Source organism: Oncorhynchus mykiss, chromosome 15 (genome assembly GCF_013265735.2).
Source record: "Oncorhynchus mykiss isolate Arlee chromosome 15, USDA_OmykA_1.1, whole genome shotgun sequence".
Taxonomy (NCBI): domain Eukaryota; kingdom Metazoa; phylum Chordata; class Actinopteri; order Salmoniformes; family Salmonidae; genus Oncorhynchus; species Oncorhynchus mykiss.
Window position 1 is genome coordinate 21,013,611 of NC_048579.1, and position 71,804 is coordinate 21,085,414.

At 41.3% G+C, this 71,804-nt stretch overlaps 2 protein-coding genes, 1 long non-coding RNA gene and 1 pseudogene across 3 annotated transcripts; 3 read left to right on the forward strand and 1 right to left on the reverse strand.

The window, feature by feature from the left end:
• Positions 1–5,198: 5,198 nt before the first annotated feature.
• LOC110489781 lies at positions 5,199–23,892 on the reverse strand. Its single transcript, XR_002468621.2, has 3 exons — positions 23,737–23,892; positions 6,765–6,835; positions 5,199–6,405 (listed from the first exon to the last, which is right to left on the reverse strand). It is a non-coding gene; the product is annotated as an uncharacterized LOC110489781 (long non-coding RNA).
• On the forward strand, positions 17,047–32,954 carry LOC100136149 (myosin-7). Its single transcript, XM_021562690.2, has 40 exons — positions 17,047–17,113; positions 17,243–17,286; positions 19,088–19,296; positions 19,631–19,774; positions 19,866–20,022; positions 20,108–20,135; positions 20,228–20,333; positions 20,461–20,553; positions 21,098–21,161; positions 21,252–21,350; positions 21,708–21,811; positions 21,909–22,047; positions 22,149–22,267; positions 22,450–22,599; positions 22,691–22,861; positions 23,004–23,313; positions 23,427–23,500; positions 23,695–23,900; positions 24,001–24,124; positions 25,711–25,847; positions 25,936–26,191; positions 26,429–26,671; positions 26,840–27,016; positions 27,127–27,272; positions 27,348–27,438; positions 27,531–27,920; positions 28,028–28,154; positions 28,250–28,368; positions 28,458–28,654; positions 28,834–29,017; positions 29,380–29,545; positions 30,396–30,520; positions 30,608–30,916; positions 31,026–31,229; positions 31,338–31,634; positions 31,780–31,884; positions 31,998–32,093; positions 32,181–32,315; positions 32,594–32,642; positions 32,830–32,954. Exons 3-39 carry the CDS (start codon positions 19,096–19,098, stop codon positions 32,612–32,614), a joined length of 5,814 nt encoding a protein of 1,937 aa, XP_021418365.1. The 5' UTR covers positions 17,047–17,113; positions 17,243–17,286; positions 19,088–19,095; the 3' UTR covers positions 32,615–32,642; positions 32,830–32,954.
• Positions 32,955–42,047: 9,093 nt separating this feature from the next.
• Positions 42,048–60,490, forward strand: LOC110489782 (myosin-7). Its single transcript, XM_021562691.2, has 40 exons — positions 42,048–42,111; positions 42,241–42,286; positions 43,583–43,791; positions 46,246–46,389; positions 46,475–46,631; positions 46,717–46,744; positions 46,837–46,942; positions 47,098–47,190; positions 47,534–47,597; positions 47,688–47,786; positions 48,215–48,318; positions 48,412–48,550; positions 48,665–48,783; positions 48,926–49,075; positions 49,161–49,331; positions 49,506–49,815; positions 49,926–49,999; positions 50,195–50,400; positions 50,500–50,623; positions 52,315–52,451; positions 52,533–52,788; positions 53,008–53,250; positions 53,338–53,514; positions 53,625–53,770; positions 53,849–53,939; positions 54,032–54,421; positions 54,562–54,688; positions 54,787–54,905; positions 54,994–55,190; positions 55,342–55,525; positions 55,921–56,086; positions 56,228–56,352; positions 56,432–56,740; positions 56,850–57,053; positions 57,162–57,458; positions 57,594–57,698; positions 57,817–57,912; positions 58,010–58,144; positions 58,425–58,473; positions 60,361–60,490. The coding sequence occupies exons 3-39, from the start codon at positions 43,591–43,593 to the stop codon at positions 58,443–58,445; spliced, it is 5,814 nt and encodes a 1,937-aa protein (XP_021418366.2). The 5' UTR covers positions 42,048–42,111; positions 42,241–42,286; positions 43,583–43,590; the 3' UTR covers positions 58,446–58,473; positions 60,361–60,490.
• Positions 60,491–70,779: 10,289 nt separating this feature from the next.
• The window catches only part of LOC110490945, an 8,046-nt pseudogene continuing 7,021 nt past the window's right edge, over positions 70,780–71,804 (forward strand).

Consider the following 71,804-nt stretch of genomic DNA (forward strand, 5'->3'; position numbering starts at 1 on the left):
AATCCCCATGAATTAAAAATGAACTTATTTTGATGAATGTTTATTTTATTTTATTTATTTATTTTACCTTTATTTAACCAGGCAAGTCAGTTAAGAACAAATTCTTATTTTCAATGACGGCCTAGGAACAGTGGGTTAACTGCCTGTTCAGGGGCAGAACGACAGATTTGTACCTTGTCAGCTTGCAACCTTCCGGTCACTAGTCCAACGCTCTAACCATTAGGCTACCCTGCCGCCCCGGAACATCAAACTGTTAATCATTTCAGACTGCACGGGACAAATATCAATATTATTTTAAAAGTGTCGCTGAAAGCCTGTTTTCACTTAAGGTTCTAAAGACAATTTTCAGATTTACTCACTTACATCAGAACGTGATATTTTAAATGAAATTGTAGATGTAAGTGTAGATATTCAGTGTTCCTGTTTCAGGATGGGGGGCACGTTCAGTTAGGGGTGCAGCTTCCTTTCTGTGTAAATAAGACACATGGAAGCCCAGACTCGAGCATTTGACATAAAGACGGAGAGCTATATGCTAAGTATGTCAAGGCCTCAATCACCAGGAAAAAAATTGAATAAAGTCCCTGTTGACACTGAGTTTGGGAAGGTAAATATTTTAATAGAAGGTTTTCATATGGATACGCAATGGGGAACAATGTGTAAAACTCAATATAATTAATTATGCAATTTTCCCTTACTGATATTGAATAAAATACCTCTGTGCTTTGAAACAAAACAGTGATTAATTGGTTTCATGTATCTAATAAATTAAAATAGTAGGCTGCTCCAGCCGGAGCCAACATTAACTGTGGAAACGTAATTTACTCGTTTTAGGCTATTACTGTGAAGGAGATTGACTGCCATCACCAGAACCTGCCATACTTGTATAAAATTGATGACATGGTGAGTGTTACACAGCCTGGAAGATCTGCGTAAGTAATTACCTGCCTGTTGATATCTCAGTTAAATCGAAGATTGATTAGAAAACCTTCCATCATATAACTCAATGGTTCCATTGATTTGAAGGGTAAAAAATATATCAATATTTTTTCACATGAGAAACAAGCCAATTCGGGCAAGTTCTGCAAGATTCAGCATGAACTGGATGAGGCAGAGCACAGGGCTGATAACGCTGTCTCAGGTCAACAAGATGAGAGCTAATAGTCGTGATGCCGGTTCCAAGGTCAGTAGTTGCTGTTTCAATGTTCTATTAATTATAAATGGTAGATTCCCCCATGTAATTAATAGCTGGTCATTGAACACTTTTAAGGAATTTGATATCCAAAAGCCATAATATTGTTTATAATTGAATATACAGTGGGGCAAAAAAGTATTTAGTCAGCCACCAATTGTGCAAGTTCTCCCACTTGAAAAGATGAGAGGTCATCATAGGTACACTTCAACTATGACAGACAAAATTAGGAAAAAAAATACAGAAAATCACATTGTAGGATTTTTAATGAATTTATTTGCAAATGATGGTGGAAAATAAGTATTTGGTCAATAACAAAAGTTTATCTCAATACTTTGTTATATACCCTTTGTTGGCAATGACAGAGGTCAAACGTTTTCTGTAAGTCTTCATAAGGTTTTCACACACTGTTGCTGGTATTTTGGCCCATTCCTCCATGCAGATCTCCTCTAGAGCAGTGATGTTTTGGGGCTGTTACTGGGCAACACGGACTTTCAACTCCCTCCAAAGATTTTCTATGGGGTTGAGATCTTTAGACTGGCTAGGCCACTCCAGGACCTTGAAATGCCTCTTACAAAGCCACTCCTTCGTTGCCCGGGCCGTGTGTTTGGGATCGTTGTCATGCTGAAAGACCCAGCCACGTTTCATCTTCAATGCCCTTGCTGATGGAAGGAGAATTTCACTCAAAATCTCACGATACATGGCCCCATTCATTCTTTCCTTTACACGGATCAGTCGTCCTGGTCCCTTTGCAGAAAAACAGCCCCAAAGCATGATGTTTCAACCCCCATGCTTCACAGTAGGTATGGTATTCTTTGTCCTCCAAACACGACAAGTTGAGTTTTTACCAAAAAGTTCTATTTTGGTTTCATCTGACCATATGACATTCTCCCAATCTTCTTCTGAATCATCCAAATGCTCTCTAGCAAACTTCAGACGGGCCTGGACATGTACTGGCTTAAGCAGGGGGACACGTCTGGCACTGCAGGATTTGAGTCCCTGGCGGCGTAGTGTGTTACTGATGGTAGGCTTTGTTACTTTGGTCCCACTAGGTCATTCACTAGGTCCCCCCCGTGTGGTTCTGGGATTTTTGCTCACCGCTCTTGTGATCATTTTGACCCCACGGGGTGAGATCTTGCGTGGAGCCCCAGATCGAGGGAGATTATCAGTGGTCTTGTATGTCTTCCATTTCCTAATAATTGCTCCCACAGTTGATTTCTTCAAACCAAGCTGCTTACCTATTGCAGATTCAGTCTTCCCAGCCTGGTGCAGGTCTACAATTTTGTTTCTGGTGTCCTTTGACAGCTCTTTGGTCTTGGCCATAGTGGAGTTTGGAGTGTGACTGTTTGAGGTTGTGGACAGGTGTCTTTTATACTGATAACAAGTTCAAACAGGTGCCATTAATACAGGTAACGAGTGGAAGACAGAGGGGCCTCTTAAAGAAGAAGTTACAGGTCTGTGAGAGCCAGAAATCTTGCTTGTTTGTAGGTGACCAAATACTTATTTTCCACCATAATTTGCAAATAAATTCATAAAAAATCTTACAATGTGATTTTTTTTCCTTCTCATTTTGTCTGGCATAGTTGAAGTGTACCTATGATGAAAATTACAGGCCTCTCTCATATTTTTAAGTGGGAGAACTTGCACAATTGGTGGCTGACTAAATACTTGTTTGCCCCACTGTATACAGTTGAATATATACATTTATATTCATTAATTTGCTAGCATCTATTGTGTTCCAAAACTATACAAGGATACATTTCCCCTCTAAAAAAATCCCACTTTGAATTAAATGTATATACATGGTAGTTTCATAAGAAGGTAGTGTGTAATGTGGGATGGCAGGTAGCCTAGTGGTTAGAGCGTTGGACTAGTAACAGGAAGTTTGCAAGATCAAATCCCTGAGCTGAAAGATAAACATCTATCGTTCTGCCCCTGAACAAGGCATATTTTCCATATTTTAGGTCAGTTAGGATCACCACTTTATTTTAAGAATGTGAAATGTCAGAATAATAGTAGAGAGAATAATTTATTTCAGCTTTTATTTATTTCATCACATTCCCAGTGGGTCAGAAGTTTACATACACTCAATTAGTATTTGCTAGCACTGCATTTAAATTGTTTAACTTGGGTGAAACGTTTCGGGTAGCTTTCCACAAGCTTCCCACAATAAATTGGGTGAATTTTGGCCCATTCCTCCTGACAGAGCTGGTGTAACTGAGTCAGTTCTGTAGGCCTCCTTGTTCGCACACACTTTTTCAGTTCTGCCACACATTTTCTATAGGATTGAGGTCAGGACTTAGTGATGGCCATTCCAATACCTTGACTTTGTTGTCCTTAAGCCATTTTGCCACAACTTTGGATGTATGCTTGGGGTCATTGTCCATTTGGAAGACCCATTTGCGACCAAGCTTTAACTTCCTGACTGATGTCTTGAGATGTTGCTTCAACATGTCCATATAATTTTCCTCCCTCATGATGCCATCTATTTTGTGAAGTGCACCAGTCCCTCCTGCAGCAAAGCACCCCCACAACATGATGCTGCCACCCCGTGCTTCACAGTTGGGATGGTGTTCTTCGGCTTGCAAGCCTCCTCCTTTTTCCTCCAAACATAACGATGGTCATTATGGCCAAACAGTTCTATTTTTGTTTCATCAGACCAGAGGACATTTCTCCAAAAAAGTAAGATCTTTGTCCCCATGTGCAGCTGCAAATTGTAGTCTGGATCAGTGGCTTCTTCCTTGCTGAGCTGCAATTCATGTTATGTCGATATAGGACTCGTTTTACTGTGGATATAGATACTTTTGTACCTGTTTCCTCCAGCATCTTTGCAAGGTCCTTTGCTGTTGTTCTGGGATTGAAGTGCACCTTTTGCACCAAAGTACGTTAATCTCTAGGAGACAGAATGCGTCTTCTTCCTGAGCAGTATGACGGCTGCATGGCCCCATGGTGTTTATACTTGGATACTATTGTTTGTATAGATGAACGTGGTACCTTCAGGCGTTTGGAAATTGCTTCCAAGGATGAACCAGACTTTCTGAGGTCTACAATTTCTTTTTCTGAGGTCTTGGCTGATTTATTTTGATTTTCCCATGATGTCAAGCAAAGAGGCACTGAGTTTGAAGGTAGGCCTTGAAATACATCCACAGGTACACCTCCAATTGACTCAAATGATGTCAATTAGCCTACCAGAAGCTTCTAAAGCCATGACATCATTTTCTGGAATTTTCCAAGCTGTTAAAAGGCCCAGTCAACTTAGTGTATGTAAACTTCTGACCCACTGGAATTGTGATACAGTGAAATATAAGTGAAATAATCTGTCTGTAAATATTTGTTGGAAAAATGACTTGTGTCATGCACACAGTAGATGTCCTAAACCATTTCCTAAACTATAGTTTGAAAGCAAGTTTTAATGACCACTTTAAGTGTATATAAACTTCCGACTTCAACTGTATATCCATTAAAATTATGCTGATTCATGATTTCGACTGGCTTGAGAAAAGCTGCCTGCCTGTCTGTCTCATCCAGATACGTTCTTTACTTTGGGACAGCTGGAGATCGAATTTGAATATTGAAACAATGTTGCAAATGTCGGAGAGACAGACAGGAAGGTTTATACAAATCTCCACTGTTGTAAACGAAATGTTAGTCTAAAAGAAATTAGATAATGTCTAGATGCTTTTAGTGGAGATTAAGTTTATAAATTGCCTGGCTGGTCTGATGAGACAGTAAATTGCGCAGTCAGATGGAACAGAGTAAATAGGCATTTTAACATCATAGATTTAGCCAGTGGTAACTTGTGGAATAGACACTGGTTGGAATGCGGTTTTTACCAATCAGCATTCAGGATTAGACCCACCCGTTGGATAATTTGGAATAAACACTTAATGAGTTGCCCCATTAAAATGTGAAAATCCATAGCACATAATAAAAATGTACAGTAGTTCATTTTCGAAACCTTTATCTATCTTCTGTCACAGAAAGGACACAATAAAGAGAAGCTCTCAAATGGATTTTTCTGAAAATCTCCTGACTTTATTGCTTTAGTTTTTCTAAATGTTACTGAGCAGAATAAATAATAAAGTACATTTAAATTGCATCTCTGTATATTGCTTGTAATATGTTACCTTTTGTGCCAAAGGTTTTTCACGTCTGGTATAGATATCAAGGTTGGTGTTGATGCCCTTATGAATAGGATTTCTAGACATTTTGGAAGAATAAAATGCACTATTATTTAACACAATCATATAAAAAAACACTGATTTTAATTTAAAAAAATACAGATAACATACGTCAAATGGTATCATAGTAAAAGACAAACATTTAACACCTCGTTTAAGTTTGGATAACATTGTGAGTAATAGTTACAGTGTGTCTCAAATTTAATTGGGTTATTTACCAATTGTATATACAAAACAAAGATGACACTGAATATGAGGGAGGGAAATTCTTGCCATCAACAATGGTAAAGGTGTGACCGTATCTATACATTGTCTTGAACAGTAACCCTTTTCGTGTCATTACAATTTAGCCTCCGTATCTGCATCATCCGAAGTGTACTTACATTTTAGACCACTGTATTCAAACAGTGTCTTGTTAACAGCCTTGAATACATATGACAACATTATTCTATGACAATATTCTGTTGAAATCAATTTGAGTAATGCTAACCAGTTAGAGAACGCAATAATAATAATAATAATATAGTGAAGGCAGTGTACATTCAGAACAAGAGGTGCACTTGCTTAGCAATGCTACACTAGAGACTAAATGTTTTTCTATATCAAATAAAGCATGTAACAAGAAGTCCATACAATGCAAAATTCTACACAATGCAAAAGTTCTACACAGTAAAGAGCTGCGTGCAGAATCTGTTATTGACCGGAGGTTGGGGCAACTCCAAGAATGACCTAGAATAGTGAATTGGCCATAAAATGGTTATGAGTAGTAGTGTTATTATAAAAGTATCAGATTGTATTCCTTCTTAATATTTTTGAAGTGAGGTCAAATATACCTTTCAGAATAACGATACATCACCTGTTCAGATGCTTCTGTGGTCCCTGTGGAAAGAAAACACTTTCCTGAGACTACATTGACGGTGATCTACAAGTGTACACTGGGCCCACATTTTTAATAATTTTTTGGTTGGAGCCTCCTGGTTGGGGCTGATGTGCAGATGTTGAGGGAAGAAGGAACTTAAAAGCAAAAGGAATCAGCTGAAAGAGAAGAAAGGTGAAATGTAAGATCAAATGAAGGAAAAAGCAAAGGGAATCATACAGATCTACTGGTTTAAAAGTCACCCTTTGTCCCGATGCTAATTCAATAAATATCTGTCGTTCTGGTAAATTCTATTTAAAAAAAATCAAAACTGGCTTGCAACGTTATAAGAAAATAAAACTGGCAATTGTGCTTGCTGCTGAAGCGTGACACAAGCAAAAAAGGTAACTTGTTAACCAACACATCTGTATCAAAAGACAGAAATTAAAGACATAACAAATCTAATTAGAAGTAAATGAAACAATAGACACTATAATAGTGTATAATCTAATGCTACCAAAGACAGTTCACTTCGTACCATCTCTCTTGTGTGTGGTCATGCTTGCTGTCCCTGACAGAAATTCACCCAATGCAAGAGGCATCCTGCATCTGTGAGTCACATGGAGGAGAGATTGATGATACATACAAATAAGGTAAATATCACACAGTAACTGTCTGCATCCAAACAAAACACTTATTTCATCCTGTTAATTGTTAATAAGCCATAGTGCAGCGCTTTCCAACAGCCTTTCCATTACCCCACAAATAAAAAGATTCTAAAAGTAGATTGCATGTTTGTTTCCCCACGAAACTAACACAGTGTGACAAAATTCTGCCTAACTGTCTAATGTCCCGTATCTGCGGATATCAGCATGACAGAGTAAAAAATGTGCCCATCAATGAACAAACGTAGCCAGCTACTTTGCTGTACAGAGATGTGCAACCTTTGTATTGGGATAAAACATAAATTCAGGTGGAAAAAAACAACCTTTCTTGCAACCTTCACTTTAAAGCAGCAATCAGCAGTTGAAACAATAGCAAAGCTTGTCCCTGCCCCTGTTTCAGTAAATATCTAAAGGGATGGAGCTGGAGAAATGTAACTACTCCCAAATTCATAGATAGAGCTATGGATGCCAGGACTGTGTCAGGTGCGTGAATGAGGACCCAAAAGCGAATTAACAAACAGAGTTTCTTTAATGATGAACACACGTGGGCTCAGATGGACAGGTAGATTCCGACAGGACAGGACAAGGTTGCAGCAAACACGATGATAGTCTGGTTCAGGCATGAGACACACAAACAAGAATCCGACAAAGACAGGAGCAGAAACAGAGAGAGATATAGGGACCTAATCAGAGGGAAAAAGGGAACAGGTGGGAAAGGGGGTGAATGAGGTAGTCAGAGAAGACAAGGAACAGCTGGGGGAAAGAGGGACAGAAACGGTAACCTAGTACGACCAGCAGAGGGAGACAGGGTGAAAGGAAAGGACAGAAACAAGACACAACATGACAGTACATGACAGTACCCCCCCACTCACCGAGCGCCTCCTGGCGCACTCGAGGAGGAAGCCTGGCGGCAACGGAGGAAATCATCGATCAGCGCACGGTCCAGCACGTCCCGAGAGGGAACCCAACTCCTCTCCTCAGGACCGTACCCCTCCCAATCTACGAGGTACTTGTGACCACGGCCCCGAGGACGCATGTCCAAAATCCTACGGACCCTGTAGATGGGTGCGCCCTCGACAAGGATGGGGGGGGGGGGGGGGGAGACGAGCGGGGGCGCGAAGAACGGGCTTGATACAGGAGACATGGAAGACCGGGTGGACGCGACGAAGGTATCGCGGAAGAAGAAGTCGAACTGCGACAGGATTAATGACCCGAGAAATACAGAACGGACCAATGAACCGCGGGGTCAACTTGCGAGAAGCCGTCTTAAGGGGAAGGTTCTGAGTGGAGAGCCAAACTCTCTGACCGCGACAATATCTAGGACTCTTAGTTCTACGCTTATTAGCAGCCCTCACAGTCTGCGTCCTATAACGGCAAAGTGCAGACCTGACCCTCTTCCAGGTGCGCTCGCAACGTTGGACAAAAGCCTGAGCGGAGGGGACGCTGGACTCGGCGAACTGAGATGAGAACAGCGGAGGCTGGTACCCGAGGCTACTCTGAAAAGGAGATAGCCCGGTCGCAGACGAAGGAAGCGAGTTGTGGGCGTATTCTGCCCAGGGAAGCTGTTCTGACCAAGACGCAGGGTTGCGAAAAGAAAGACTGCGTAAGATGCGACCAATAGTCTGATTGGCCCGTTCTGCTTGACCGTTAGACTGGGGGTGAAAGCCGGAAGAGAGACTGACGGAAGCCCCAATCAAACGGCAAAACTCCCTCCAAAATTGAGACGTGAATTGTGGACCTCTGTCCGAAACGACGTCTGACGGAAGGCCATGAATTCTGAAAACATTCTCGATGATGATTTGTGCCGTCTCTTTAGCAGAAGGAAGCTTAGTAAGGGGAATGAAATGAGCCGCCTTAGAGAACCTATCGACAACCGTAAGAATAACAGTCTTCCCCGCTGACGAAGGTAGTCCGGTGACAAAATCTAAGGCGATGTGAGACCACGGTCGAGAGGGAATGGGAAGCGGCCTGAGACGGCCGGCAGGAGGGGAGTTACCGGACTTAGTCTGCGCGCAGACCGAACAAGCAGCCACGAAACGACGCGTGTCATGCTCCCGGGTGGGCCACCAAAAACGCTGGCGAATGGAAGCAAGCGTACCCCGAACGCCAGGGTGGCCGGCTAACTTGGCAGAGTGAGCCCACTGAAGAACGGCCAGACGAGTAGGAATGGGAACGAAAAGAAGGTTCCTAGGACAAGCACGCGGCGACGGAGTGTGAGTGAGCGCTTGCTTTACCTGCCTCTCAATTCCCCAGACAGTCAACCCGACAACACGCCCCTCAGGGAGAATCCCCTCGGGGTCAGTGGAGGCTACTGAAGAACTGAAGAGACGAGATAAAGCATCAGGCTTGGTGTTCTTAGAGCCCGGGCGATAAGAAATCACGAACTCAAAACGAGCGAAAAACAGCGCCCAACGCGCCTGACGCGCATTAAGTCGTTTGGCAGAACGGATGTACTCAAGGTTCCTATGGTCAGTCCAAACGACAAAAGGAACGGTCGCCCCCTCCAACCACTGTCGCCATTCGCCTAGGGCTAACCGGATGGCGAGCAGTTCGCGGTTTCCCACATCATAGTTACGTTCCGACGGCGACAGGCGATGAGAAAAATACGCGCATGGGTGGACCTTGTCGTCAGAGAGGAAGCGCTGAGAAAGAATGGCTCCCACGCCCACCTCTGACGCGTCAACCTCGACAACGAACTGTCTAGTGACGTCAGGTGTAACAAGGATAGGTGCGGATGTAAAACGATTCTTGAGGAGATCAAAAGCTCCCTGGGCGGAAACGGACCACTTAAAGCACGTCTTGACAGAAGTAAGGGCTGTGAGAGGAGCTGCCACCTGACCGAAATTGCGGATGAAACGACGATAGAAGTTCGCGAAGCCGAGAAAGCGCTGCAGCTCGACGCGTGACTTAGGGACGGGCCAATCAATGACAGCTTGGACCTTAGCGGGATCCATCTTAATGCCTTCAGCGGAAATAACAGAACCGAGAAATGTGACGGAGGAGGCATGAAAAGAGCACTTCTCAGCCTTCACAAAAAGACAATTCTCTAAAAGGCGCTGGAGGACACGTCGAACGTGCTGAACATGAATCTGGAGTGACGGTGAAAAAATCAGGATATCGTCAAGGTAAACGAAAACAAAGATGTTCAGCATGTCTCTCAGGACATCATTGACTAATGCCTGAAAGACAGCTGGAGCGTTAGCGAGGCCGAAAGGAAGAACCCGGTATTCAAAGTGCCCTAACGGAGTGTTAAACGCCGTCTTCCACTCGTCCCCCTCCCTGATGCGCACGAGATGGTAAGCGTTACGAAGGTCCAACTTAGTGAAAAACCTGGCTCCCTGCAGGATCTCGAAGGCTGAAGACATAAGAGGAAGCGGATAACGATTCTTCACTGTTATGTCATTCAGCCCTCGATAATCTATGCAGGGGCGCAGGGACCCGTCCTTCTTCTTAACAAAAAAAAACCCCGCTCCGGCGGGAGAGGAGGAGGGGACTATGGTACCGGCGGCAAGAGCTACAGACAAATAATCTTTGAGAGCCTTACGTTCGGGAGCCGACAGAGAGTATAGTCTACCCCGGGGGGGAGTGGTTCCCGGAAGGAGATCAATACTACAATCATACGACCGGTGTGGAGGAAGAGAGGTGGCCCTGGACCGACTGAACACCGTGCGCAGATCGTGATATTCCTCCGGCACCCCTGTCAAATCACCAGGCTCCTCCTGTGAGGAAGAGACAGAGGAAACAGGAGGGATAGCAGACATTAAACATTTCACATGACAAGAGACGTTCCAGGAGAGGATAGAATTACTAGACCAATTAATGGAAGGATTATGACAAACTAGCCAGGGATGGCCCAAAACAACAGGTGTAAAAGGTGAACGAAAAATTAAAAAAGAAATGGTTTCGCTATGATTACCAGAAACAGTGAGGGTTAAAGGTAGCGTCTCACGCTGAATCCTGGGGAGAGGACTACCATCCAGGGCGAACAAGGCCGTGGACTCCCTTAACTGTCTGAGAGGAATGTCATGTTCCCGAGCCCAGGTCTCGTCCATAAAACAGCCCTCCGCCCCAGAGTCTATTAAGGCACTGCAGGAAGCTGACGAACCGGTCCAGCGTAGATGGACCGACAAGGTAGTGCAGGATCTTGAAGGAGAGACAGGAGTAGTAGCGCTCACCAGTAGCCCTCCGCTTACTGATGAGCTCTGGCTTTTACTGGACATGAAGTGACAAAATGACCAGCAGAACCGCAATAGAGACAGAGGCGGTTGGTGATTCTCCGTTCCCTTTCCTTAGTCGAGATGCGGATACCTCCCAGCTGCATAGGCTCAGCACCCGAGCCGGCAGAGGAAGATGGTAGTGATGCGGAGAGGGGGGCAACGGAGAACGCGAGCTCCTTTCCACGAGCTCGGTGACGAAGATCAACCCGTCGCTCAATGCGAATAGCGAGTTCAATCAAAGAATCCACGCTGGAAGGAACCTCCCGGGAGAGAATCTCATCCTTTACCTCTGCGCGGAGACCCTCCAGAAAACGAGCGAGCAAAGCCGGCTCGTTCCAGCCACTGGAGGCAGCAAGAGTGCGAAACTCAATAGAGTAGTCTGTTATGGATCGATTACCTTGACATAGGGAAGACAGGGCCCTGGAAGCCTCCTCCCCAAAAACAGATCGATCAAAAACCCGTATCATCTCCTCCTTAAAGTCCTGATACTGGTTAGTACACTCAGCCCTTGCCTCCCAGATTGCCGTGCCCCACTCACGAGCCCGTCCAGTAAGGAGAGATATGACGTAGGCGACACGAGCAGTGCTCCTGGCGTAAGTGTTGGGCTGGAGAGAAAACACAATATCACACTGGGTGAGGAACGAGCGGCATTCAGTGGGCTCCCCAGAGTAACACGGCGGGTTATTGATTCTGGGCTCCGGAGATTCGAAAGCCCTGGAAGTGGCCGGTGGATCGAGGCGGAGATGGTGAACCTGTTCTGTGAGGTTGGAGACTTGGGTGGCCAGGGTCTCAACGGCATGTCGAGCAGCAGACAATTCCTGCTCGTGTCTGCCTAGCATCGCTCCCTGGATCTCGACGGCTGAGTGGCGAGGATCCGAAGTCGCTGGGTCCATTCTTGGTCGGATTCTTCTGTCAGGTGCGTGAATGAGGACCCAAAAGCGAATTAACAAACAGAGTTTCTTTAATGATGAACACACGTGGGCTCAGATGGACAGGTAGATTCCGACAGGACAGGACAAGGTTGCAGCAAACACGATGATAGTCTGGTTCAGGCATGAGACACACAAACAAGAATCCGACAAAGACAGGAGCAGAAACAGAGAGAGATATAGGGACCTAATCAGAGGGAAAAAGGGAACAGGTGGGAAAGGGGGTGAATGAGGTAGTCAGAGAAGACAAGGAACAGCTGGGGGAAAGAGGGACAGAAACGGTAACCTAGTACGACCAGCAGAGGGAGACAGGGTGAAAGGAAAGGACAGAAACAAGACACAACATGACAGTACATGACAGACTGACCATCCATGATATCAAAATGATGGCTTTAACCATGTTTTGAGGCGATACAGTGTTGTTTATATTTACTTTGTTTACAAACATTGGAGTTAAACAAGCTTATATTTTGGGTTCTGATGGGGTACGACAGTTGAGCTAAGCTTATGAGGCATTTCAAAATTATAATCTTCAAGAATCAATGGGTACATATAATGAATGTATAACTCCAAAAATGATGTAGCAACTGCAGACTGCCCCTTTAAGCTCAACTTTCTAAATAATGATAAAACCAGCAATCAGTTAGTTACATTGAGTCCAACATATTTCAATGACAGTTTTATGTTAACGTACAGTGCCTTGCGAAAGTATTCGGCCCCCTTGAACTTTGCAACCTTTTGCCACATTTCAGGCTTCAAACATAAAGATATAAAACTGTATTTTTTTGTGAAGAATCAACAACAAGTGGGACACAATCATGAAGTGGAATGACATTTATTGGATATTTCAAACTTTTTTAACAAATCAAAAACTGAAAAATTGGGTGTGCAAAATTATTCAGCCCCCTTAAGTTAAAACTTTGTAGCGCCACCTTTTGCTGCGATTACAGCTGTAAGTCGCTTGGGGTATGTCTCTATCAGTTTTGCACATCGAGAGACTGAATTTTTTTCCCATTCCTCCTTGCAAAACAGCTCGAGCTCAGTGAGGTTGGATGGAGAGCATTTGTGAACAGCAGTTTTCAGTTCTTTCCACAGATTCTCGATTGGATTCAGGTCTGGACTTTGACTTGACCATTCTAACACCTGGATATGTTTATTTTTGAACCATTCCATTGTAGATTTTGCTTTATGTTTTGGATCATTGTCTTGTTGGAAGACAAATCTCCGTCCCAGTCTCAGGTCTTTTGCAGACTCCATCTTCCAGAATGGTCCTGTATTTGGCTCCATCCATCTTCCCATCAATTTTAACCATCTTCCCTGTCCCTGCTGAAGAAAAGCAGGCCCAAACCATGATGCTGCCACCACCATGTTTGACAGTGGGCATGGTGTGTTCAGGGTGATGAGCTGTGTTGCTTTTACGCCAAACATAACGTTTTGCATTGTTGCCAAAAAGTTCAATTTTGGTTTCATCTGACCAGAGCACCTTCTTCCACATGTTTGGTGTGTCTCCCAGGTGGCTTGTGGCAAACTTTAAACTACACTTTTTATGGATATCTTTAAGAAATGGCTTTCTTCTTGCCACTCTTCCATAAAGGCCAGATTTGTGCAATATACGACTGATTGTTGTCCTATGGACAGAGTCTCCCACCTCAGCTGTAGATCTCTGCAGTTCATCCAGAGTGATCATGGGCCTCTTGGCTGCATCTCTGATCAGTCTTCTCCTTGTATGAGCTGAAAGTTTAGAGGGACGGCCAGGTCTTGGTAGATTTGCAGTGGTCTGATACTCCTTCCATTTCAATATTATCGCTTGCACAGTGCTCCTTGGGATGTTTAAAGCTTGGGAAATCTTTTTGTATCCAAATCCGGCTTTAAACTTCTTCACAACAGTATCTCGGACCTGCCTGGTGTGTTCCTTGTTCTTCATGATGCTCTCTGCGCTTTTAACGGACCTCTGAGACTATCACAGTGCAGGTGCATTTATACGGAGACTTGATTACACACAGGTGGATTGTATTTATCATCATTAGTCATTTAGGTCAACATTGGATCATTCAGAGATCCTCACTGAACTTCTGGAGAGAGTTTGCTGCACTGAAAGTAAAGGGGCTGAATAATTTTGCATGCCCAATTTTTCAGTTTTTGATTTGTTAAGAAAGTTTGAAATAGCCAATAAATGTCATTCCACTTCATGATTGTGTCCCACTTGTTGTTGATTCTTCACAAAAAATACAGTTTTATATCTTTATGTTTGAAGCCTGAAATGTGGCAAAAGGTTGCAAAGTTCAAGGGGGCCGAATACTTTCGCAAGGCACTGTATCTACAGTGTGTGAATAACACAAGCCTAATAGCGTCAGAGTGTGAAAGGCAAAGCAAGGACAAAGACAACACTGAGAAGTGAGGTGCGTTCTCCATGACCTTTGAGTCACAACAGACACATGGGCATCCTAATTATAGGGCAGTCTTTGAAATACAAAGGAGAGTCAGATTACACATTTCAACAGCAGAGCAGTGGTAAGGTGTCCAGCCATCATTCCTTCTGTCTGACAGGCAGTTCTTATAACACAAGCAGACTGGACAGCTGAGTATGAGGAGTAAAAAGAGAGGTTGAGCCTAGAATAGACTGTTCAAGTACTGAGACTAAGTACGGAGCTTAATGAGGGGAGTGAAACATTTGAGGGTCAAATCAAACAGTGCAATGTAAAACAGGTTTTTAAAAAGTTAAATACTAGAGCATTGGGCAATAGTATGTAAGAGGCACTAATGCAAAATACAAGTGAATACAAATACTATGTCAATATGTTGTGGATCATGGCAGATTTTAGAGGCTTGAAATATATTGGCTGATAGATGGGGTGGATATACAGCGGGGTCCAAAATGATTGACACCCTTGATAAAGATGAGCATTAATGACTGTATAAAATGTCTAATTCAAATACTGCGCTGTATTGTATGCTCAAAAAAATGTGGAAATGATATATTTTATCCTAAAATGATTCTACCATGATTATTGATAATTTATACCATGATTACGGATAATCCATTTTGGAGTCCCTTTTATTATAAATAAGAATAAAATCTGTTTCTAAACAATTTTATTTTAATGTGGAAGCTACCATGATTACCAATAATCCTAAATTAATTGTGATAAAGTTACAGAAGGTCAAAGATCATACACCCAAAACATGCTAACCTCCCCTGTTATTGGTAGTGATGAGAGGTTAGCATGTCTTGGGGGTATGATCTTTGACCCTCTGTAACTTTCTCATTCATCATTATTCCCAATTCATTCAGGATTATCGGTAATCATGGTAGCTTCCCCATGAATACACAAGTATTTAGAAACACATTTTATTCTTATTTATAATAAAAGTGACTCCAAAATGACACAATACATTATTAACCATTCATTTCTATTGGGCACATAATAATCTGAAACACAACCAAAACGAACTGCGAATGCTTTCAACAAGTTTGTAGAGTCACAAGCGTGATGTAGTCATTGCGTGCTAGGAACATGGGACCAAATACAAACCTTTTGACTACTTTATTCATAAGAATCTTTTGGGGTGTCAATAATAGTGGACCCCACTGTACATTATCCTCAAGGGAAAGAATAATGTGCCAGCGAAAGTATTGGCTTACAAAACGTTGCTTCTTTTAAAATCCATCTTTGAGAGAGAGAACTATTTGTTTTTAGCCATCTACTGATATAGTTTTGGGGTAAAAGGTCACACTGTTTTTTCATGATCAGTGTGCATTTCCTCCTGTAGTGACAGGAATTAATTTCTCGACAGCTGGGAATTGGACACCTAACAGTATCATTGAGAAGTAGCATGTGGAAGCTAATTAGGAAACATTGAGGCTGAATGCTCAAGGTGTGAAAGCTGTAGGAGTCAAAGGTGCTCCTCTATGTCTAAGGAGGGGAACTCTCTGGCGATGACAACCACTATATTGTCACCTTGTAGACAGCTTGTAGACAGCTTCACACTCACACATTGGCAGCTATCTTGACCTTTTACGGTGTGTTGCTACAAATCAAAGACCTGATGCCCCTTGGGTCAGCACCTTATGTAGTATTCTACCCAGGCTTTTCTGACCTGATTAGCCAGCACCGTATACAGGTTATTTTAACAAAAAAAGGTAGAAGTGACATCCTAACATTTATAACGTAAGTGTTTTTTCTTAACATTAAATTTTAAAACATTAATATTTCTAACGTACATTGAGTCCCTCTAGCATGAGTTTCTTGAAGAAAGTGACATGTATTACTCAATGTATGGCTTTAATTATTTATGTGCACTTCATATACTGTACACCCAAAGAACAATTTCACAGGGTTATTTTTGTCCTCAATGACAAAGGGAAGGAAACAATGCCACGTCAACAAGTCGAGGTCTAGTGTTATACTTACAATAGCTGTTACTCTTGGTGACAATAGATGTGAGAGTGACCTTGTCTTGGTGAACAAAGGACAGCTGCACTTGTCTGCATCATAAGAACTGTATCATGCAATTAATTTACACACTGCAACAACACTTTCTCATGTCATCTCATTTACTCAACGCAATGTTGTAGGAGTAGCAAGACTAAAATCCCAAAGTCATCACAAAGAGCAACGAATGGGGGGACGGGGGGGGGGGGGAAGGACAGGGGGAGTGCAAATCTTAAAAAAAAAATTGACATATATTACTACAAACTGTTTTTGGAGCTAACTTACTTCGTGTCATTGCACATTAATACATAATTTGATGAATTCCCATTGGTCAAACATACATGCTTGTAATGTTTAGATGACTACAGTGCCTGAGACTGCCCTTTGATCAAGTGGGCTTTCAATGCAGCCAATTACTCCCCTCCTCTGTCCTCCCTGGAATAGCCTGTTGTTATAACGAGCCTGATAGGTCAAAGAGGTATACACCTCTAGCCCCAAATACAGCTCTTTTGAAATAATCAGTCTAATTTATGTCATGACATGAACCATCTCCATATAGGGCTGAGCAACACTCTTTATAAAGAGTGATGGATACCAGGGGGAGTCAGACCAGGGGAGACACAAGGCACCGGACATCCTGAAGGTAAGCATATTGAGGCAGTCTGCTGAGGAGGGCAAAGATAATCATTACAGGACCTAACAATAGTCATAACCAGACATAGCTGGTCAGTTGACTGATATTTGTCTTTGTATTTGTCTATTTCATTCTCAGTAGAGATCTTTTCCACCAAATATCCAAGGGGTGACCAACAACAGGTAAGATTCACAATCTTCTAAAATAAAGGCTCTACCAGCCTCCTAGTGGTTTGTGTGAAGTCTTTAACTGCGTTTTATAAAATGTGTCTATAAATGCAAAAAAATATATTTTGTTGTCTGTACTCATTAATCCAGTCAACTTGTTTATGTGGCATAATACATCTATCCTGTATAGTAATTACATGTTGTCAGTGTCATCACTATCACAAGCTGTAGATTTCAGCTACAGTGGACCTAGTCACGTTTGTCTGCTCTGAACCTCACACGTTTTGGTTAATATTTAATGTGCTTTTGGTTTACTGACCTTCATATTGATCAGATAAACTCTTATTAATCTATGACTCTAAATCTGGTAGCCTACTGGTGTTCTGCATCAACCCTCATGTTTCTTTAGGCTTATATTTAAGTTTTATTGGCCTGCCATGACCATTATTACCATTATACTACTCATATAGAGTATATACATGTACCTGCCAAAATAATGGAAACACTTGAGTAAATGAGGGATAGAAAGTGTATTGAAAGCAGGTGCTTCCACACAGGTATGGATCCTGTATTAATTAAGTAATTAACATCTCATCATGCTTAGGGTCATGTAAAATTAAAATGGGCAGGCCATTATTTTGGCTACCATGGCCATGCCCCCCCATAGGATGACAATGTCCCTATTTCAAAGGGCACGAGTGGTCTCTGAATGCTTTGATGAGCATGAAAACGATGTAAACCATATGCAATGGCCGTCTCAGTCACCAGATCTCAACTAAATTGAACACTTATGGGAGAGTTTGGAGCGGCGCCTGAGACATCGTTTTCCACCACCATCAACAAAACACCAAATTATTGAATTTCTCATAGAAGATTGTTGTCATATCCTTCCAACAGAGTTCCAGACAGTTGTAGAATCTATCCCAAGATTCATTGAAGTTTTTCTGGCTTGTGGTGGCCCAATGCCCTATTTTTTTATTTAACCTTTATTTAACCAGGCAAGCCAGTTAAGAACAAAATCTTATTTACAATGACGGGCTGCCCTGGCCAAACCCGGACGACGCTGGGCCAATTGTGCGCCGCTCTATGGAACACCCAATCACAGCCAGATGTGATGCAGCCTGGATTAGAACCAGGGACTGTAGTGAGATGCAGTGCCTTAGACTGCTGCGCCACTCGGGAGCAAAGATATGGGTGTTTCCTTTATTTTGGCAGTTACTTGTACATACAGTCACACTAATATCTAATGTTCCAATTCATTTAGGTCTTTGGGGTAACATTTATAAAAATGTTTTGTTGTTGTTGTATGAAGGGACAATCAGGACAAAGGTCTAATTTACACTAAATTCCAAAACTGGTACCAGAGAGAAGTGAAATACAGCCCTGGTGCCCTAAAGTTGTTGATGTATTTAAAATTCTTTAATATTAGTGCTTTACACTGATATTAGATTATTACCACAATATGCACAGTTCCCTTTGTCATGAACAGAATAAAATGTCAAACTATCAAAATATGGTTGATATTGTAAAATATACTGTAAAGTATGAAGATCTAAATGGCTGCTGTTTCATAAGTTTGAGAAATGTTTGTCATGCGAATCCTGGCATACAACACACAATGGCAACAGTGAGAGGACAGCCACATGTAAATCTGAGGTTTAGCAAATTCAACCTAATAATAATAATAATAATAAATAGAATATACAGTACATACACACTATCCACAACAACAAATACATGGTATTATTCCAACTCAAACCTGGTACTGTGTGTAAAATATACATATGTATTCAATACTCTGTTCCTGCCTTCACAGGTTTAAGAATGGGGGACACATTGATGGCAGAGTTTGGCGGTGCAGCTTCCTTTCTGCGTAAATCAGACAAGGAGCGTATGGAATGCCAGACTAGACCCTTTGACATAAAGAGAGAGTGCTATGTGCCTGACCCTGAGGTAGAATACGTCAAGGCCACAATCACCAGCAGAGATGGGGCTAAAGTCACCGCTGAAACAGAGTTTGGAAAGGTAAATATTTTGCTGAAAAGCATTTCTGAAAAAATTTGACCTGGAAAATCATAAGATAATACATTTTTCTACTAAGAACTCTATGACTGATGAACAATTACTTATAAACTGAATTGAGTTATGCACTTCACTGTTTAGTATAAAAAATCTTACAAGAGATACTAAAGCAGAATCCTTTAAATCTTTGACTTTCATGTAAATCAGGCATTACATGTAAATGGATGATTTCTGTAAATTCTATGTTGTGTGTAATATCAAGTTAGGGTTTGTCTCAAAGTGAATAGCTCTGCACCTTGAAAATGACACAGAACTATTTAATTTGCACTTCTTTCAGACTGTTACTGTGAAGGAGGACGACGTCCACCCCCAGAACCCGCCAAAGTTTGATAAAATTGAGGACATGGCGATGTTCACCTTCCTGCACGAGCCCGCTGTGCTGTTTAACCTCAAAGAGCGTTACGCAGCCTGGATGATCTACGTAAGTAATGACCTGTCTGCTAATATCTCCATTAAATCAAACATTCATTCAAATGAATTGAACTAAATATACATCCCCTTGTCTTTGACAGACCTACTCAGGGCTGTTCTGTGTCACTGTCAACCCATACAAGTGGCTGCCAGTGTACGATCAGTCTGTTGTCAATGCATACAGAGGCAAGAAGAGGACAGAAGCTCCTCCTCACATCTTCTCCATCTCTGACAATGCCTACCAGTACATGTTGTCAGGTAAAATATAACTTTTCCTTTTCATCTATATAAATCAAATGATATTTGGATAATGTCACATTTACTGATACTTCTCTTTCAACAGACAGGGAAAATCAGTCTGTCCTTATCACGTAAGTACATCAACCAAAGGTTATATCCATTTGAGACTATTAGAAATTAAGAGAAATTCTGAGACATCAACATTTGTATTTTTAAATCCCAGTGGAGAATCCGGTGCTGGAAAGACTGTTAACACCAAGAGAGTCATCCAGTACTTCGCCAGCATTGCTGCTGTTGGTGGAAAGAAAAGTGCAGCGGAAGAAAAAAAGGTCAAATTTAATGCAAATGAAATATTCTTCATGGCTGGATGGGTATATGTTGACAAAACCCAATTTTATTCATGGAGTATTGATTTTTATTGCATCATTTTAACACTGTGTGGTTGTTGGGTTGTAGGGGACCCTGGAGGATCAAATCATCCAGGCCAATCCTGCCCTGGAGGCTTTTGGTAATGCCAAGACCATCAGGAATGACAACTCCTCCCGATTCGTAAGTTTGGTCTTTGTTTGTGAAATATTATTCAAATCTTATTATACATGTTCAGTGTTTCCCCTATATGGACCACCGCTACAAAAAATATGTCATTTAATATATACACTACTGTTCAAAAGTTTGGGGTCACTTAGAAGTGTCCTTGTTTTTGAAAGAAAAGCTCATTTTTTTGTCCATTAAAACAACATCAAATTAATCAGAAATACAGTGTAGACATTGTTAATGTTGTAAATGACTACTGTAGCTGGAAATGGCTGATTTTTTATTTATGGAATATCTACATAGGCGTACAGAGGCCCATTATCAGCAACCATCACTCCTGTGTTCCAATGGCACGTTGTGTTAGAGTGGAGAGAAATGTTTTTAATATGATATTTGAGTGAGAGTGAGAGTGACTGGCCTCCATCCCTATCAAAGTTGCCCATTCCTGCATTACACCATGCAACCTCAAGTGCACCTAAGGTATTCAAAAAGAAAACAAATACTACTTGAACCCAGATGTAATGTGCTTATTAATTTCTGCTTTGACAATAACTTACAGGGTAAATTCATCCGAATTCATTTTGGAGTCACTGGGAAGCTTTCATCTGCTGACATTGAGACTTGTGAGTACAACACTCAATTTGCTCAGGAATGAACAGATCTATTTGACAGGAAACACATTAATAGCAAAATAACTTTTCCATACTGATCAGATCTTCTGGAGAAGTCACGTGTCACTTTCCAGCTCAAGGCTGAGAGAGACTATCACATCTTCTACCAGATCCTGTCCCAAAAGAAACCAGAACTGCTGGGTGAGTATTGAATCATCAAACTGAGTAGGGTTGATGTCAATTCAGGATTAAACGTGCTACTCCCATTCCCTACCGTAAAACACAATGTCGTATGATTTATGTTGTAACATTTTCTTTGTATATAAAAAAGTTGCAATTATTCAAATGTAATTTAAGCAGACAACATAAAAATGTTATGCACACATAACAATCTCCAGCAGTTTATTTTAAATGATCCTGTCTATTTATAATATTACAGTTTTCTTTTTGCAGAAAGCAATTTTTCTAATTGACCTCAACCCTAATACTGAGTATATTATGTTATGACCTATACCACAGCATGAACACACATAAACTGAGCTGTTCAATTCTTTTCAGAGATGCTACTCATCACAAGCAATCCCTATGACTATGCCTTCATCTCCCAAGGAGAGATTGCTGTAACTTCCATTAATGATGCAGATGAGCTAATGGCTACTGATGTGAGTAAAAAATCTATATACTGTATATGCAATAACATTTCACTTGTATCCAACCCTCTCTCCAATACAAAACAATGGCCTTTTATTTCGGAACTAGGATGCCTTTAATGTGCTTGGATTTGCCCAAGAAGAGATTAATGGCATTTATAAGCTGACTGGTGCCATCATGCACTACGGCAACATGAAGTTCAAGAATAAGCAGCGGGAGGAGCAAGCAGAGGCAGATGGCACTGAGGGTGAGTGCTGAGGATTTAAAACCTCTCACTTCATTATGCAGTAGTGAAAATCTAAAATCAGTTGGATTGCCTCTTCCAATCATAAAACGTTGTTTTTCCAGATATTGACAAAGCTGCATATCTGATGTGTCTGAACTCTGCTGACCTAGTCAAGGGGCTGTGTAACCCAAGGGTCAAAGTTGGAAATGAGTGGGTCACAAAAGGTCAGAATGTCAACCAGGTGAGTCTTCAACATTTAAAAAATAATATTCAGCATAAAACTTGTCTATGTTCATACCTGTAATTCCCCATTGAACATTGCTTTTCAGTCCAGGACTAGGCCTAATCGGTGTCAGGGAAACTGTCCCTTAGTGTTTCTGTTGAGGCTATGTTTCAGTCATTTATTTTCTCAATATTTTGTAGGTGTACTACGCTGTTGGTGCACTGGCAAAGAAAATTTACGAGAACATGTTCCTCTGGATGGTGATAAGAATCAACCTTACTCTGGACACTAAGAATGCTCGCCAGCACTACATTGGTGTGCTGGACATTGCTGGCTTTGAGATCTTTGATGTGAGTATTTAATAAAAAGGACACATCATAAAATGATATATCTGAACCATCACAGCTGACAAAATAAAGTAACTGTGAACTTCTATTTCAGTTCAACACCTTTGAGCAGCTGTGCATCAACTTCACTAATGAGAAGCTGCAGCAGTTCTTCAACCACCACATGTTTGTGCTGGAGCAGGAAGAGTATAAGAAAGAGGGCATCGTCTGGGAGTTCATTGACTTTGGCATGGACTTGGCTGCCTGCATTGATCTCATTGAAAGGGTTGGTGTCTTCAGTTTTGCAGTAGTTGATGTGACCTTAGAAATATTTGATATTTTAAAGGCAATCTTTTTACATGTGCTGATATTTATTCACTATGGTTTTCCGTTAGCATTAATTCATTTGTATTCATTCCTTCCACTAGCCCATGGGTATCATGTCCATCCTTGAAGAGGAGTGCATGTTCCCCAAGGCCAGTGATTCCACATTCAAAGCAAAGCTGTATGAAAACCATCTGGGCAAAAATGCCTGCTTCCAGAAGCCTAGGATTATTAAGGGTAGACCAGAGGCCCATTTCTCCCTGGTTCACTATGCTGGCATTGTTGACTACAACATTGGTAACTGGCTGGTGAAGAACAAGGACCCCCTGAATGAGACTGTGGTCGGACTGTTCCAGAAGTCAAGTCTTAAGTTCCTGGCAAACCTGTTTGCAAACTATGCTGGTGCAGAAGGAGGTACTATGTGTTTATATCAGCAAAGACTACAACACACTCAAATAAATAACAATCCACAGTATATGATAGTAGTAATAATAATATATTTAAATAGTTATTTCATTATCATACAGCACCCGAAGAAAAAGCGGCTGGAGGAAAAAAGAAGAAAGGCTCTTCCTTCCAGACTGTGTCTGCATTGCACAGGGTAAATCTGAGCTTAAATCAATATGTTTTTGATGTTTTCACATGGAAGATTATTAACAGATGTATTACATTTGCACAAAATTTGAGATGCCAGTATGTTGGGTTAGGCATGTTAGCATTAAATGCCGCTGTGACTCGTGAGGTACTTGGAGACTCATTCACTGATGGAAAATTCTACATTTGTCATACTGACAGGAGAACTTGGGTAAACTCATGACCAACTTGAGGTCTACTCACCCCCACTTTGTGCGTTGCATCATCCCCAATGAGACCAAGACTCCTGGGGCCATGGAGAATCCTCTGGTCATGCACCAGCTGCGCTGTAACGGTGTGCTGGAAGGCATCAGGATCTGCAGAAAGGGCTTCCCCAACAGAATCCTGTATGCTGACTTCAAACAAAGGTAAAAAATAATGATGCGTTTCATTTTCAAAATAAAATAAACCGTTTACCTCTTCAGGTCTTCCATTATATAAGATAATTTCTTTCTGATTTAAATTCAGATACCGCATCCTCAATCCAAGTTCTATCCCTGAGGGTCAGTTCATTGACAACATGAAGGCAGCTGAAAAACTCCTGGGCTCTCTGGACATTGACCATACCCAGTACAGATTAGGACACACTAAGGTAAGTTATTTAAATAGATGAAAAGCAATAAGACCTGTTGGAAAAGGATGGAAAAACAGCAGCAATTATCGGGTCCGAGCAGTTTATTAACAATACACCACCATCTGGCCAACCTGAGGAATGATTCTTGAAATAACTGCTGATATACCATTGATCATGCTTATATCATGCCATCGGTCTCTAGTGCAAATGGGTCATGTCAAGAAATACACATTTATACTTGGTATAGTGCCACAAGCTAGTAGATCCAGATCTACAGTAAGCAATTGAAAGCATAGTGGCCATGATTTTTGAAATAGACTTCAGTGTTAATTTTGTCAGCTATTTTGGATTTAGTTTTAGTCTTATATTTTATGACTAAAATACCTTTTAGTCTTAGTCCCATTTTAGTAATTTCACCCTTCTTAGTTTTAGTTATCAGTCAACTAAAAATCTGGACAATTTTAGTCTTAGCCCCAGTCATTTAATCACATTTTATTCAGTGTATTATTTTTCCATTAAATAATGAACATTGACCTTCCATCATGTGGATATTAAGATAACCTTGTCCCACTAGGTCTACTATTCCCTCATATTGCTGGCATATTGATATTGTGGCAGATTGTAACCAATGCCAGCCATGATTTACCATATAGCCAAGGCTACAAAGCCAAGGCTACTGAAAGACGTTAATTCTGCCAATGAGAGGATTGCATTAAAAAGTGCAATATGCAGAAATCGCTCTGCCATTTCTTGGTGGCTAAAATTAGTTCGCCTAATTCCAATTTATGTCACAATACAAGCACGTATAGTGTAGAGAATCATTGTACTATCTAAAACCCTGTGAAATGTATTTTCCATAAGCAAAAATATTGTATTTTCAGCTGTTTGAAGCTGGTGTACAAAACCGAAAGTAAAAAATAAAACTTAAGAATGGGAAGCATATGAATAGGTCACATAGAACAGATCTACTGCTTCTTAGACTTGCTTCAATGAGAATGACATATCTATAACTAACATTTCTATGTGAATTTGGTCAGGATGCCAAAAAAGTTACATATTGCAGCTTTAAATCTTCTGCAAAGGCATGAATGTTTATGATTGGACAAAACAGAGCTTCATGTCAAATTGAATGCTCATTAGTCTCACATGAAATTCAAGTCTCATCACATTTTTATCAACTAAAATTAATACTAATTTGTTACAGTTGGATCATTTTTTCATGGCATCTCCTCATCTCGTCGTTAGTTTTCTTCAGGGAAAATAGGTCATTGACAATATTTTTTGTCATAGTAATTGTTAACAGAAATGAACACGGTTAGACTTTATGTATTTATTTTTAAAGATCTTGCCAAAATGTGTAATTCTCGGTCAACATGCTGGGACTAAAGTTGTAAAATCAATTGCACATAAGAGGGCCAACTTGTGTTCAATTTGTGACATTTTTGTACAGAGACAAGAAATCCGCAATCTAAACATGACTACCAAGTCTTGTAAATCTGGGGGGTACCTCATTTAAGTTATTTATGGTCAACTGGCAGAAAAATACAATCCTACCAAATACAAGAAGATCTAAGCATCACATTATGGCCTTTGTGTATCTTTAGGTGTTCTTCAAGGCTGGTCTCCTGGGTCTACTTGAGGAGATGAGAGACGATCGTCTCGCTCTTATCATCACTGGCTTCCAGGCCAGATCACGTGGTCTACTTGCTAGAATTGAGTTCCAGAAAATGGTTGACCGCAGGTTGGAATTAGAATAAACAAAACTTCTGCAGACAATATACTGAAGGTGGAAAAGGTTTTATAACACGCCAATTTACCTAATTTTACAGGGATGCCTTGCTTGTGATCCAATGGAACATTCGTGCCTTCATGGGTGTCAAGAATTGGCCCTGGATGAAGATGTTCTTCAAGATCAAACCTCTGCTGAAGTCAGCAGAGACTGAGAAGGAGATGGCCAACATGAAGGAAGAATTCCTGAAGCTTAAAGAGGCTTATGCTAAATCTGAAGCTCGTAGAAAGGAGCTGGAAGAAAAGATGGTCTCCCTTCTCCAAGAGAGGAATGACCTGCAGCTCGCTGTCCAAACTGTGAGTAACATTAACTGCACTGCAGTTGCTGCATTCACATCCTTTGTCAAAATGGTATTTCCTAGTTAGCTATTAGCTCTAGAGAAATTGAAAAAGAGAGAGAGAAGAGACATGATTTGATAAATAGATGCGCACAATCAGCATTTGTTGATCATTTGTAGTGTCCAAATATTTTGTCACCAAACTTTTGAGCTTTGGAGAATGTGATATACTCACAACATTTTGACACATTGACAGTCAGAAGACACTATTGGTGATGCTGAAGAGAGATGTGAGGGTCTGATCAAGAGCAAAATCCAGCTTGAGGCCAAAGCCAAAGAGCTGACAGAAAGACTGGAAGATGAGGAGGAGATGAATTCAGAGCTAACTGCTAAGAAGAGGAAGCTGGAGGATGAGTGCTCAGAACTCAAGAAGGACATTGATGATCTGGAGCTCACTCTGGCTAAAGTGGAGAAGGAAAAGCATGCCACAGAGAACAAGGTAATGGTTTATCTTTATTCTTGTGGTGTTAAAGCTTCATGTGCCAGAGTTTGGTGTAGCGGTTTCAGCTCCCGACTCCGGACCACACATGCCCCCCCCCCTAGTTCGAGCCAAACTGAAATTAATTGGTTTGGAGTTAAGTGTAATGACACTGTTCATTTTCCATAGGTTAAAAACCTGACTGAGGAAATGGCAGCTCTGGATGAAATCATTGCCAAGCTGACCAAGGAGAAGAAGGCTCTGCAAGAGGCTCATCAGCAAACACTGGATGACCTGCAGAGTGAGGAGGACAAAGTCAACACGCTGACCAAGGCCAAAGCCAAACTGGAACAGCAAGTTGATGATGTGAGTATCAAATAGTAATTCACAAATAGTACAACAAAATTAGTAATATCCTAAAAATACGCAACAGTAAATTGCTTACTATGAATATTGTTTAATATATCCTTTATCAGCTTGAAGGGTCTCTGGAGCAAGAGAAGAAGGTGAGAATGGACCTTGAGAGAGCCAAGAGAAAGCTGGAAGGAGACTTGAAGTTGACCCAGGAGAGCCTAATGGACCTGGAGAATGACAAGCAGCAGCTGGAGGAGAGAATGAAGAAGTAAGATCACAACCCATAACATCTCATGAATAGTTATTTTATAGAAAGTGCTCAAATGTCTAATTTACTTATCAGGAAGGACTTTGAGATGAGCCAACTCAACAGCAAGATTGAGGATGAGCAGGCCATGAGTGCCCAGCTTCAGAAGAAACTGAAGGAGCTGCAGGTATTTCCATAGCATCGTTGAAAAGGGAATCCTTCTGTTACAATTGTTTATGTTCTGATCATACCAGAAAATTTGAATTCCTACCATTTAAGGCCCGCATTGAGGAATTAGAGGAAGAGCTGGAGGCTGAAAGAGCTGCCCGTGCCAAGGTGGAGAAACAGAGGGCAGACTTGTCCAGAGAGCTAGAAGAGATCAGTGAGAGGCTGGAGGAGGCTGGTGGAGCCACTGCTGCCCAGATTGAGATGAACAAGAAGAGGGAGGCTGAGTTCCAGAAGGTGCGCAGAGACCTTGAAGAGGCTACCCTGCAGCATGAGGCTACAGCTGCCACTCTGAGGAAGAAAAATGCTGACAGTGTAGCTGACCTGGGAGAGCAGATTGACAACCTTCAGAGAGTGAAGCAGAAGCTGGAGAAAGAGAAGAGTGAGCTCAGGCTGGAGCTGGATGATGTGGTCTCCAACATGGAGCAGATTGTCAAGTCCAAAGTATGTGGTATTATTGAGCAATCTATAAAATGTATGTTTTTTCTCGACATTTTAAAGAAGAAATTTAGTGATGCTGTTCTGTATTTTTTTTTTTAATCTATTTTTAGACAAACCTGGAGAAAATGTGCCGCACTCTAGAGGACCAGATGAGTGAATACAGGACAAAAGCTGAGGAAGGACAGCGATCCATCAATGATTTCACCATGCAGAAAGCAAAGCTTCAAACTGAGAATGGTACAAACAGTATATTAACAAAAAACCTGAACAGCCGAAATGAATAACCACAGTATGTAATATCATTGAAAATAATTTGAATTGAATGAAAACAGGTGAATTTGCCAGACAGTTGGAAGAGAAGGACTCTCTGGTCTCTCAACTGACCAGAGGTAAGCAGTCCAACGTTCAGCAGATTGAAGACCTCAAGAGACAACTAGAGGAGGAAGTCAAGGTATTGATACAACAAATGCAGTGTCCTTTATCCAACTACTATCTATCCTCCAGCATAATTACAGATCCTTTTTTAAATGTCCTTACCAGGCCAAGAACGCACTTGCCCATGCAGTGCAGTCTGCTCGCCATGACTCAGATCTGCTGAGGGAGCAGTATGAGGAGGAGCAGGAGGCCAAGTCTGAGCTGCAGCGTGGCATGTCCAAGGCTAATGCTGAGGTGGCTCAGTGGAGAACCAAGTATGAAACTGATGCCATCCAGAAGACTGAGGAGCTTGAGGACGCAAAGTAAGGATGTTTTATTACTTTCTCTTACTTTTCAGGCTATTGAACCTTGGCTGAAAGAGCAATACACAAAAGTACATGACGAATAAATAATAAGTTGAACACCTGTTAAACAATCACTATATATCAGGAAGAAAAAAGTCAGATGTTCAGAAATGTGTTTCTCATCTATGTCAATCTAGGAAGAAGCTGGCTCAGCGTCTGCAGGATGCAGAGGAAGCTGTGGAAGCCGTAAATGCTAAATGTTCATCCCTAGAGAAGACTAAACACAGACTCCAGAATGAGATTGAAGATCTCATGGTGGATGTGGAGAGATCCAATGCAGCTGCTGCCTCTCTGGACAAGAAGCAAAGGAACTTTGACAAGGTAAAAAAAAGAAAACATTTTGGATACGCAGGCCTTAGGAGGCTTCAATACTGTACGAGGGGCGGCAGGTAGCCTAGTGGTTCGAGAAGTGGGCCAGCAAGAAGGTTGATGTTGAGTGAGCTAGCAACCAGAATGTTTCTGGCATCATCTTACACACTACCATCGCTTGTTGTCCAATTGAACAAGGCACTTAACCCCCTATAATTGCTCCAGCTGCAGTGCGACTGAAACATTGCTTCCAGCCCGTGTGTGTCTTGAAGGGTTGGGTTGTGAGTTCTCTGTAAGTTAATGGACAATAAAGTACATTGTATCTTAATTATATACTGTATTCCAACTACCTAAAATACCTGTGTGATTTCCAGATCCTGGCTGACTGGAAGCAGAAGTTTGAGGAGTCTCAGACTGAGCTGGAGAGCTCCCAGAAAGAGGCCAGATCTCTCAGCACTGAGCTCTTCAAACTCAAGAATTCTTATGAGGAGTCTCTGGATCATCTGGAGACCATGAAGAGGGAGAACAAGAACCTCCAAGGTCAGACCATGAGCATTATTAGCCTATTTAATTTAGTCAATGAAAGATCGATATGTAATGGAGATTATGCGTGTGAATGTTTAAACGTTAAAACGGAATTGGGATCGTTGAAGTTAAGAATAAATCCACTAACAAAAAACATTTGTGTGTTTTTCCCCCACAAAATTAAAATCACAGTGCAGTTATAACAAAACATATTCTTTGCCATGTTATAGCCAAACTAGACGATAGGCTATAAAGGCCTGGGTTTTGTTGTGTAATTTAAATAAAACCAGAGGAGAAAGAGTCAAATTTGAGGCTACTTTGGTAAATGTACAGATTACCAAGACATATGACAATGGTCATGTCCTCTCTCTCCCTCGCTCTGGCTCGCTTGCTGTTGCTCTTTGCTAATGATACAAATATGTGTTCAGTCTTCCCGGTCTGTTGCGTGTAGAATATCCTAGCCTATATTTTGGAGTCTTCTCTCCACCACTAAATCATCGTCATTAACAGTTGGAAAAATGGCAAAGGCAAGAGACAGCAGTGAAGTCCTATATGGCAATACTTTAAAAAATTAAATGAGATGGTTGTGAAATGTAAACTTTGCAGAGTAGAATTGAGGTACAGTAATGGTAGTACAGGTGCTTAACCATCTGAAAGGGATGCACCGTGAGACCCAAACCGTTGCTGGCAGCAGCACAGCTGCAGTGTGAATTCACATGGAATTTTATGCATTTAAAAGAAATAAATAAACGGAAAACCAATACATTTCTGATTAAACATTGGGATTTTTTCCCCATTTGCCTCACCCCTAATCAACAATAGTTATCACAAAATGATTCCGATGTACAATAATATTTTTCCACAGAGGAAATTTCTGACCTGACGGAGCAGCTTGGTGAGGGAGGAAAGAGCATCCATGAACTGGAGAAGATCCGTAAACAGCTGGAGCAGGAGAAGGCTGAGATACAGTCTGCTCTAGAGGAAGCTGAGGTGAGAATAGAAAACATTTACAGATAGTGAAAGTACCAACATTTTATTTTAAGATTTTACAAACTATGGGTGGCTGTGTTCTCATAGGCCTCCCTAGAGCATGAGGAAGGCAAGATCATGAGAGCTCAGCTGGAGTTCAATCAGGTGAAATCTGACATTGAACGGAAGCTGGTGGAGAAGGATGAGGAAATGGAGATGAATAAGAGGAACCAGCAGAGAGTTGTGGATACCCTGCAAAGCTCCCTGGAGTCAGAGACTCGCAGCAGGAATGAAGCTCTCAGGCTGAAGAAGAAGATGGAGGGAGATCTCAATGAGATGGAGATCCAGCTCAGCCAGGCCAACAGGCAGGCATCAGAGGCCCAGAAGCAACTTAAGGGTCTCCATTCCCATCTGAAGGTATTACTTCCACACCACTGAATTAAAAACATTGCTTGTGCCTTTGGATAAAGCCAAACCACACTGTGAAACAAGAAAATAAATATAGTAAAATCTATTCTCTCTAAAGGATTCTCAAATGCAGCTGGATGATGCTCTTCGTAGCAATGATGACCTGAAGGAGAACATTGCCATTGTGGAGAGACGTAACAACTTGATTCAGGCTGAACTGGATGAGCTGAGAGCCCTGGTGGAGCAGACTGAGAGAGGCCGCAAACTGGCTGAGCAGGAACTGTTGGATGTTAGTGAGAGAGTTCAGCTGTTGCACTCACAGGTAAGACAGTAATATAGAACAATTAGGGTTCTCCTTAAATATCTGCTACTTGAGGTATGTAGAGGTAATATACAAATAATTTGTCATATATACATACTGTATGTGTAGAACACCAGCTTACTGAGCCAGAAGAAGAAGCTAGAGGGCGACACATCCCAGCTTCAGAATGAAGTGGAGGAGGCTGTGCAGGAGTGTAGAAATGCAGAAGAAAAGGCCAAGAAGGCCATTACTGATGCTGCTATGATGGCAGAAGAGCTGAAGAAGGAGCAGGACACCAGTGCTCACCTGGAGCGCATGAAAAAGAACATGGAGCAGACCATCAAGGACCTGCAGCACCGCCTGGATGAAGCTGAACAAATCGCCATGAAGGGTGGCAAGAAGCAGATCCAGAAGCTGGAGGCCAGAGTAAGTGTCTAAGCTACAATTCTCTTCTATTAATTCAATGTCACAATTCATATTTCTAGTCATATTTGTAGCTTCAATATTGAAAGTAGTGATAACTAACAAAATAAATGTACATGGTGTGTTAACATCGATCATATATTTTTAGGTTAGAGAGCTAGAGACTGAAGTGGAACTGGAGCAAAGGAGGAGCAGTGATTCTGTGAAAGGAGTCCGTAAATATGAGAGACGCATCAAAGAGCTCACCTACCAGGTACATTGTTTTAATTTAACAGTGCACAGTTAACAATTAACATTAACATGCTCAGAATCAAATGTAAGATATATACAGTATATGACTATTTCTTCCCTTATTTTTGTGTGCAGACTGAGGAAGACCGTAAGAATTTGAGCCGCCTGCAGGACCTGGTGGACAAACTGCAGCTGAAGGTCAAATCCTACAAGAGAACTTCAGAGGAGGCTGTAAGTAACCATCCATATGTTGCATATTTAATTCTCAAATTGTTTTGTTTGCTAGAAACCTTTAAATAATATTTTTTTAAATCACAGGAGGAACAAGCCAATTCCAATTTGGGCAAGTTCCGTAAGATTCAGCATGAACTGGATGAGGCAGAAGAGAGGGCTGATATTGCTGAGTCTCAGGTCAACAAGATGAGAGCCAAGAGTCGTGATGCCGGTTCCAAGGTCAGTGAAGTTTCTGTTTCAAAAGCCTCAACTTTCTGGGAACTGGGACTCTGTTTAATGGTCATTTCAATTCTCGATATTACCTCATGAATCCTGAAGAAAATAAGTTATAGATGCATAATCTATTACATTGTTACCAAGTAATTATGCATACCTGTTGAAGTTCCACATTGTAAAATTTCAACAGGAGGACACGGTATACGGCAATATAAAATGTTTTTCAGTACACAGTAAAATGTTCTAATAATCAATCAATCCATCTATCTTCTCTGTCACAGAAAGGAAAGGATGAGGAGTGAGGCCAAGAGTTGTGATGCTGGCTCCTAGGTCAGTTATTTTAATGAAAATAATAATATTGGTTCTAATTTGCAAACTCATCTCAAGTATGATGACAGTCCCAAGCATTTGATGTCCAATAACCATACTATCATTCATATAACAATACATTGAAATATTGTTTTTTGTGTTTACAGTAGTTTATTACATTTGAACCTTCATCCATCTTCTGTCACAGAAATGACATGATGAAGAGTGAAGCTCTCGGATGGACCTTTCTGAAAATCTCCTGACTGTAGTGCTTTAGTTGTTTCTCTATTCTCCATGTAACATGAGCAGAATAAAGAATAAAGTCAAGTTAAACAGCCCCTCTGTGTATTGCTTGATTCTATTATGAACAGGTATGAAATCGACTATTATTTAACAAAATTAACACGGGTTTTCATTGAATATACTGATAACTTACCTCACAGAGAATCATGACAATAGACAAATATCTCTCACTTTTTCATCTGGGGGTGCTTCTGAGCCAAATTGGGTCCCCTAAATGAACAGATATATTGTTCAGAAAATACCTATATAGACAGAGAATGAAACACCTACCCACAACCATGAGCAATATCATATTTTGTTGGCACAAAAGTAAGGATTTGTGTGGTTTAATAAGAAATTGATTATTATTAGATCATATAATGGTGGAGGTGTTGCTGTTTATATTCAGAACCACATTCCTGTAAAGACTAGACTAGAGAGGATCTCTTGTTAAATACGGTTGAAGTAATATGGCTACTGGTTCATCTGCCTCACCTAAAGCCCATTCCTGTGGGAAGCGGCTATAGACCACTAAGTGCTAACAGTCAGTATCTGGATAACATGTGTGAAATGCTTGATAATGTATGTGATATCAACAGAGAGGTATATTTTCTGGGTGATTTACAGTTGAGGTTGGAAGTTTACATACACCTTAGCCAAATACATTTAAACTCAGTTTTTCACAATTCCTGACATTTAATCCTTGTAAAAATTCCCTGTCTAGGTCAGTTAGGATCACCACTTTATTTTAAGAATGTGAAATGTCAGAATAATAGTAGAGAGAATTATTTATTTCAGCTTTTATTTCTTTCATCACATTCTCAATGGGTCAGAAGTTTACATACACTCAATTAGTATTTGGTAGCATTGCCTTTAAATTGTTTAACTTGGGTCAAACATTTCGGGTAGCCTTACACAAGCTTCCCACAATAAATTGGGTGAATTTTGGTCCATTCCTCCTGACAGAGCTGGTGTAACTGATTCAGGTTTGTAGGCCTCCTTTTCTATAGGCTTGAGGTCATGGCTTTGTGATGGCCACTACAATACCTTGACTTTGTTGTCCTTCAGCCATTTTGCCACAACTTTGGAAGTATGCTTGGGGTCATTGTCCATTTGGAAGACCCATTTGCGACCAAGCTTTACCTTTCTGACTGATGTCTTGAGATGTTGCTTCAATATATCCACATAATTTTCCTCCGTCATGAAGCCATCCATTTTGTGAAGTGCACCAGTCCCTCCTGCAGCAAGTGTTTATTAGTGTTTCCTAGGGGACCCTATACGCTTTGGCGACATTGCATGTTTTCTCTTAGTTATTTCATGTAGCTAACATTTACTTGCTTTGCATAATCCTCTTTGATTTAGAAGATACTGTTGCACAAACAACATGCTGATTTAGGTCTACACCCTCACTGTTATCTATCAGGCTGTATTAGCTAGCTACGTTTGCATTTACTCATTACATTTATTAGCTAGCTAGCTATTATTATATTAGCGGCTAACAAGATTTAGGGCAACTTGCTAAGAAAAGAAAAACTAGCTGTTTGGTGATGTAAGAAACACAAACTAATAGTGTCATTATTTATTTTATTTATCTGTTATTTTACCACGTTCTCATTTGCAGCAACGACCTGGGGAATAGTTACAGGGGAGAGGAGGGGGGATGAATGAGCCAATTGTAAACTGAGGATTATTAGGTGACCGTGATGGCTTGAGGGTCAGATTGGGAATTTAGCCAGGACACCGGGGTTAACACCCCTACTCTTACGATAAGTGCCATGGGATCTTTAATGACCTCAGAGAGTCAGGACAAGAGGCGTGGCTAGGTCTGTGTGGAAAGTGGCACGGAGAGAAAGAGCAGAGATGACGTTACACTTGGTGTATCACATTTAACAAAACAAACATTCAAATACTGGTATAGATGGTAAAGTAAAAACCCAAACCGATCAAGTTTTAAACAAATCAAAATATATTTTATTTTTGAGATTCTTCATAGTAGCCACCCTTTGCCTTGATGACAGCTTTGCTCTCCAGGACATCTACAGCACCCAATGTCACAGGAAGGCCAAAAAGATAATCAAGGACATCAACTACCCAAGCCACGGCCTGTTCACCCGGCTATCATCCAATTCGGCTTGATCCCTAAGACCCTCACAAACTTTTACAGACGCACCATTGAGAGCATCGTATCACCTGTATCACCTCCTGTCACGGCAATTTCACCGCCCGCAACCGCAGGGCTCTCCAGAGGGTGGTGCTGTTGGCCCAACGCATCACCGCGGTTACACTGCATTCCCTCCAGGACATCTACTGCACAGCACCCAATGTCACAGGAAGGCCAAAAAGATAATCTAGGACATCAACCACCCAAACCACGGCCTGTTCACCCCGCTATAATCTAGAATGCGAGGTCAGTAGAGGTGCATCAAAACTGGGACCGAGACAAACTGAATAACAGCTTTCATCTCTAGGACATCAGACTATTACATAGCCATCCCTAGCCGGCCTCCACCCAGTAACCTGAACTTTGTCACTGTCACTAGCCGGCTACCACCCGGTTACTCAATCCTGCACCTTAGGGGCTGCTGCCCTATGTACATAGACATGGAATGACTGGTCACTTTAATAATGTTTACATACTGTTTGACTCCTTTCATATGTACAGTGCCTTGCGAAAGTATTCGGCCCCCTTGAACTTTGCGACCTTTTGCCACATTTCAGGCTTCAAACATAAAGATATAAAACTGTATTTTTTGTGAAGAATCAACAACAAGTGGGACACAATCATGAAGTAGAACGACATTTATTGGATATTTCAATTTTTTTTAACAAATCAAAAACTGAAGAATTGGGCGTGCAAAATTATTCAGCCCCCTTAAGTTAATACTTTGTAGCGCCACCTTTTGCTGCGATTACAGCTGTAAGTCGCTTGGGGTATGTCTCAATCAGTTTTGCACATCGAGAAACTGAATTTTTTTCCCATTCCTCCTTGCAAAACAGCTCGAGCTCAGTGAGGTTGGATGGAGAGCATTTGTGAACAGCAGTTTTCAGTTCTTTCCACAGATTCTCGATTGGATTCAGGTCTGGACTTTGACTTGGCCATTCTAACACCTGGATATGTTTATTTTTGAACCATTCCATTGTAGATTTTGCTTTATGTTTTGGATCATTGTCTTGTTGGAAGACAAATCTCCGTCCCAGTCTCCGGTCTTTTGCAGACTCCATCAGGTTTTCTTCCAGAATGGTCCTGTATTTGGCTCCATCCATCTTCCCATCAATTTTAACCATCTTCCCTGTCCCTGCTGAAGAAAAGCAGGCCCAAACCATGATGCTGCCACCACCATGTTTGACAGTGGGGATGGTGTGTTCAGCTGTGTTGCTTTTACGCCAAACATAACGTTTTGCATTGTTGCCAAAAAGTTTAATTTTGGTTTCATCTGACCAGAGCACCTTCTTCCACATGTTTGGTATGTCTCCCAGGTGGCATGTGGCAAACTTTAAACGACACTTTTTATGGATATCTTTAAGAAATGGCTTTCTTCTTGCCACTCTTCCATAAAGGCCAGATTTGTGCAATATACGACTGATTGTTGTCCTATGGACAGAGTCTCCCACCTCAGCTGTAGATCTCTGCAGTTCATCCAGAGTGATCATGGGCCTCTTGGCTGCATCTCTGATCAGTCTTCTCCTTGTATGAGCTGAAAGTTTAGAGGGACGGCCAGGTCTTGGTAGATTTGCAGAGGTCTGATACTCCTTCCATTTCAATATGATCGCTTGCACAGTGCTCCTTGGGATGTTTAAAGCTTGGGAAATCTTTTTGTATCCAAATCCGGCTTTAAACTTCTTCACAACAGTATCTCGGACCTGCCTGGTGTGTTCCTTGTTCTTCATGATGCTCTCTGCGCTTTTAACGGACCTCTGAGACTATCACAGTGCAGGTGCATTTATACGGAGACTTGATTACACACAGGTGGATTGTATTTATCATCATTAGTCATTTAGGTCAACATTGGATCATTCAGAGATCCTCACTGAACTTCTGGAGAGAGTTTGCTGCACTGAAAGTAAAGGGGCTGAATAATTTTGCACGCCCAATTTTTCAGTTTTTGATTTGTTAACAAAGTTTGAAATATCCAATAAATGTCGTTCCACTTCATGATTGTGTCCCACTTGTTGTTGATTCTTCACAAAAAAATACAGTTTTATATCTTTATGTTTGAAGCCTGAAATGTGGCAAAAGGTCGCAAAGTTCAAGGGGGCCGAATACTTTCGCAAGGCACTGTATATACTGTATTCTATTGTATTCTAGTCAATGCCACTCCGACATTGCTCGTCCTCATATTTATATATCTCTTAATTCCATTATTTTACTTTTAGATTGTGTGTATTGTTGTGAATTTTCAGATAGTACTGCACTGTTGGAGCTAGGAACACAAGCATTTCGCTACTACCGCACTGACATCTGCTAAATATGTGTATGCGACCAATAAAATTTGATTTGATTTTGAATGCTGCAGATAATCATTCTTAACTTCATTACTTAATGTATTGATTTTATACCAATTCTGGGGTCAATTTAACTAATAGTTCATGTTAAGATTGGTGAAAAATTGTCAGCTTTATTTTCATAATATTTCACATTGTTTGTCTGCATAATTTACTTGAGACATAGTCTACTTGATCAATAGTTATTGCTCTAGTATCCTATGGTGCCACTGGTGTCATTGACATCTGTAGTGCCACCAACTGGTCTGGTGCAGCCATCTAAGGTTTCCAGTGAGTATATATCCACTGAAACTAATTTAAGACAAGTACCATGGACATACATTCCACATTTACTGTCAATTGGTCCTATGGTTCATGAGAAGAATTTTGGCATATTTTAGCATATTAGCGTACGTGCTAATATGCATCTACTGGTGTAGTGTGGACGTATTTGAATGCATCAATGTTCTTTACTCAAACTCTTTAGGGACTATTGTGATGAGTCCAAAGAACACATTTGTAGTGAATCTGACTTTTAGTTGATGAGAAGAAGATTTATGATTATTTTATGCATTAGCGTTACACAGTCAAAAAAGTGAAATGTGAATAGTTTCCTATTTTTTAAAGACATCAATGCCAAACGTAACATGGATCATCATGGTAATTCATGTCTTTGATTACTCTAAAATGTTTCAAGTTGATAGGCCATTGTGGAGTTGATTTACAAAGAATTTAAATGGACACAAAATATGTACTGCTTTATCAATTAATCAGCCATGTCTTAACCAATGCCTTAAATGTTCTCAAACTAAGTTAAGAGATGTACCATGGGCACCCATACTAAATTGGGGATATTTGGATTTACGGTTCATGAGAAGATGTTTTTCAAAGGTTTTCAAACATTGGAGGACAATTTATCCTGACGGGGTCCTTGAGACAGATTTGTTCAGCTACATACAAAGTTTCAAGTTTATAGGTCAAATGGGGTGACAAATATGCAGGTTTAAGTTAGACTGCTTGTAACAGCGCCACCCATAGGCCAATTGGTGCCATTCTTTTAGATCAAGTCACACATGGTCTATGTTTGAGTTATTTGACCATGTCAAGGAACAAATATATAACAATACCAACAGGTTTCACAGATTCACGGTAAACCCCTAAATAATATACAAAACAACACAAACATAAAACACAACTACAATCCTCAGTGAAGAGGCTTCAACAACGTACTTTGGAGCAGTTCCTCCTTGAGATGGTGTTAGAAGAAGGTTGCGTTGCAGCAATTAACCCCTGACCTAAAACTTAACCATATGCTTGCTGTTGTAGCCTCCTGCCCTCAAGCTTAGAATCCACATTCCCATCCTCAACTACGTTTCAATCAAACACACCAACTGGTTCTCGTAGTGAATGCTTCTCAGAAATGTTTACTCTCTATGGCCTTGACAATCATGCATTGGTTACAGTAAACTTAAAATAATTAATACATTCCCTCCATTTATTTTTAGTGATGCTTTTGTTCAAGGATGAACATTGGCCTAATTATTATAGTAATGATCTTAAATAGCTTTGTTTATGTGTGACCAAATTTCAGTAAACAGACATTTTTATAGACCACCAGCTAATCTCAGAAATCAATGTACCTCACAAGCTGTCCATCTCAATCAGAGAAAGGCACTCAGCAGGAATTTCACTGGGTTATAGTTGTACTGAAGGACAAAGGGAGGGAAACAATGTGGCATAAACAAGACAGAGTTAAGGTTACACCTCAAAACAGCCACAAGCCAACAACTTGAGAGACAGCAACAGCCACACCCCACTTATTAGAATAGAAAACAACTGTATTGTCTGTTACAGCAAATCATTTACATATGTCTTCTGCTCCGTTCTAAACCCCCAAAATGTAGATTTAAATTCTAAATTCACTAGGCTACATATGTATGATTTTCACACCACTTACACATATTTAGGTTATAATATCACAACTGTGTCTTGTATTCTGCTTATTATATAGGCTAATGTTGGTTCTTCTCTATCATTTTCTTCATTGGGCTTTGGAAAGACGCCAATTAAAATGTAACTATGAGTAATATAATTGTGCCATATTTGGGGGGTATTTAGGCTGGTCATTAGACAAGGCTTTCTAGCTGAAAAAGGAACAAAACTCTATTAAGTTCAATTTTATTTGCATAAAAAACATTTAGCCTTATCTGTTGTCTTTCTAATTGCTTACATTTTGTGCATCTTAACTTTGAATCACTCAACATCAATAACTGACACAATTGGGATTTTAATTTAATGTACCCTTATTGTGAAGTGTTACCACATTAATACTGAAATACCGTAACATGTTTTTTATACGCAAGAGTTTAAAGTGTTATACTTAACTACTGATACGTTAAGAAACAACACGCTAATAGTCCATCTGTGTTAACTATAGGGAAGGCTGTGATGTGATTTCTTGGGCTGCAAACTGTACTTCGTACCAAGTCCAGCTGGGAACTCACAACAAATGATCTACCCCAAAAATGAGATTGAAGCGAGGTCTTATCAAATCAAGGCTATTTTCTCAGTCTTTCGTATTCTGACTATGACACAAATTTCCTATATGATAATAATATCCACACAAATTTCTTAAAAGATAATATCCCTGCACCTGCACATTGAATACTGCATGCTGACAGTCCGATAGGATTTATAGATAATGTCATTATGACTTACCCTGGGTCAGTGCTGATTCTGTTGCTAGAGGAAGATTTGTGGAGGCTACTCCTGCATCACTAACCTATATCTTTCTTTCACCCCCTGTCAGGGAGCCCACGTGCCTTGGTGAGGGAAGAGATGGTCTTAGCCTGGGGGAGCAGTAGAGATGGCCTGGCAGTCTGTCACTATATGGAGACAAATGACAACAGAAGAATAGGTTAAGGTGAATCCATGTGTTGAAGTACATCAAGCACGACACACGGCAGCTGGGAATGGGATCCTTAGCGAGTCATTGAAGGGCAGGGGATGGTATGTTCAGCTGTGGAAGCTAATTGCAGAACCTCAAGGCTGAAGCGAGGGCCAGGGTGTGAAGTTGTAAGAGTCAAAAGGGCTCCAACATGCATTATACTATACAGGGGTCATATGCACAGGTCTTGAAGGAGGTAACACCATTTCCAGCTATGTCACAAGTACATCATCACCTTGTTAACAGCTTCACACTTCTTGATCTTTAACAGTGTGACACTTACAAATCCAAGACCTCATGTCCCTTGTCTCAGCACCTTATCAGATATTCACTCAGTCTAATTGAGAAATACACAGGGGCTACGCATGTTTTTGGGTATGCAATGTACTAAGAATGACTTGATGCAAACTTTACACAGAGAACACTAATAAATAGCAGGGGGAAAAAACAAAAGGTTATTCACCAAGGTTTCAATAGCATATTGTTTTTGAAAGCGTTACCAGTATCTGACATGTTGGACACAGAAAAACATCATCTACCCTTTTTTTAGGAGCACTGATAGTAAATTTGATATTTTTGAATGAATTATGTGTAAAATAAACAATATCTTCTGTTTCCAACTCAGGTATGACGCACCTGGGTGAAAGTTTTGTTAACAACTCATGAGGTAAATGGAGTCCCCCCTTCCATTTGTGGCCTGGAATTATTTATGTGAGAAGGCTGCAGCTATTACAATGTCAGATGGTGAGGCCCACACATTCAAGCACATTGAAGTGCCTCATGGTCAGTTGAAGGAATCCAATAACAATTTCACAGGTTTATATTTGTCCTCAAGGATAAAAAGGAGACAATGCCACGTCAACAAGATGGGGCCTAGGGTTATGCTTACAGTAGCTGGGACTCTTAGTGACAATGGAAAGGAAAGTGACCTTGCCTTGGTGAACAACTGACAGTTGCAGTTGTCTTGCAATGATTTCACACCATGTATGATGACTTTCTCATGACATCCAATTACATTAAGCAATCACAACACAAAGACGTTCTAGTTTGTTCCCAAACATGTACTAGAACATAAAACTCAAAACTAACCTCCATTAAAATCAACTCCCCCTTACTAAAATCAAGGGATTTCCAATGATTAAACATACAATATTGGTATGTGTTGGATGTCCATGGAGCCTGAAACTGCCCAATAAAGGAGGGTGCTAAAATGGGCTCTGAAATGTCATAATGTCGTCATGTAGCCACCTCATCTGGTAAAGTGACACAAAAAAAGGAATTATAGCAAAGGGTGATGCTCTACATGCACCCTGGGTTTTTGCTCCCCTTCTCCCTCCTTATTGATGGCCTGCTGTTACAACACGCCTGATAGGTCTGAGGTGCACACCTCTACTTCCAAAACTTTGGTATCTAACTTACTTTCTGTCATTTCATGTTACATACATCATTTGATTAATTCTCATTGGTCAAACATACATGCTTGTAATGTTTAGATGACTACAGTGCCTGAAACCGCCCCCTGATCAAGTGGGCTTTCAATGCAGCCAATTTCTCCCCTCCTCTGTCCACCCTGGAATAGCCTGTTGTTATAACGAGCCTGATAGGTCAAAGAGGTATACACCTCTAGCCCCAAATACAGATCTTTTGAAATAATCAGTCTAATTTATGTCATGACATTGCCCATCTCCATATAGGGCTGAGCAACACTCTTTATAAAGAGTGTCGGAGACCAGGGGGAGACAGACCAGGGGGAGACACAAGGCACCGGACATCCTAAAGGTAAGCATATAGAGGCAGTCTGCTGAGGAGGGCAAAGATAATCATTACAGGACCTAACAATAGTCATAACCACACATAGCTGTTCAGTTGACTGATATTTGTCTTTGCATTTGTCTATTTCATTCTCAGTAGAGATCTTTTCCACCAAACGTATCCAAGGGGTGACCAACAACAGGTAATAATCATAATCTTCTAAAATAAAGGCTACCAGCCTCCTAGTGGTTTGTGTGAAGTCTTTAAATGTTTCATGAAAACTATAACAGCTTGACAAATGTGTATACTAATGCAAAAATAAAGATACAAATAATGTTATTTATTTGATGTATTCAATTTTCTTGTCTGTACTCATCAATCTAGTCAACTTGTTTATGTGGTATAATACATATTTCCTGTATAGTAATTACATGTTGTCAGTGTCATCACTACACAAGCTGTAGATTTCAGCTACAGTGGACCTAGTCACTTTTATCTGCTCTGAATCTCACATGTTTTGGTTCATTTCCAATGTGCTGTTGGTTTACTGACCTTTGTATTGTTCAGATAAACACTTATTAATCTATGACTCTAAAGCTGGTAGTTTACTGCTGTCCTGCCTCGACCCTCGTGTTTTTTTTTAGACATATTTTAAAGTTCTATTGGTCTGCCATGACCATTATGCCATGGCTGGTACAGTATACTACTCATTTACAGTACAAAATTATTGACTCTCTAGATAAAGATGAGGAAAAATGACTGTATAAAATAAATCATTCAAATAATGAGTTATTTAGTATCCTAAATACATTTGGGAAATTATAATATTTTATACTAATACAATTGCTCAGAGAAAAATATTTTGTTTAACAAGTAAAACAACTTTTCTCAAAAAGGAGTCGAAATTATTGACTCCCCTGTTTTCAATACCCCACCTTGTGAGAATAATGGGTCTGAGCCTTTTTGTCAAATATATCACGAGTTGGGACACATTGGGGAGGATCTTCCACCATTCCTCCATTCGGAATCCTTCCAGATCCTTGATATCCTTCATCTGTGCTTATGGACTGCCCTCTTCAATTCAAACCACAGGTTTTCAATAGATTTCAAGTCTGAAGACTGAAATGGCTATTGCAAAATGTTGATTTTGTGGCCAATTAACCATTTGTTTGTGGATTTTGATGTGTGCTTGGATTATTGTCTTGTTGGAAGATCCACTTGTGATCAAGTTTCAGCCTCCTGCCAGAGGCAACCAGGTCTTTGCCTAAAATGTCCTTGCACTGGGTAAAGGTCATGATGCCATTGTGACCTTAACAAGGGCCACAGTGTCATTATCCTCATGTATTGAAAGGTATTGAAAACAGGGGTGTCAATAATTTTTACCCTGTACCTGTTAGAGAAAAAAATATTACTTATATTTTGTGTGGAATAAGTCAAGGGATATGAATGCTTTCTGAAGGCACTGTTTGTATTCAATGCTCTGTTCCTGCCTTCACAGGTTTAAGAATGGGGGACAGTTTGATGGCAGAGTTTGGCGCCGCAGCTTCCTTTCTGCGTAAATCTGACAAGGAGCGTATGGAATGCCAGACTAGACCCTTTGACATAAAGAGAGAGTGCTATGTGCCTGACCCTGAGGTAGAATACGTCAAGGCCACAATCACCAGCAGAGATGGGGCTAAAGTCACCGCTGAAACAGAGTTTGGAAAGGTAAATATTTTGTTGAAGAGCATTTCTAAAAGAATATGACCTGGAAAATGGATACCTAGAAAATCCTAAAATAATACATTTTCCTACTAGGATAACTCTATGCGCTTTATAGATTACTATAAGTATGATTCTCACAAGAGACAACAAAAAGAAGAATCCTAACTTGAGCTCTTGAACATGTTTTATGTAAATCAGGCATTACATTTAAATGGATGATTTGTGACAATTCAATGTTGTGTGTAATAAAATAAAATCAAATTTTATTTGTCACATACACATGGTTAGCAGATGTTAATGCGAGTGTAGCGAAATGCTTGTGCTTCTAGTTCCGACAATGCAGTAATAACCAACGAGTAATCTAGCTAACAATTCCAAAACTACTACCTTATACACCCAAGTGTAAAGGGATAAAGAATATGTACATTAAGATATATGAATGAGTGATGGTACAGAGCGGCATAGGCAAGATGCAGTAGATGGTATCGAGTACAGTATATACATATGAGATGAGTATGTAAACAAAGTGGCATAGTTTAAAGTGGCTAGTGATACATGTATTACATAAAGATGCAGTAGATGATATAGAGTACAGTATATACATATACATATGAGATAAATAATGTAGGGTATGTAAACATTATATTAAGTAGCATTGTTTAAAGTGGCTAGTGATATATTTGACATCAATTCCCATCAATTCCCATTATTAAAGTGGCTGGAGTTGAGTCAGTGTGTTGGCAGCAGCCACTCAATGTTAGTGGTGGCTGTTTAACAGTCTGATGGCCTTGAGATAGAAGCTGTTTTTCAGTCTCTCGGTCCCAGCTTTGATGCACCTGTACTGACCTCGCCTTCTGGATGATAGTGGGGTGAACAGGCAGTGGCTCGGGTGGTTGTTGTCCTTGATGATCTTTATGGCCTTCCTGTGACATCGGGTGGTGTAGGTGTCCTGGAGGGCAGGTAGTTTGCCCCCGGTGATGCGTTGTGCAGACCTCACTACCCTCTGGAGAGTCTTACGGTTGTGGGCGGAGCAGTTGCCGTACCAGGCGGTGATACAGCCCGACAGGATGCTCTCGATTGTGCATCTGTAGAAGTTTGTGAGTGCTTTTGGTGACAAGACAAATTTCTTCAGCCTCCTGAGGTTGAAGAGGCGCTGCTGCGCCTTCTTCACGATGCTGTCTGTGTGGGTGGACCAATTCAGTTTGTCTGTGATGTGTACGCCGAGGAACTTAAAACTTACTACCCTCTCCACTACTGTTCCATCGATGTGGATAGGGGGGGTGTTCCCTCTGCTGTTTCCTGAAGTCCACAATCATCTCCTTAGTTTTGTTGACGTTGAGTGTGAGGTTATTTTCCTGACACCACACTCCGAGGGCCCTCACCTCCTCCCTGTAGGCCGTCTCGTTGTTGTTGGTAATCAAGCCTACCACTGTTGTGTCGTCCGCAAACTTGAGTTGGAGGCGTGCGTGGCCACGCAGTCGTGGGTGAACAGGGAGTACAGGAGAGGGCTAGAACGCACCCTTGTGGGGCCCCAGTGTTGAGGATCAGCGGGGTGGAGATGTTGTTACCTACCCTCACCACCTGGGGGCGGCCCGTCAGGAAGTCCAGTACCCAGTTGCACAGGGCGGGGTCGAGACCCAGGGTCTCGAGCTTGATGACGAGTTTGGAGGGTACTATGGTGTTAAATGCTGAGATGTAGTCGATGAACAGCATTCTCACATAGGTATTCCTCTTGTCCAGATGGGTTAGGGCAGTGTGCAGTGTGGTTGAGATTGCATCGTCTGTGGACCTATTTGGGCGGTAAGCAAATTGGAGTGGGTCTAGGGTGTCAGGTAGGGTGGAGGTGATATGGTCCTTGACTAGTCTCTCAAAGCACTTCATGATGATGGAAGTGAGTGCTACGGGGCGGTAGTCGTTTAGCTCAGTTACCTTAGCTTTCTTGGGAACAGGAACAATGGTGGCCCTCTTGAAGCATGTGGGAACAGCAGACTGGGATAGGGATCGATTGAATATGTCCGTAAACACACCAGCCAGCTGGTCTGCGCATGCTCTGAGGGCGCGGCTGAGGATGCCGTCTGGGCCTGCAGCCTTGCGAGGGTTAACACGTTTAAATGTTTTACTCACCTCGGCTGCAGTGAAGGAGAGTCCGCATGTTTTGGTTGCGGGCCGTGTCAGTGGCACTGTATTGTCCTCAAAGCGGGCAAAAAAGTTATTTAGTCTGCCTGGGAGCAAGGCATCCTGGTCCGTGACTGGGCTGGTTTTCTTTTTGTAATCCGTGATTGACTGTAGACCCTGCCACATACCTCTTGTGTCTGAGCCGTTGAATTGCGACTCTACTTTGTCTCTATACTGACGCTTAGCTTGTTTGATTGCCTTGCGGAGGGAATCTCAAATTAGGATAAGAACACCTCTGCACCTTAAAATGAAACAAAACAATTTCATTTGCTCTTCTTTCAGACTGTTACTGTGAAGGAGGACGACGTCCACCCCCAGAACCCGCCAAAGTTTGATAAAATTGAGGACATGGCGATGTTCACCTTCCTGCACGAGCCCGCTGTGCTGTTTAACCTCAAAGAGCGTTACGCAGCCTGGATGATCTACGTAAGTAATGACCTGTCTGCTAATATCTCCATTAAATCAATCATTCCTTCAAATGAATTAAACTAAATCCCCTTGTCTTTGACAGACCTACTCAGGGCTGTTCTGTGTCACTGTCAACCCATACAAGTGGCTGCCAGTGTACGATCAGTCTGTTGTCAATGCATACAGAGGCAAGAAGAGGACAGAAGCTCCTCCTCACATCTTCTCCATCTCTGACAATGCATACCAGTACATGTTGTCAGGTCAAATATAACTTTTCCTTTTCAAATATATAAATCAAATGATATTTGGATAATGTCACATTTACTGATACTTCTCTTTCAACAGACAGGGAAAATCAGTCTGTCCTTATCACGTAAGTACATCAACCAAAGGTTATATCCATTTGAGACTATTAGAAATTAAGAGAAATTCTGAGACATTAACATATGTATTTTTAAATTCCAGTGGAGAATCCGGTGCTGGAAAGACTGTTAACACCAAGAGAGTCATCCAGTACTTCGCCAGCATTGCTGCTGTTAGCGGAAAGAAAAGTGCAGCGGAAGAAAAAAAGGTTAAAAAAACGGCAAAGATTCATTGTTATTGATCCTAAATTAAACATTCTTCATGGCTGGATGGGCATACAGCATGTTAACAAAATCCAATATATGTTCGTACAGTATTTATTTTAATGCTGCATTTTAACACTGTGTGGTTGTTGGGTTGTAGGGGACCCTGGAGGATCAAATCATCCAGGCCAATCCTGCCCTGGAGGCTTTTGGTAATGCCAAGACCATCAGGAATGACAACTCCTCCCGATTCGTAAGTTTGGTGTTGTTTGTTTGTCAAATATCAGTCAAATCTTATCCTCTGGATTTGAATTGTATAACCATTAGCTGATGTCATGACGTTAGTTGATCTTCCCGTTTGGGTCTGTCTGTGCACCAGACCAGGGTTAAAAAGTATTTGTTTTATTTAAAATACTTTCAGTGTTTGATTGAGAACCAGAAATGTGGGATTTAAACTTGTGTAGGACTATTCCATCAGTTCCATTACACCATGCAAACTCAATCATGCGCACTTAAGGTATTCAAAAAGAAAACAAATACTACTTGAACCCAGCTCTTGTGTGCTCATTAATTTATGCTATTACAATAATTTACAGGGTAAATTCATCCGCATTCATTTTGGAGTCAGTGGGAAGCTTTCGTCTGCTGACATTGAGACTTGTGAGTACAACACTCAATTTGCCCAGGCTTGAACAGATCTCTTTGACAGGAAACACATTAATACCAAAAGCACTTTTCCATACTGATCAGATCTTCTGGAGAAGTCACGTGTCACTTTCCAGCTCAAGGCTGAGAGAGACTATCACATCTTCTACCAGATCCTGTCCCAAAAGAAACCAGAACTGCTGGGTGAGTATTGAATCATCAAACTGAGTAGGGTTGATGTCAATTCAGGATTAAACGGAACATTTCTGATGAAATCCAATTAAATTCTTATGGTGCAGAGGTGCCAGAGAGAGTGCTAGCCCGATCCCCCAGCGAAAAACACTCAGCACGATGTAGCGTGATTTATGTTGTGACGTTTCCTTTTTTCATAAGAAAGTTAAAATGATTTAAATTCCATGCAAGTACGCAACACTGAAATTGGATGCACACAAATCAATCTCCAGCTGCAGTTTTTCGAAACTTGATTAGGGCTAATTTGCCGTCCTGTCTATTTATAATATAACACAATGCCAATTTTAGAATTGACCCCAATCCTAATACTGAGTGTATCTTGTTTTGACCTATACCACAGCCAAAACACAAATTAAACTGTGCTGTTGAATTCTTTTCAGAGATGCTACTCATCACCAGCAATCCCTATGACTATGCCTTCATCTCCCAAGGAGAGATTGCTGTAACCTCCATTAATGATGCAGATGAGCTAATGGCTACTGATGTGAGTAGAATATGTACATACTGTACATACGATCATTTCCCACTTGTATCCAACTCTTTCTCCAGTACAAAACAATGGCATTTTTGGAACTAGGATGCCTTTGATGTGCTGGGCTTCTCCCAAGAGGAGAAGAATGGCATTTATAAGCTGACTGGTGCTATCATGCACTACGGCAACATGAAGTTCAAGAATAAACAGCGGGAGGAGCAAGCAGAGGCAGATGGCACTGAGGGTGAGTGCTGAGGATTTAAAACCTCTCACTTCATTATAAAGTAGTATCTGAAAAATCTGAACATCAAAATGCAGTTAGCGTGCCTCTTCTAATCATACAACATTGCCATTCTAGATATTGACAAAGCTGCATATCTGATGGGCCTGAACTCTGCTGACCTGGTCAAGGGGCTGTGTCATCCAAGGGTCAAAGTAGGAAATGAGTGGGTCACCAAAGGTCAGAATGTCGACCAGGTGAGTCTCAAAATAGTTTTACATTTCAAGGAGCTAATAATTTTGACACTTCTGTATAGGGTTGCTAATATTTTCCTACCTGTAATTCCCACGTTTATGTTGAGGCTATGTTTTAGTAATTTATTTTCTAAATATTTTGTAGGTGTACTACTCTATTGGTGCACTGTCAAAGAAAGTTTACGAGAACATGTTCCTCTGGATGGTGATAAGAATCAACCTTACTCTGGACACTAAGAACGCTCGTCAGCACTACATTGGTGTGCTGGACATTGCTGGCTTTGAGATCTTTGATGTGAGTGTTTGATGTAAATTTGATAAAAATGGAATCTAGAACATTACAGCTGACAAAATAAAGTAACTGTGAACTTCTATTTCAGTTCAACACCTTTGAGCAGCTGTGCATCAACTTCACTAATGAGAAGCTGCAGCAGTTCTTCAACCACCACATGTTTGTGCTGGAGCAGGAAGAGTATAAGAAAGAGGGCATCGTCTGGGAGTTCATTGATTTTGGCATGGACTTGGCTGCCTGCATTGATCTCATTGAAAGGGTTAGTGTCTTCAGTTTTGCAGAAGTTTATATGATATGACCTGAGTAATCTTTGAGATTTCAAACATTACATGGTACATCTTAATACATGTCCTTCCATTACAAATGATTCTGATATTTATTTACTCTGCTTTTCCCTTAACATTAATACATTTTAATTCATTCCTTCCACTAGCCCATGGGTATCATGTCCATCCTTGAAGAGGAGTGCATGTTCCCCAAGGCCAGTGATTCCACATTCAAAGCGAAGCTGTATGACACCCATCTGGGCAAAAATGCCTGCTTCCAGAAGCCTAGAATTGTTAAGGGTAGACCAGAGGCCCATTTCTCCCTGGTTCACTATGCTGGCATTGTTGACTACAACATTGGTAACTGGCTGGTGAAGAACAAGGACCCCCTGAATGAGACTGTGGTCGGACTGTTCCAGAAGTCAAGTCTTAAGTTCCTGGCCAACCTCTTTGTGAACTATGCTGGTGCAGAAGGAGGTACTATGTGTTGATATCAGCAAAGACTACAACACACTCAAATAAATAATCCACAGTATATGATAGTAGTAATAATAATATATTTAAATAGTTATTTCATTATCATACAGCACCTGAAGAAAAAGCGGCTGGAGGAAAAAAGAAGAAAGGCTCTTCCTTCCAGACTGTGTCTGCATTGCACAGGGTAAATCTGAGCTTAAATCAATATATGTATGATGTTTTCACATGTCAGAATATTAACAAATGTATTATATTTGCACTATATTTGAGATGCCAGTATGTTGTGGATTGGCATGTTAGCATTAAATGCCGCTGTGACTCGTGAGGTACTTGGAGACTCATTCACTGATGGAAAATTCTACATTTGTCATACTGACAGGAGAACTTGGGTAAACTCATGACCAACTTGAGGTCTACTCACCCCCACTTTGTGCGTTGCATCATCCCCAACGAGACCAAGACTCCTGGGGCCATGGAGAATCCTCTGGTCATGCACCAGCTGCGCTGTAACGGTGTGCTGGAAGGCATCAGGATCTGCAGAAAGGGCTTCCCCAACAGAATCCTGTATGCCGACTTCAAACAAAGGTAAAAATAACCATTAATTTCCTTTCTAAAATAAATTCAATTCTTGAACTATTCAAATGTTCCCTTTTTTAAGATAATTTCTTTCTGATTTAAATTCAGATACCGCATCCTCAATCCAAATGCTATCCCTGAGGGTCAGTTCATGGACAACATGAAGGCAGCTGAAAAACTGTTGGGCTCTTTGGATATTGACCATACCCAGTACAGATTAGGACACACTAAGGTAAGTTCTCTAAATAGATGAAAAGCAATAAAAAAGAAACCTGTTGTACCAGGATGGAAAAATAGCAGCAATATTACCAATACATCACTATCATGGTAACCTGAGCAATGCCTTTTGAAATAAGTGCTGATATACCACTGATCATGCTTACCTCATGTCATCGGTGTCTAGGGAAAATGTGTCTAGTCTAGATAAAAACAGAGTATACAAAACATTAAGAACAAATGGGTCAAGTCGAGGACCTGCTCTTTCCATGACAGACTCACCAGGTGAATCCCGGTGAAAGCTATGATCCCTTATTGATGTCACTTGTTAAATCCACTTTAATCAGTGCAGATGAAGGGGAGGAGACAGGTTAAAGGATGATTTTTAAGCTTTAAGAGAATTGAGACATGGATTGTGTATGTGTGCCATTCAGAGGGTGAATGGGAAAAACAAAACTGGAAGTGCCTTTGAACGGGGTATGATAGTAGGTGCTTGGCGCACCAGTTTGTTTCAAGAACTACAACAATGCTGGGTTTTTCATGGTTAACAGTTTCCCGTGTGTATTAAGAATGTTCCACCACCCAAGTCAATATTATGAAGGTGTTCCTAATGTTGGTTATACTCAGTGTATCTTTGGTATAGTGCCACCATGTGGTAGATCCAGATCTAAAGTAGCTACTTATAAGCAATTAAAAGCATTGTGGCCATAATGTTTTTGTACAAGTTTTTAAAGACCTTGCCAAATTGTGTAACTCTTGGTCAGCATGCTGGGATTGAAGTTCTAAAATCCACAGAGTGGCTGGGGATCTGACTTTTCTGGACCCCTCTTCCCAGGTTAAAGGTCCCAAAGCTTCTGCGCATGTGTGGGATTCTCTACTCACGCACAGTCTCTGCTCTACTCGTAGAGAACAGGCTCCTCTGGTTTCTTGTTTAATAAAGTTAGATCAAAGCTGAATCAATGTCTGCAATATCCCAATGACAGTATTGTACATAACAGAATGGACTATAATAGCATTGTATAATGTTACTGTAAGAAAAAAACAGCACTTAATTTCTTATGAGATTTTAGGAGGATTGTGCGAATAGTTGCATTTTTGTCTCATGTGGCCAGAACTCAACAGTGCACGCCATTAAGCAAAATATGTACTTTAGTTGAAACAAAACACAGGTATGCTACAGGTTGTTAACACCATCTGCTATAAAACTCGCTCAATCTACACAACTAGAAGATCTAAATGCATATTCCCATGAAACTGATTAAGATCAAATGAAAGGCATGCAGTTTTTGCAAAGACGTTTCACCGGTAAAACTTGAAGAATTGTCATTCACAATTGACAGTGAGAAATGTGAAGGGAGAGGGACAACAAAAATGTAGGCCTGAAGGTAAAGAAACAGAACATGATACTGATCTTTCCAGCGGTATCCAGAGAGGCAGGATGGTGGCAGGATGGGGGCCAAACGGGGCGTTACCTATGGATCCAAACCCTTGGCCAAATATAATTAGCTCATTACAGGGCCAAATTGTGGTCAATTTGTGTCATTTTTGTAAAAATTGGCATGAAATCAGCAATCTAAATAGAACTACCACGTTTTGTAAATCTGGGGATAACACATTCAAGGTATTTATGCTCAACTGGCATCAAAATACAATCCTGCCAAATACAAGACGATACAAGCACTACATTATGAACTTGTGTATCTTTAGGTGTTCTTCAAGGCTGGTCTCCTGGGTACTCTTGAGGAGATGAGAGACGATCGTCTCGCTCTTATCATCACTGGCTTCCAGGCCAGATCACGTGGTCTACTTGCCAGAATTGAGTTCCAGAAAATTGTTGACCGCAGGTTGGAATAAGAATAGATACAACTTCTGCAGACAATATGGTGGAGGAAGAAAAGGCTTTATAATTCTATTCAATTTCACAGGGATGCCTTGCTTGTGATCCAATGGAACATTCGTGCCTTCATGGGTGTCAAGAATTGGCCCTGGATGAAGATGTACTTCAAGATCAAACCTCTGCTGAAGTCAGCAGAGACTGAGAAGGAGATGGCCAACATGAAGGAAGAATTCCTGAAGCTTAAAGAGGCTTATGCTAAAAGTGAAGCCCGTAAAAAGGAGCTGGAAGAGAAGATGGTGTCCCTTATCCAAGAGAAGAACGACCTGCAGCTCGCTGTCCAAACTGTGAGTAACTTTAACTGCACTACAGTTGTTGCATTCACATCCTTTGTCAAAATGAGCTTTTAGCTAACTAGAGAAATAGAAAAACAGAGAGAGGAGCCACATGATTTGCTAAATACAAACAATCAGTGGAGCATTTGTCGATTATTTGTACTGTCCAAATATTATACCACCAAACAAACTTCAAATACTTATAATACTTATATATTGACACATTGACAGCAAGAAGACACTATTGGTGATGCTGAAGAGAGATGTGAAGGTCTGATCAAGAGCAAAATCCAGCTTGAGGCCAAAGCCAAAGAGCTGACAGAAAGACTGGAGGATGAGGAGGAGATGAATTCAGAGCTAACTGCTAAGAAGAGGAAGCTGGAGGATGAGTGCTCAGAACTCAAGAAGGACATTGATGATCTGGAGCTCACTCTGGCTAAAGTGGAGAAGGAAAAGCATGCCACAGAGAACAAGGTAATGGTTTATCTTTTATCTTGTGATGTTAAAATTCAAATTAAGTGGTTTGGATAAAAGTGTAATGACACTGTTCTGTTTCCGAAGGTTAAAAACCTTACTGAGGAGATGGCAGCTCTGGATGAAATCATTGCCAAGCTGACCAAGGAGAAGAAGGCTCTGCAAGAGGCTCATCAACAAACGCTGGATGACCTGCAGAGTGAGGAGGACAAAGTCAACACGCTGACCAAGGCCAAAGCCAAACTGGAACAGCAAGTTGATGATGTGAGTATCAAATAGTAATTCACAAAAAGTACAACAAAATTAGTAATATCCTAAAAATACGCAACAGTAAATTGCTGACTCCGAATGTTGTTTAATATATCCTTTATTAGCTTGAAGGGTCTCTGGAGCAAGAGAAGAAGGTGAGAATGGACCTTGAGAGAGCCAAGAGAAAGCTGGAGGGAGATTTAAAGTTGACCCAGGAGAGCCTAATGGACCTGGAGAATGACAAGCAGCAGCTGGAGGAGAGAATGAAGAAGTAAGATCCCACAAACCCACAAAATATTATGAATAGTTATTTTACAGAAAGTGCTCAAATGTGTTATTTACTTATCAGGAAGGACTTTGAGATGAGCCAACTCAACAGCAAGATTGAGGATGAGCAGGCTTTGGGTGCCCAGCTTCAGAAGAAACTGAAGGAGCTGCAGGTATTTCAATGGCATTGTTGAAAAGGGAATATTTCTGTTAGATATGCTTATGTTCTCATCTTACCAGAACATTTTAAATCCTACCATTTCAGGCCCGCATTGAGGAATTAGAGGAAGAGCTGGAGGCTGAAAGAGCTGCCCGTGCCAAGGTGGAGAAACAGAGGGCAGACTTGGCCAGAGAGCTAGAAGAGATCAGTGAGAGGCTGGAGGAGGCTGGTGGAGCCACTGCTGCCCAGATTGAGATGAACAAGAAGAGGGAGGCTGAGTTCCAGAAGGTGCGCAGAGACCTTGAAGAGGCTACCCTGCAGCATGAGGCTACAGCTGCCACTCTGAGGAAGAAAAATGCTGACAGTGTAGCTGACCTGGGAGAACAGATTGACAACCTTCAGAGAGTGAAGCAGAAGCTGGAGAAAGAGAAGAGTGAGCTCAGGCTGGAGCTGGATGATGTGGTCTCCAACATGGAGCAGATTGTCAAGGCTAAGGTCAGTGGATTCATAATGACAAAATACAATACCTTTCTGAGATCAGATAGATATAGCAAATGGAACTGCACATGCCATTAGGTTAGTAGATACAATCTCTGAAGGTTGTGCTGTGTTATCTAAAAAACTAATGTTTTCAGACAAACTTGGAGAAAATGTGCCGCACTCTAGAGGACCAGATGAGTGAATACAGGACGAAAGCTGAGGAAGGACAGCGATCCATCAATGATTTCACAATGCAGAAAGCAAAGCTTCAAACTGAGAATGGTATATTAACTAAAAACCTAGACATGCATATAAACAGACAAAATTAATTACCACAATTAGTAATATAATTTTAAATAAGTTGAATATCATGAAAACAGGTGAACTTGCCAGACAGTTGGAGGAGAAAGACTCTCTGGTCTCTCAACTGACCAGAGGTAAGCAGTCCAACGTTCAGCAGATTGAAGACCTCAAGAGACAATTGGAGGAGGAAGTCAAGGTATTTATACAAAGAATGCAGTGTCTCTTATCTAACTACATTCATCATCAGGCATAATTACAGATCCTTTTAAAAATTTCCTTACCAGGCAAAGAACGCACTTGCCCATGCAGTGCAGTCTGCTCGCCATGACTCAGATCTGTTGAGGGAGCAGTATGAGGAGGAACAGGAGGCCAAGGCTGAGCTGCAGCGTGGCATGTCCAAGGCTAATGCTGAGGTGGCTCAGTGGAGAACCAAGTATGAAACTGATGCCATCCAGAAGACTGAAGAGCTTGAGGACGCAAAGTAAGGATGTTTTCTTACTTTTCAGGCTATTGAACCTTGGCTGAAAAAGCGATACACAAATCTACTGTACATGATCAATATATACCATTATACTGTACTTCCAGACAGAAAAAAGGCAGCTGAAATGTGTTTCTCAACTATGCCAATCTAGGAAGAAACTGGCTCAGCGTTTGCAGGATGCAGAGGAAGCTGTGGAAGCCGTAAATGCTAAATGTTCATCCCTAGAGAAGACTAAACACAGACTCCAGAATGAGATTGAAGATCTCATGGTGGATGTGGAGAGATCCAATGCAGCTGCTGCCTCTTTGGACAAGAAGCAAAGGAACTTTGACAAGGTAAGAAATAAACATATGGAATACACAAGTCCTATTAGGCTTCATTATTATACATGATAGGGGTAGCCTAGTGATTTGAGAAGTGGGCCAACACCCTCAGACAAGAAAACCTGGTGCGGAAATAGCCGGCAACCGGAGGGTCATCCTACATCCTACACCGCCTGCCGTTGTGCCCTTGAGCAAGGTACTTAACCCCCAATAATTGCTCCAGGGGCACTGCACTGTGGCACTGCACTGTGGCTGACCCATAGCTTCCAACGCCTGTGTGTCTCGGGGGGTTGGGTTTTGAGCACAAAGACACATTTCTATTCTTTGTAAGTTAATGGACAATAAGCACATCTCATCTTAATCATACACTGTATTCAAACTACCTAAAAAACATGTATGATTTTCAGGTCCTGGCTGAGTGGAAGCAGAAGTTTGAGGAGTCTCAGACTGAGCTGGAGAGCTCCCAGAAAGAGGCCAGATCTCTCAGCACTGAGCTCTTCAAACTCAAGAACTCTTATGAGGAGTCTCTGGATCATCTGGAGACCATGAAGAGGGAGAACAAGAACCTCCAAGGTCAGAGCATAAGAATCATTGGGTTAAATAACTTAGTCAATTGAAAATCGATATGCTATAGAGATCAGATAGAGATCAGATAGATATGCTATAGAGATCAGATCACTTTTTTTTTTTGATGTACAATTATATTTTCCACAGAGGAAATTTCTGACCTGACGGAGCAGCTTGGTGAGGGAGGAAAGAGCATCCATGAGCTGGAAAAGATCCGTAAACAGCTGGAGCAGGAGAAGGCTGAGATACAGTCTGCTCTAGAGGAAGCTGAGGTGAGATTGGAAAATATTTACTGGTAGTGAAAGTACCAGAACTACATTTTACAAACTATGGGTGGCTGTGTTCTCATAGGGCTCCCTAGAGCATGAGGAGGGCAAGATCCTGAGAGCTCAGCTGGAGTTCAATCAGGTAAAAGCTGACATTGAACGGAAGCTGGTGGAGAAGGATGAGGAAATGGAGATGAATAAGAGGAACCAGCAGAGAGTTGTGGATACCCTGCAAAGCTCACTGGAGTCAGAGACTCGCAGCAGGAATGAAGCTCTCAGGCTGAAGAAGAAGATGGAGGGAGATCTCAATGAGATGGAGATCCAGCTCAGCCAGGCCAACAGGCAGGCATCAGAGGCCCAGAAGCAACTTAAGGGTCTCCATTCCCATCTGAAGGTATTACTTCCACACCATTTAATTAAAAACATAGCTTTTGCCTTTAGAAAAAGCCAAGCCACACTGTGTAACAAAATAAAACTAGTAAAATCATTGATTCTTTCTACAGGATTCTCAAATGCAGCTGGATGATGCTCTTCGTGTCAGTGATGACCTGAAGGAGAACATTGCCATTGTGGAGAGACGTAACAACCTGATGCAGGCTGAACTGGATGAGCTGAGAGCCCTGGTGGAGCAGACTGAGAGAGGCCGCAAACTGGCTGAGCAGGAACTGCTGGATGTTAGTGAGAGAGTTCAGCTGCTGCACTCACAGGTAAGACAGTAATATAGAACAATTAGGGTTCTCCTTAAATATCTGCTACTTGATGTACGTAGAGGTAATATACAAATAATTTGTCATATATACATACTGTATGTGTAGAACACCAGCTTACTGAGCCAGAAGAAGAAGCTAGAGGGCGACACATCCCAGCTTCAGAATGAAATGGAGGAGGCTGTGCAGGAGTGTAGAAATGCTGAGGAAAAAGCCAAGAAGGCCATTACTGATGCTGCCATGATGGCAGAAGAGCTGAAGAAGGAGCAGGACACCAGTGCTCACCTGGAGCGTATGAAAAAGAACATGGAGCAGACCATCAAGGACCTGCAGCACCGCCTGGATGAAGCTGAACAAATTGCCATGAAGGGTGGCAAGAAGCAGATCCAGAAGCTGGAGGCCAGAGTAAGTGTCTAAGCGGCATTCTCTTCTATTAATTCAATGTCACATGTCATATCTCCAGTAATATTTCTAGCTGCAATATTAAAAGTAGTGGTAACTAACAAAGTAATTGGAAATGGTGCGTTAATATCTTTCTAGGTGAGAGAGCTAGAGACTGAAGTGGAACTGGAGCAAAGGAGGAGCAGTGATTCTGTAAAAGGAGTCCGTAAATATGAGAGACGCATCAAAGAACTCACCTACCAGGTACATCACAAAGTTCAAGTTGAAAGTGCACTATTAACATGTTCAGAATCAAATGTAAAATGTTTACTGTATTCAGTATTCAGTATGACAAAAAAAAATCCATTATTTTTGGGTGCAGACTGAGGAAGACCGTAAGAATTTGAGCCGTCTGCAGGACCTGGTGGACAAACTGCAGCTTAAGGTCAAATCCTACAAGAGAACTTCAGAGGAGGCTGTAAGTAGAAAATCTTCCATCGTCCAACTGATGCATCTGTAAGTCTCAAATTGTTGTGTTTGCTGGAAACTTAAATCTTATTAAACATTTTTCACAGGAGGAACAAGCCAATGCCAATTTGGGCAAGTTCCGTAAGATTCAGCATGAACTGGATGAGGCAGAAGAGAGGGCTGATATTGCTGAGTCTCAGGTCAACAAGATGAGAGCCAAGAGTCGTGATGCCGGATCCAAGGTCAGTGAATTTGCTGTCAATGTACAGTGTTGTATAGGTTATAATTTTGCAGTTTCCCATGACAAAAGCCTTAACCTTAAATAGTTTTAACGTCTCGTATCTGAGATTCTATTTAATGGTAATTTCAATTCTCGATATTCACTAATTTATTCCTGAAGAAAATAAGTAATAAATGCGTAAATTGTTACTAAGTAACTATACATACCTGTTGAAGTTCCCCATTGTAAAATATCAACCAGAAAACAGTGTTCTCATTATTTATCTATCCTCTCTGTCACAGAAAGGAAAGGATGAAGAGTGAGGCCAAGAGTTGTGATGCCGACTCCCAGGTCAGTTATTTCAATCAACATAATTACATTGGTTATAATTTGCAAACTCCCTTATACCATGTATGATGACAGACCCAACCTCAATTGTTTTGTAAGTTTAAAGGGTTGATTGCAACTAACAAGCCGAACTTCTCAGGTACCACTGTGTTAGCACTGGTTTCATCAAAACGATACTTCGGGAGAATACACTGAGCTCTGTGATAACCGTGGCTGCAACGAAAGGAACACCGGAATAAACTAGCAGACTAGCTGATATTATGATGTTACGGCACCAAGCCAGCTTGATACTAGACATCGGAAATGGTCATTGTCTGTGTTCACTACTCCCGACCAAAAGACGTAACATCAAGAACAACTAAATCTATATAGTAAAAAGTTCAACTGAGTATTGTCATATAACAACTAAACAAATATGATTAGACTAGAATATCCTGGTAGTACAAGGATTTTGTTATCATATTTAATTGCAGACAATTACTTATTATGCCAAATTATGCCTACACAGGGGCTACTCTTCTGCGAAAATAAAGTTATTGAAGAACAACTTTTAATTAATCAAAACATTGTAAACGAAAGTGATATGGATTGCAGCAACACCTGTGACAGACAATCTACATATCAATATAAAATGAAGTACTTTGCATATTTAATTGATTAAAGGTAAAGGTCTCCATAAAAAAACACAACACTTAATAATAATGCTCATGTAGGCTTCATTAAATAATCCACAACAGCATTTTTGTCTATCATTACATTTTGGCTGTCATTTCTACTTATTGTTGAAGATGTCATTTTCTGGCCATAGAATGCAAGGAAGACATCATTTCAAAGCTTAAAGAAAACAACAATACTTCAAGCAACACATGCTACAGTTGTGGCTTTGTGAGTGCTTTTCTGGATCAGAAATTAAAGAAATTATACTGACATGATGTGAGACGACACTCATATATATGGGGATTAAACATTTATGTCAATAATGATCACTCATATGCAGATAATGAGATATGTGACTAGTTAGCTAGCTATAGCCAGTCAGTAAATTCCCAATAAATGTGATGAGGCTGTCATTCAAACAACTTATACTAGTTAGCTAACTAGCTAGCTACATTTTTGAGTTAATAAGAAATTGATGGATAACACAAGTCATGTATAATGAATGTTGGCTAGCTAATGCACTAAGCAGAATGATCGTTCCCCAAGAAGTAAACTAGCTAGTTCGCTAGAAAGTTAGCTAGCTAGACATCAATTGATGCTGCAGACAGCTAACTAGCTAGCTAACTAGCCAAAACGTGGCTAACTAGCTTGCTACCATATGAAAATAATCAAATTATTGAAATGCTACAATATAGCTGGACCCGTTCTGCCAAATATTCTGTGAACACAAGGTTAGCTAGCTATCAAGCAAACAATAGCTAGCCCAAGTGTTGCTAGCTAGTAGCTAACTAGCCAAGTAACATTATACCCATGAACTCTCCTGGTGAAATTTATAAGAAATTACTTTCCCTACCACATTTCTTTCCAATTCAGAGATTGTTTCTTTAATATAGCACAATATGCCACAGTAAGCCGGCCAACTGGCCTGATTAATGTAGCCCTGTAAGAAAAGATAAAGGGTCACTATTCAGTGTTATCACGATCTGCAAATAAATCAATAATCACGTATTGTCACATACAATGTGATGGATTTATTGCAATATTTAGTGAAATCTTTAATTTACTAGTAGACACAGTTAGTATTATTCATGATGTTTATAGGGTATTCTATTCACTCAAACAATGAGCCCCAAAGGTTCATATATGTTTGACGATGCACAGAATATTGTAAGAATGTTTTTAGTGTTCACAGTAGTTTATTACATTTTAACCTTCATCCATCTTGTGTTACAGAAAGGACATGATGAAGAGTGAAGCTCTCGGATGGACCTTTCTGAAAATCTCCTGACTGTAGTGCTTTAGTTGTTTCTCTATTCTCCATGTAACATGAGCAGAATAAAGAATAAAGTCAAGTTAAATAGCCCCTCTGTGTATTGCTTGATTCTATTCAGACAGGAAGTTTAGACTAGATTTTGGAAGAATGGAATTCACCGTTATTTATTAAAGAAATGGAAACACCTACCCACACCCAAGAGCAATATCATATTTCTTTGGCCTAACATTAAGGATTTGTGTGGTTTCATGAAAAATGTAACCCTCAAACTACAGACTGGTACCATTTTGACCCTAGAGGCATACTGGATTTTTTTAAATCACAGCCTATAGGTGGTTTATTTGATTCTGCAAAATATTCATGACAAGTTTTTTGAATGTTTTGATAATTTATTAAAAATAAAGAACAGAAAAACCTTACTTACATACAGTTGAAGTCGGAAGTTTACATACACTTAGGTTGGAGTCATTAAAACTAGTTTTTCAACTACTCCACAAATTTATTGTTAACAAACTATAGTTTTGGCAAGTCGGTTAGGTCATCTACTTTGCGCATGACACAAGTAATTTTTCCAACAATTGTTTACAGACAGATTATTTCACTTATAATTCACTGTACCACAGTTCCAGTGGGTCAGAAGTTTACATACACTAAGTTGACTGTGCCTTTAAACAGCTTGGAAAATTCTAGAAAATTATGTAATGGGTTTAGAACCTTCTGATAGGCTACTTGACATTATTTGAGTCAATTGGAGTTGTACCTGTGCATGTATTTCAAGGTCTACCTTCAAACTCGGTGCCTCTTTGCTTGACATCATGGGAAAATGAAAAGAAATCAGCCAAGATCCCAGAACATTTTTTGTAGACCTCCACAAGTCTGGTTCATCCTTGGGAGCAGATCATCTGTACAAACAATAGTATGCCAGTATAAAAACCATGGGACCACGCAGCCGTTCTGTCTCGCGTTCTGTCTCCTAGAGATGAACGTACTTTGGTGTGAAAAGTGCAAATCAATCCCAGAACAGCAAAGGACCTTGTGAAGATGCTGGAGGAAACAGGTACAAAAGTATATATCCACAGTAAAACGAGTCCTATATCGACATAACCTGCAGTCTTGCAAGCCGAAGAACACCATCCCAACCGTGAAGCATGGTGGTGGCAACATCATGCTGTGGGGGTGCTTTGCAGCACTGGTGCACTTCACAAAATAGATGGCATCATCAGGGAGGAAAATTACGTGGATATATTGAAGCAACATCTCAAGATATCAGTCAGTCAAGTTAAAGCTTGGTCGCAAATGGGTCTTCCAAATGGACAATGGCCCCAAGCGTACTTCCAAAGTTGTAGCAAAATGGCTTAAGGACAACAAAGTCAAGGTATTGGAGTGGCCATCACAAAGCCCTGACCTCAAGCATATAGACAATTTGTGGGCAGAACTGAAAAAGCTTGTGAAAGGAAGGAGGCCTACAAACCTGACTCAGTTACACCAGCTCTGTCAGGAGAAATGGGCCAAAATTCACCCAACTTATCGTGGGAAGCTTGTGGAAGGCCACCTGAAACATTTGACCCAAGTTAAACAATTTAAAGGCAATGCTACCAAACACGAATTGAGTGTATGTAAACTTCTGACCCACTGGAAATGTGATGAAAGAAATAAAAGCTGAAATAAATCATTCTCTCCGCTATTATTCTGACATTTCACATTCTTAAAATAAAGTTGTGATCATAACTGACCTAAGACCGTGAATATTTACATGGATTAAATATCAGGAATTGTGAAAAACTGGCTCCGACGCTCATCGGGTGCGGCAGTGCTTGCAAACTATTTCAGACCACAAAGGGAAGCACAGCCGCGAACTGCCCAGTGACACGAGCCTACCAGACTAGCTAAATAACTTCTATGCTCGCTTCTAGGCAAGTAACACTGAAACATGCATTAAAGCATCAGCTGTTCCGGACGACTGTGTGATCACGCTCTCCACAGCTGATGTGAATAAGACCTTTAAACAGGTCAACACTCACAAGGCCAAATTACCAGGACATGTACTCCGAGCATGCGCTGACCAACTGGCAAGTGTCTTCACTGACATTTTCAACCTCTCCCTGTCTGAGTCTGTAATACCAACATGTTACAAGCAGACCACCATAGTCCCTGTGCCCAAGAACACTAAGGTAACCTGCCTAAATGACTACTTTCATGACGTTGCCATGTTGGGGGAGGTTTATGACCTCCCCATAAATACCTTTCTCCCTTTTTCTCTCCACTCTACAGAAAGGACTCTTGGAAAGCCCTTTGTTAACATAGAGAGAGTATGGCCTCCCGAGTGGGGCAGTGGTTAAGGGCGCTGTACTGCAGCGCCAGCTGTGCCACCAGACACCCTGGGTTCGCGCCCAGGCTCGCACAATTGGCCTAGTGTCGCCCGGGTTAGGGAGGAGTTGGCCGGTAGGCATATCCTTGTCTATCGCGCTCCAGCAACTCCTGTGGCGGGCCGGGCGCAGTGCGCGCTAACCAAGGTTGCCAGGTGCATGGTGTTTCCTCATTGGTGCGGCTGGCTTCTGGGTTGGATGCGCGCTGTGTTAAGAAGCAGTGCGGCTTGGTTGGGTTGTGCATCGGAGGACGCATGACTTTCAACCTTCGTCTCTCCCGAGCCCGTACGGGAGTTGTAGCGATGAGACAAGATAGTAGCTACTAAACAATTGGATACCATGAAATTGGGGAGAAAACAGGGTAAAAACATAAAAAAAAAATTAAAACTCAGCGTGAGTTCTGGTTGCGAATGGTTGAACGACAACAACCTAATGAAATTAACATTGTATTCCCGATGACGTGAGGACTGATGTCCATACGTTTAGAAGGGCGAATTTCAACATGGAGGTGACGATCGCCACGCTGGAAGGATGAATTTGACTACACCAGCCAGAATATAGCATGAGCTTACAGTATGGCAACTTGGTATGAACTATGAACTCTTATTTACTAAAGAAGTGATACATCCTAGACGTCGAGTTATCAGCAGCAACTGTAATGTAACGTGCATGTTCTAGGAAAGAAACGGACAATCTCTTCAGAACGACAGGGTACTACAATATATCCACTCTACCACACACTACAACATATCCGCCCAGAAATATTCTTCAAAGGACAAGGGAGATCTCTGCTGGGCAACCCAGCCTTCCCTCTTCGACCAGCCTTCCCTCTTCGAAGCGCAGCTCAGAGTAAATATATTTCTTGCATTTTCCTTTTCCGAATGGGTGGTTATTTAGAATGCATAAGATGCTGTATTTACGATAGTATATCCTGGACTTCCTGAAGGACAGCCCCCAGGTGGTAAGGGTAGGTGACAACACATCCGCCATGATGATCCTCAAAACAGGGGCCCCTCAGGGGTGCGTGCTCAGTCCCCTCAGTCCCCTCCTGTACACACTGCATGGCCAGGCACAACTCCAACACCATCATTAAGTTTGCCTATGACACAACAGTGGTAGGCCTGATCACCGACAACAATGGGAGGTCAGAGACCTGGCTGTCTGGTGCCAGGACAACAACCTCTCCCTCAACATGATCAAGACAAAGGAGATGATTGTGGACTACAGAAAAAGGAGGACCGAGCACGTGTGTGTGCACTTCTGTGATTGTTTAGTTAGTTAATAAATAAATGATTTAAGACAATTGATGTATGGATGACTCATACCTCTTCTGCATACCAAGATGGCATAGCAGTTCAGACGTCTTTTGTCCTTGTCTTGTCGTGTCCTGTATATATATATATTTACAACTTTTTTCACATACATTTTATTTTTATTTTCCATCAAATCATCTTCAAAACACTCTCCTGCAACCCGCCTCACCAATTTATATTTATAAAAAAGTATTATTTACCTCAAATCTGTAATCCTCCAAGAAGCTAGCCAGAAACTCCAAGAAGCTAGCCAGAAACGAACCAGAAGCTAGCCAGAAGCTAGCCCAGAAGCTAATCCAGAAGCTAATCAGAAGCTAGTTAGATTCTTTACCGGCAAATCGTCAGTATTCAGCTAACCACGGTTTGTGGCCATCAGCTATCCTTTAGCTCGAAAATCTATCGCCAGTTTTCCCGCGCAGCGCGGCTCGGAACGGAACATACCGGACCAATTTTTCTCTCCATGTCCCTGGATTTCAACTGCTCTCTGGACATTCATACCCGGATCTCACAGCTAGCTAGCTGCTATCCGTGTGACTGTCGGCTTTCGTCGATTCCGGAGCAAACATCAATTATTCCGGAGCTAGCCAGCTCCGTCAATCACTCCTGAGTTCCATCAATCACTCCTGGGCTGCAGTCACCTATCCGGACCCGTTTTACTGCCTACGCGGAGCCCCACCGGGCCTTCACAACTGGACTGCCAACGTTATCTACCCGAAGGAGATCCGGCTGGCTCCTCCGTCGCGACGTTACCTGAACGCCCATCTGCGGCCTGCTAACCGTTAGCTGTCTTACCGGCTGCTATCTGAATAGACAATCGGACAATTTATTTATTTTTATTATTATTATGTTTTCTTCTTGGGCCTCTATAACTATATCTATTGTTCTTATTTTTGTTGTTGTTGTGTGATTTGGATTAATCCCTTCTACCACACGGAACCCCACTAATCTACTGACGGAACGCAAGAGGTGGCTAACAACAGACCTCCATCCTATGCTAGCTTGCTACCGATGGCCTGGCTAGCTGTCTAAATCGCCGTGACCCCCAACCAACCTCTCCACTCACTGGACCCTTTTGATCACTCGACTAAGCATGCCTCTCCTTAATGTCAATATGTCTTGTCCATTGCTGTTCTGGTTAGTGTTTATTGGCTTATTTCACTGTAGAGCCTCTAGTCCTGCTCACTATACCTTATCCAACCTATTAGTTCCACCACCCACACATGCAATGACATCTCCTGGTTTCAATGATGTTTCTAGAGACAATATCTCTCTCTTCATCACTCAATACCTAGGTTTACCTCCACTGTATTCACATCCTACCATACATTTGTCTGTACATTATACCTTGATGCTATTTTATCGCCCCCAGAAACCTCCTTTTACTCTCTGTTCCAGACGTTCTAGACGACCAATTGCTTTTAGCCGCACCCTTATTCTACTCCTCCTATGTTCCTCTGGCGATGTAGAGGTGAATCCAGGCCCTGCAGTGCCTAGCTCCACTCCTATTCCCCAGTCGCTCTCTTTTGACGACTTCTGTAACCGTAATAGCCTTGGTTTCATGCATGTTAACATTAGAAGCCTCCTCCCTAAGTTTGTTCTATTCACTGCTTTAGCACACTCTGCCAACCCGGATGTTCTAGCTGTGTCTGAATCCTGGCTTAGGAAGACCACCAAAAATTCAGAAATTTTAATTCCAAACTACAACATTTTCAGACAAGATAGAACTGCCAAAGGGGGCGGTGTTGCAATCTACTGCAAATATAGCCTGCAGAGTTCTGTCCTACTATCCAGGTCTGTACCCAAACAATTTTAACTTCTACTTTTAAAAATCCACCTCTCTAAAAACAAGTCTCTCACCGTTACCGCCTGATATAGACCACCCTCTGCCCCCAGCTGTGCTCTGGACACCATATGTGAACTGATTGCCCGCCATCTATCTTCAGAGCTTGTGCTGCTAGGCGACCTAAACTGGAACATGCTTAACACCCCAGCCATCCTACAATCTAAACTTGATGCCCTCAATCTCACACAAATTATCAATGAACCTACCAGGTACCTCCCCAAAGCCTTAAACACGGGCACCTTCATAGATATCATCCTAACCAACTTCCCCTCTAAATACACCTCTGCTGTCTTCAACCAAGATCTCAGCGATCACTGCCTCATTGCCTGCATCCGTAATGGGTCAGCGGTCAAACGACCTCCACTCATCACTGCAAAACGCTTCCTGAAACACTTCAGCGAGCAGGCCTTTCTAATCGACCTGGCCGGGGTATCCTGGAAGGATATTGATCTCATCCCGTCAGTAGAGGATGCCTGGATATTTTTTTTTAAATGCCTTCCTAACCATCTTAAATAAACATGCCCCATTCAAGAAATTTAGAACCAGGAACAGATATAGCCCTTGGTTCTCCCCAGACCTGACTGCCCTTAACCAACACAAAAACATCCTATGGCGTTCTGCATTAGCATCGAACAGCCCCCGTGATATGCAGCTGTTCAGGTAAGCTAGAAACCATTATACACAGGCAGTTAGAAAAGCCAAGGCTAGCTTTTTCAAGCAGAAATTTGCTTCCTGCAACACTAACTCAAAAAAGTTCTGGGACACTGTAAAGTCCATGGAGAATAAGAACACCTCCTCCCAGCTGCCCACTGCACTGAAGATAGGAAACACTGTCACCACTGATAAATCCACCATAATTGAGAATTTCAATAAGCATTTTTCTACAGCTGGCCATGCTTTCCACCTGGCTACTCCTACCCCGGTCAACAGCACTGCACCCCCAACAGCAACTCGCCCAAGCCTTCCCCATTTCTCCTTCTCCCAAATCCATTCAGCTGATGTTCTGAAAGAGCGGCAAAATCTGGACCCCTACAAATCAGCCGGGCTAGACAATATGGACCCTTTCTTTCTAAAATGATCTGCCGAAATTGTTGCCACCCCTATTACTAGCCTGTTCAACCTCTCTGTCTGAGATTCCCAAAGATTGGAAAGCAGCTGCGGTCATCCCCCTCTTCAAAGGGGGGGACACTCTTGACTCAAACTGCTACAGACCTATATCTATCCTACCATGCCTTTCTAAGGTCTTCGAAAGCCAAGTCAACAAACAGATTACCGACCATTTCGAATCTCACCATACCTTCTCTGCTATGCAATCTGGTTTCAGAGCTGGTCATGGGTGCACCTCAGCCACGCTCAAGGTCCTAAACGATATCTTAACCGCCACCGATAAGAAACATTACTGTGCAGCCGTATTCATTGATCTGGCCAAGGCTTTCGACTCTGTCAATCCCCACATCCTCATCGGCAGACTCGACAGCCTTGGTTTCTCAAATGATTGCCTCGCCTGGTTCACCAACTACTTCTCTGATAGAGTTCAGTGTGTCAAATCGGAGGGTCTGCTGTCCGGACCTCTGGCAGTCTCTATGGGGGTGCCACAGGGTTCAATTCTTGGACCGACTCTCTTCTCTGTAAACATCAATGAGGTCGCTCTTGCTGCTGGTGAGTCTCTGATCCACCTCTACGCAGACGGCACCATTCTGTATACTTCCGGCCCTTCTTTGGACACTGTGTTAACAACCCTCCAGGCAAGCTTCAATGCCATACAACTCTCCTTCCGTGGCCTCCAATTGCTCTTAAATACAAGTAAAACTAAATGCATGCTCTTCAACCGATCGCTACCTGCACCTACCCGCCTGTCCAACATCACTACTCTGGACGGCTCTGACTTAGAATACGTGGACAACTACAAATACTTAGGTGTCTGGTTAGACTGTAAACTCTCCTTCCAGACCCATATCAAACATCTCCAATCCAAAGTTAAATCTAGAATTGGCTTCCTATTTCGCAACAAAGCATCCTTCACTCATGCTGTCAAACATACCCTTGTAAAACTGACCATCCTACCAATCCTCGACTTTGGCGATGTCATTTACAAAATAGCCTCCAATACCCTACTCAACAAATTGGATGCAGTCTATCACAGTGCAATCCGTTTTGTCACCAAAGCCCCATATACTACCCACCATTGCGACCTGTACGCTCTCGTTGGCTGGCCCTCGCTTCATACTCGTCGCCAAACCCACTGGCTCCATGTCATCTACAAGACCCTGCTAGGTAAAGTCCCCCCTTATCTCAGCTCGCTGGTCACCATAGCATCTCCCACCTGTAGCACACGCTCCAGCAGGTATATCTCTCTAGTCACCCCCAAAACCAATTCTTTCTTTGGCCGCCTCTCCTTCCAGTTCTCTGCTGCCAATGACTGGAACGAACTACAAAAATCTCTGAAACTGGCAACACTTATCTCCCTCACTAGCTTTAAGCACCAACTGTCAGAGCAGCTCACAGATTACTGCACCTGTACATAGCCCACCTATAATTTAGCCCAAACAACTACCTCTTTCCCAACTGTATTTAATTAATTTATTTATTTTGCTCCTTTGCACCCCATTATTTTTATTTCTACTTTGCACATTCTTCCATTGCAAAACTACCATTCCAGTGTTTTACTTGCTATATTGTATTTACTTTGCCACCATGGCCTTTTTTGCCTTTACCTCCCTTCTCACCTCATTTGCTCACATTGTATATAGACTTGTTTATACTGTATTATTGACTGTATGTTTGTTTTACTCCATGTGTAACTCTGTGTCGTTGTATCTGTCGAACTGCTTTGCTTTATCTTGGCCAGGTCGTAATTGTAAATGAGAACTTGTTCTCAACTTGCCTACCTGGTTAAATAAAGGTAAAATAAAATAATAAATAAAATAGTGAAGACTGGGTTCGTACAGATAACCAACAATTTACAACGTTTGGAATGAGACTAACATGAGGTAAAGAAGAATTCATTAATCAGAAGTCTATTGATCAGATATGAAAATATCTGAAAAGTTATATTAGGAAAATTATAACTTTGTAATCTGAATATTTTCCTTCGTGCCCCGACTTCCTAGTTAATTACAGTTACATGATGAATCAGTTTAATCGCGAAATGCTAATTACAGAGAATCTTTGATAAAAACTAAAAGTCTTCAGTTAATGATAGTAAAGACATGACATAGCAAAGGGTCTGAATACTTATGTAAATAAGGTATTTCTGTTTTATATTTTTAATACATTTAAAAAATGTCTAAAAACCTGTTTTCTAATGTCATTATGGGGTATTGTGTGTAGATTGCTGAGGATTTAAACAAAATCTCATCCATTTTAGAATAAGGCAAAATGTAACAAAATGTGGAAAAAGTAAAGGGGTCTGAATACTTTCCAAAGGCACTGTAAATGGTACTTTTATTTTTCAACAGGATTCTACCTGTACTTGATCAGGTAAAAACTACTGAATGAGCTCAAAAACGTGCTATAACTGATGATATGTTGCTGATATAACTGAAATTGTGAAAATATGTTTGTCCTACATAATCTAGGTTTGTCTGGAGACTTAATAACAAGTTATCTATGCCACCAGAGGGTGGAGGGTACCTGTATCAGTGATCTTGACCAGATAAACAGATCATCTGCAGAGATATAGCTTCCCATTTACATTTCTATACCACATATCATGACTGTGTACAAAACCACAAGTGCCTTTTTTTGAGCATTGAAAATCTGCCAAATGGCTACCTGCCCGGTACTCAGCCCTGCACCTTGAAACGAATGCCCCATGTATATAGAGTCACTTAATGCTGTTCACCTCATATACTGTTTATATACTGTTGTTTACTCTATGTACACATACATGTATTCTTGACATAGCATCATCCTAATGTTGTATACAGCACCTACTACTGTACATACCATTTTATTTTCCAAATGATATACTGCCTATGCACATCACATATTATTATTATGGATTCTCATATATGGTCTCTCTAATATATCTACCTAGTAGTGCTGGACTCTCTGCCTCAGCTTTTATGCATGCAGAGGACACTGAGGATGATGAATACTGTGTTTGACTTTATATTGTTGACTCATTGGAGTCATGTGTCATGTGGTTCAATGAGCGTTTGTGTCTCCACTTCAACATTTTTCCATATTTCCAAATCTTTCAGGAAATGTTCATAAGTCCTCATTCTTGGTTGATAATAGTTCATGCTCTCCTGTTCCTTTTCTTCCTCTGTGACCAGCTCTAGCACAGATGCATGAGCATTCTTAAAGTCATTGAGAACAACATGAAATGCTTCAAAACCCTCATTCACAGTTTCAACATTTACTCCATCAACAATAACTTTTATTTCATTCATTTTCCTACATTCTCCAAGTTTGCCTCTCCATGCTGCATAGTGTGAATTTAAATGCTCCTCTGCCCTCTCCAGTGGGGTCTTCTTCAGCCGTCATTCACTTTTAATTCACTCATCTTATAATGACATAGTTGTTGATTTGATTGTTAAATGCAATGCCCCCTTAGACCTCCTTTAGTTCCCTTTATTTCAATTTAAACACCCAGTATCTTTAGATCCTTTAGTTGCGTTCCATTGATGCATTGCATTTCCACGTTAGGCCTACTATTAGACATTTGATTAGATTACATTGTGCATAGGATCTCAGTGTTTCCCAAACTCAAACTTCCTAATTGTTTTCACACTGCTGTGTTTTGAATTCCATTCCCAAGTTTATCAAACATTCCAATTATAAGCACATTTGCACTTCCATAATATGCTTGATCAAACAATTGCATTGAACAGGGCAGCTTATTAATTCGCAATGGTTACTCACGGCTGGCGAATTCTAGGAGTTAAAGACCTCCCAGGTGAGCTGTCCTTGCGGTCTGAATGCAATATTAATATTATATATGTTTTTTGGGTGGCTGCATCGTGTTATGAGTATGGCTGTCTAGTAATGATCAACTGCATCAGTCAGGCTCCAGAGTGGCGCAGCGGTCTAAGGCAGTGCTAGAGGCGTCACTACAGACCATGGTTTGATTCCAGGCTGTATCACAACCAGCCGTGATTTGGAATCCCATAGGGCGGCGCACAATTGGCCCAGCGTCGTCCGGGGGGTTTGGCCGGGGTAGGCTGTCATTGTAAATAAGAATTTGCTGTTAACTGACTTGCCTAGTTAAATAAAGTTAAATAAAATACGTTTTTAAAAAGTACTTAGAACTTTTTAATGTACCAAGTGTCAAAGCTGTGTGCTGGAAAACCTTGGTAGTGCATGGGTGAAGAGCTGTGTTTCTTGTTTGAATATCCTGGCTTTCTCTGCTTTTGACCAGCCCTAACTTCTCAATAAAAACAGTTTTTGTATTCAGTAACTTGTATTCAATAACAATGTGAACTGCAAAAGTTTCCTTGACCAATTAATTTGTTTAATAATAACGTTAAACTTACCTTTTTAATAAAAACTAAATAAATGGACTAATACATTAAGAAACAACAAGCTAATATTTCATCTGTGTTACACGTCCTACAGCAAGGGTGAAACCACAGGGAGTGTTACATGACCACATGGGCTGCTAACTCAGAATGTTCTCCCTGTACTTCCCACATTGTCCACTTGGGGAAGTTAGAAAACAAGCTGTGCCATTACCCACCTCTGTACTGGCTTCTCCTGACACTTCTGGTAAGTTATCAGAGTTCACAACAAATTATCTACACTAAAATGTAATTGAAGTGAGGTCCTGTAAAATCAATGCTATTCTCTCAATCTTACAGATACAGACCATGAGACTCACTAATTTGGTAAATGTTAATAATATCCACATTAATTTTTCCTGCACTTGCACCTGCACA

What these genes read in the sequence shown, in the direction of transcription:
- LOC100136149 (XM_021562690.2), top strand. Translation starts at nt 19,096, where the DNA reads ATGGGGGACACATTGATGGCAGAGTTTGGCGGTGCAGCTTCCTTTCTG. An exon ending in ACGCAGCCTGGATGATCTAC is followed by an intron (nt 19,775 to 19,865) that starts GTAAGTAATGAC and finishes TGTCTTTGACAG; the next exon opens with ACCTACTCAGGGCTGTTCTG. An exon ending in AGAGAACTTCAGAGGAGGCT is followed by an intron (nt 32,094 to 32,180) that starts GTAAGTAACCAT and finishes TTTAAATCACAG; the next exon opens with GAGGAACAAGCCAATTCCAA.
- LOC110489782 (XM_021562691.2), top strand. Translation starts at nt 43,591, where the DNA reads ATGGGGGACAGTTTGATGGCAGAGTTTGGCGCCGCAGCTTCCTTTCTG. An exon ending in CAGAAAATTGTTGACCGCAG is followed by an intron (nt 52,452 to 52,532) that starts GTTGGAATAAGA and finishes TCAATTTCACAG; the next exon opens with GGATGCCTTGCTTGTGATCC. An exon ending in TGGAACAGCAAGTTGATGAT is followed by an intron (nt 53,515 to 53,624) that starts GTGAGTATCAAA and finishes ATCCTTTATTAG; the next exon opens with CTTGAAGGGTCTCTGGAGCA.